At 44.4% G+C, this 72,089-nt stretch overlaps 3 pseudogenes; all 3 read left to right on the top strand.

Moving 5' to 3' along the window:
* Positions 1-17,767: 17,767 nt before the first annotated feature.
* On the top strand, positions 17,768-20,087 carry LOC125507364 (annotated as a pseudogene).
* Positions 20,088-22,128: 2,041 nt separating this feature from the next.
* Positions 22,129-60,252, top strand: LOC125507363 (annotated as a pseudogene).
* Positions 60,253-60,810: 558 nt separating this feature from the next.
* LOC125507362 lies at positions 60,811-65,398 on the top strand (annotated as a pseudogene).
* The last annotated feature ends 6,691 nt before the right edge of the window (positions 65,399-72,089 follow it).

Below are 72,089 nucleotides of genomic sequence, written 5' to 3'. Positions count from 1 at the left end.
AGTTTGGCACATGCAAATTTACTTGAAATGGCAGGTAGATACCGCATACAGGAAGGTATGGTGGACTCACATGGAACAACTTTGGGGTTTATGGAAGTGGATGCACAAGCAGTATTCCCGCTTAGTACAAGTGAAGGCTAGAAAGAGACTGAGAAGCGACCAACCAGAGAGCGACAACAGTCATAAACATGCATTGAGATTAACCGACATTGAGTGCAAGTATGAGTAGGATATAAATCACCATGAACATAAATATCGTAGAGGCTATGTTGATTTTGTTTCAACCACATGTGTGAACATGTGCCAAGTCAAGCCACTCAAATCATTCAAAGGAGGATACCATCCTATCATACTACATCACAACCATTTAAATTTCCATGTTGGCACGCAAGGTAAACCATTATAAACTTCTAGTTAATTAAGCATGGCATGAGTAACTATAATCTCTAATTGTCATTGCAAACATATTTCATTCATAATAGGCTGAATCAGGAATGATGAACTAATCATATTTACAAAAACAAGATAGGTCTAGTTCATACCAGCTTTTCCTCATCTCAATCATTTCATCATATATCATCATTATTGCCTTTTACTTGCACGACCGAACGGTGTGGATAATAATAAGAGTGCACGTGCTTTGGACTAAGCTGGAATCTGCAAACATTTATTCAAAGGAGAAGACAAGGTAATATGGGCTCTTTGTTAGATCAACAATAATGCATATGAGAGCCACTCAACATTTTCATCGTGGTCTTCTCCTCTCGACCCCAAAGAAAAGAAAATAATTTCAAAGAAACACACTGAAATATTTTTGGAGTTTTTGTTTTTCTGAAAAAAGTAAAACAAGAACGAGAAAAACTATTTACACGGGAAAGATCCCAACAAGTAAAAGAAGAACGAGGAATCTTTCTGGGTTTTCTTTTAATTTTACTACTACTAAGCATGCATAGAAAGTAAACTAAATACAACTAATTTTTGGTTTTTAAGGTTTTCAAACACACAAGAAGAAAGCGGGACGACGTTGTAAAACGACGGCCAGTGAATTGTAATACGACTCACTATAGGGCGAATTCGAGCTCGGTACCCGGGGATCCTCTAGAGTCGACCTGCAGGCATGCAAGCTTAGGCTTTTGGCCTAAGTTGGTCTACGCCCATGGATCAAAGTAGCCCTCTCCGATGTTCTGCGGAGGATCCTGGGGGTTCCACTGGTTAGCGAGCTCCTATGGCTCCCACTGATAAATAGACTCCTGGTATGGATCAGGTGATGGCTCGGCTCAGGAGGCGGGGATCGTGTCCCCTCCCAGTATGCATGAATGTCCACGGGCAGAATAAAGTACCTGCCTGAATGAATATCAAACAAAACAGGTGCAGGCAAGGTAATAATATGAAAGGTGACCTCGCTAAATACCATGTTATAAATAAGTCTCTTTTCCTCATCATGGCGAATAAACTTATGTGCTACCATGCTGTCATAATCCAAATGTATAGTGGGTAGCAATTTCTCCTCTTTTTCATGGTGCCTAATGGGTATCTCAAAGTGTTTAGCAAGACGGGAGGCGAAGATACCTCCGAAATTAGGACCCTTAGCACGGTTCATACTCAACCGTCTAGCAACCATAGTGCCCAAACCGTAAGTTCTATCTCTATGTAAAGCGTGGCGCAAAATGGCGAGGTCAGGGGCACTAAGGCCTCTAATCTCTCCATGACCTATTAAACATCTCCCAACAAATAATGAGTAATAGCGTAAAACATGAAAATGAATACTGGCCACTCTCGCCCCCAACACTCCTCTGCCTTCCCCTACTGTAATTTCATGAAAAAGGCCTTCCACATCACTAGGATGTGGTTCCTCAATGCTACCTTCATAAGGTAATTTACAAACCTCACAAAAGTCATAAAGCGTCATTTCTTTGTATTCATCATATAAGTGAAAGTGTATCGTGGGTGGTGATCTCCTAGCATGAAAATGAAAATTTTGCACAAAAGTATTGGTGAGTAGGAGATACTGATTACACCGGTAGAGGAGGAAGTTGGTGATGCCAGCATTCCCAGCCAAATAATAGAAATCATCATAAATCATGGCTGCTTGTAAGAATGCATCACATGGCCATTCACACGGCCAAATTTCCATGGCGCGAGGAAGATTATACTTGGGCTTTTCCTTCTCCTCATTTTCTTTTTTCCTTCGAGCCACAGCTCGAGGAACCTCTCAACAATCTCCTCAACATTTTATTCCTCTAAAAATTTCTGAAATTTTTAGTGACTCAAAATAAAAGTGAACTAAACTCAACAAGATTGATAGCAACTACTCCTACAAGTGCCTAGAAGCTATATCATGCATCAAAACTACTTTGGACCATATAAATTTGGGGATATTTAAATTAGTGCCCCTGGTTCCTTAGTTGTGCTCACTTTTCCCCACGCTCCAAACATTTGCTCACTTTCCCCCTCTTCCTTAGCTGAAACTCTCACAAATGCTCATAGCGGGCGTTTGCCGTCTTGACCGTCCATTGACCGTTAGTTGCTGACGAGTGGGGCCGAGTCTTCGTCTGACTGTTGCTTGCTGACGGGTGGGACCACAAGGAGACACGTATTGGGCAGCTTGTCTGAATCTAAAATAGATCTAGACAGGCCGCACTACACAGCGCCGCCCCGCCCCCTCCGCCGGCGTCTTGCCACATCCATCGCAGTTGTTTCCTCCACCCTATGCCCTCGTCCGTTCGTCGGCGACACCGCGTATCCGCCAGATATAGCCCACCCCCCATCTAGGATTACATAGCGATGTTGAGTGAGGATGCCCGGAATGCAGTCGATCATGGAGAGGATTGGGTCGAATCCGCGGGAGATAATTCATGGATTAAACCTGGGTAAGCATTGTTTCCTCTCAAATTGACGTTCTCCGTCGTATTGTAGGCCGTATTTGACTTCTGTTTGCTTGAATCGTTCGAATTTGTGCTTGATTTTACCCAGCTAACTGAAGCCTTTGTTTCCTTCCCCAACGAAATAGGATTGATCTCGCGCTGGCTTTCCGGCTGGCGATTAGAATGGAAACTAGTGTGCTGCGTGGTACTAAACCGCATTTGATTTCATCATTTTTCTATCCCAAAGTGGTAGAAACCAGTATGTCTTTCAAAGATTTGCGAGCTGAGCTCCGAAACACCTATCCCTGGAGTGATGCCGATGCTGTTGAACTGAATTACTTCAGCAGTGACGAGCAAAGATTTCTCCCACTAACTTGCGACGATCATATGCCGTTGCTTTTTACTGGGATTGCTGGCTGCCGATTCGGTAAACTCCAAATCGATGTGCTTCAGCCACGTGCAGAACGGGCGAAGGGGAAGGGAGTTCAGACATCATCTGTCTGTGCTAATAGCCAGCACCCCGGCACTCCTTGTAGGTCGACACCAAGTAAAGCAAGTGGTTCATGGAGCCACAACATGCCTGCTGCCAATTCTGGTTCCGATTCAGCTGCTGCTTCTCGTGTACCTTCTGCAGTTGGTGTAGAAGAAGATGCAGAACCTGACGAGGCAGTGCCTACAAATGATGATGAAGACGAGATGATGTTTCCTGAACTGGTCGATGTAGCCAGTCAGCAAGCAGTGGATGACGAATATATGGAGGAGCCCATCAGCCAACCTAGGTTTGATGACACTGACGATGAAGAGAAGGTGGAGAACATGGACAGCTTAATCGAGGATGAATACGATGGTGATGACATGCCAACAATTGAGTGGAACGGGGAAAAACCTGAGCTTAGTGTAGGTACCATTTTCCAATCAATGGTGGACTGTCAGAATGCAGTGACAACGTGGTGCATTATATCTGAAAACACCTATAAGATTAAAAGGAGTGAGCCAGCAAGGTTCACAGTTTTTTGTCCATATCCTAGGTGTAGGTGGAAGTTGCATGCATCTCGTATGAGAAAGAGCAAATATATTCAGGTAATCCAAGTTCAGTTAGTAATTTAGTTTCAGATCGTTGAGTAAGGTTTCTTAACTGTTCTTTACCCTTTTATTTTGTTTCAGATAAAGAAAAACCCACACAAGCACACCTGTCCACCTGGAGGGGGAGGGGGGAAGGCCAAAACCAAGCTATGAAAAACTAGGTGGGTGGCAGATGCTATATTGGATTGGCTGAGAGAAGAACCTGGACTTGGTCCAACAACACTCCATGGGAAGCTTTTTGAGAAGTACAAGATAGAAATTCCTTACATGAGAATTTTCAATGCTAGGGAAAAGGCTCTTGACAGAATTAATGGTCAATGGAATGACAATTTTAGCTGCTTTACACTTTCAAAGCTGAAGTGGAGATGGCAAGTCCAGGGAGTGTTGTAGAGATTGACAAGCATACAGTTCCATTCAAAATAAAAGGGAAGTCATTTCAGAAGGAGTGCTTCAGAAGGGCTTTTGTTTGTTTCAAGGCTTGCTGGCAGGGGTTTCTAGATGGTTGCAGGCCCTATTTGGCTGTAGATGCTACACATTTGACTGGAAGATGGAGAGGACAGCTAGTAGCAGCTTCTGCAGTTGATGGACACAACTGGCTATTCCGAGTTGCATTTGGTGTGGTGGAGGCAGAGTCTGAGGAAAGTTGGGTCTGTTTTCTGCAGCAGTTGCGCAACATTATAGGCACACCCCCAGGTTTAGCTATACGCACAGATGCTTGCAAGGGTTTAGAGAGTGCAGTGGAAATTGTATTCCCTGGAGTGGAGCATAGGGAATGTATGCGACACCTAGTGCATAATTTTAAAAAGAAGTTCAAAGGTAAAGTTTATGATGAGAACTTATGGCCAGCATCATACACATGCAGCAAAAGGAAGCATGAACACCATTTGAGAGTGTTGTATGCTCAAAATCCTCTTGTGAAGGAGTACATGGATGCACATCATGGCAAGGTGTGGTCAAGAAGCAAATTCAACGAAATCTGCAAAGTAGATTATGTGACCAGTAACCTTGCAGAATGCTTCAATTCAAAGTTCAAGTCAGTGAAAGGGCTCTTGTTGTGGCAAGCATTTGACAAGATGAGGCAAATGATCATGATAAAGATGGCTCTTCACAAAAGAATTGCAGAAACACAATATCTTGGTCATCAAATGCTCCCATCACTGATTAAGGCATTGCACTTGAAGGCAAGAGGACTGAAGATGAAATGTATTCGATCTGGTACATATGAGGGAGAGGTTACCTATACTGACACTAAAAATAGGGTATGGAGGTATCCTGTGAACCTAAGTACTAGAGAATGTACTTGTAGGCAATGGCAGATCCGTGGGAAGCCATGCATACATGCCCTACATCTGATGACCATTATCGGGGGTGCAGATGGTGAAGTTGATCAATATTGCTCTGAGTATTTCTCTGTTGCCAAATTTATGGCTGCTTATGCTGACAATGTGCCTGCACTATTGGGGAAAGATCAATGGAACATAGTAGATCCAGGGTTCAAACTCCACGCTCCTGTCATTACTAGACCACCAGGAAGACCAAGGAACCAGAGGATTAGAGCAGGTGAGGAGGGTCGTCTACCAAAGAAGCGTGCTTGCAAAAAATGTGGAGTTCTGGGGCATATTGCTAGGCTTTGTACCAATGCAGTGGATGCATCATTTGAAGAGGAGGAAAGATGGACAGCAGCCAATGCCGAGGAGAATGCAGCAGCAATGGAGACTGAAGATGCAGTGGAGAATGCAGCAGCAAATGAAGCAGTGGAGAATGCAGCAGCAAATGAAGCATCTTGGTATGTGTTTGCACCCTTTGTAGAATGCAGCTACCCTTTTGTTTGCATTTGTTCTCTTTTTTGCCTATGGCTTATAATTTTATTTACCAGCTCTAGGGAGAAAAGGCCAAGAGATGAACAAGCAGAAGATTTTGAAACCATGGCCTTTCATGGTTTTGAATCTATAAGAGAGGAAGAGGAGGGCTTAATTTTTCTAATTGTGCCTTTAAAGATTACTGAACCCATAGATGACCGTCAAATGGTCGTCAAGTGCTCGGCGAGTGCAACTACTCCATCAGCACCTCCACGAGGAAAACCCCAAGTAAAGCCCAAGATCAAAAGGAACAAGAGTCTGAAAGAAAAGAGCATCTCAACTAGGGAAACCAGGAGCAAGATGGTGAAGCCAGCTGCAAACACAAGGAGGAAGTCGAAAATTTGAATTAAGTTGTTGGGAAATGTTTGTGTTGTCAATTTGAGGGCGAGTGGATCGCTTAAAACTTGGTAGATTTGTATTAAGATGTTGGCATCTTAAAACTTGGTAGATTTGAGCTACTGTGATAACTTATCAGTTGTAATAATGTTGCTTCTACTTTGGTTTCTTATTTGAGTCAGAATTCAAATTTCCATCAAAATTTGAATTTAAATCAATATTTCAATTTGGGCCAAAATTTGGATTCGAGTTAAAGTTGAAGTTGAACATTGAAGGTTCATTGCTCTGTGCGGTGTATTTGATCGAGCATTTGAAGTCCAATATTCGTAGGTGAACAGTCCAGATGAGAAATGTGCTAGAAACGAGCTCGAAAACTAGGGTAAACAGCCCTATTTGAAATCAAGTTTTTTTGACCTTGCCTAAATGAGGCATATATATTTTTATTAACACTTGTTCCATATATATAGGGTAAAAACGAAGTCTCACTATTTATTGATTAATATTCATATTACTACATTTTTTTTGAAAAAATATGCTTTTAATTCAAAACCGTCAAATAACACATTTTAGATATGAAAATGAAAAAGTAATTTCAGATCCTTCTTACTCACTCCAAAATGAAGCTATGGAGATTTTTCTGATTTTTTTAATTATTTTGATTTTTTTTCAAACCCTAAACCCTCTCTCCCTATTCTACGAACTCTGAAAATGTTCATAGGTGATAGCTCATTTGTGTGAAGACTTTTTTCATGAAAATGACCTACACCAAGTTTATATTTTTTTCTCATAACCTTGTCACATATGATGGCTATGTGCGCAAGAATTACAACATTTTGATTTTTTTTTGAATTTTTTAAAAACATTTGAACTTCATTTCGAGAGATCACTTCAAAAAATGATTTTTCAAAAAAAAAACCGCCCCTATACCGAGTTTATATTTTTTTTATGGTAACTAGGTCTCATAAACGGACGAACTACGTTTGTTTTATATTTTTGCGATTTTTTTAATTTAGTTATGGCCATTTGAAATCTGGTCAAACCCTAATAACCCCGTTGACTCGCTCATAACCCCGCAGAAATGCTCCAAACCCTAGCGTCGAACGTGCGCCGTCGGATCCTACCAAGCGCCAAACACCACCCGTCAGATGTGGGGCAGGCATGCGCGACCCACGTGATGCATCCTGATTGGCTACTGCACTGTCCTTCTTGGGTTTTTTACGATCTGCCCCGCTTTACATATGAAATTGTATTTTTCGCACATGACCACCACATGTCAGTGTTAAGAGTTGGTTCAAAAATTGAAAATGCAAAATACAATGTGGCAAATTGTCAATATAGCTTACCCTTCTCCTCTTCTCCATCTGACAGACAAAGGCATCGAGCAGATCGAGCAATTCCTCTGTTTCTTTCCCCATCTTCTCGTTCTTCTTCCTCTTGAGAAATTCCTCTGTTTCTTCCTCTCGGGCGATATGTCAACCTCCTCGTCAGCCCCCCGTTCCACATGGCCGGTGTATGGTCCAGTGCCGATGACTCGATGCCCTGACTGCCCACGGACTGCGCCACTGAAGCGATTGACTTCGAAGGAGGAGAAGAATGGGAACTTTGGGCGCAAGTTCGTCAAATGCGAGAGCAAGCCGGAGGGGCAGGTTAGATCTAAGTTTTCCTCGCATCCTTTATCTCTAATTTCTCAAAAAATCTGTCAGATTTGGATTTAGGTTACATGATTTTGTTTTCAGATTGTGAAGAAATGCCACCATTTCGAGTGGATGGATGATTACATCCAGAGGCTTCAAGGGTCGAGCTTGCTGGATTCGAGGGGGAATGCAATCCGCGAGTCCAATCTGCCCCATGACAGTGCCGCTCCGGCAGCAGCAGCGCGTCCGGAATACCCGACGGTGGTAGATGTCGAACTGAAGACGGAATTGAAGAAGATGAACAAGAACTTCAAGCAGCTGATTGAGTTGAAGAAGCAATCCAATCTGATAGCTTTAGGAATACTTGCTCTAGGAATTTTTTACTTGATGGCCATCTCTCGTTAGAGATGTTTGTCTACTGTTGTTGCCACTGTTTAGGAATCCAAGTCTATTTATCTCAAATGCAACTCTGTTTAGTGCAACTGTCGATCACTGAATGTATGCAGTTTACTGTTAAGTTTCGACACTTTCAGTTTCGGCAAAAAACAACTACCAGTTCAGTGATAGGATTATTTTGTTAGCTAATAACCTCGAGTATTGGATCATACCATAGCTCGTTAGATGACAGTAAGTATTACTTGAGCAGCACAAGGAATATACATCAAGTTCATCTCTTCTCTCTCGCACTTGCCAAACTTTTGTCCTCGAGTTCGTCAGTTCTGCTAAAAAAAACCTAGTTCGCTGGCCCAAAAAGAAGCTCAGAAACAAGCGATGTTTCTTTTTTTGTTTAGGAAGGATTGCTTTGTTCTTTTTTGTTTCTGATTGATTTTTTCATTAATTTGATTGCCCAATCTCTTCTATCTCATTGAGGATTTTTTTTGGCTTTCCTTTATGGGTCCCTTCATTTTTTAGAATCAAAGTATTTGCAAACCACAGTATTATTATGCCTAGCGAACCAATACTTCATGATTAGAAAAAGAGGTCTAACCCTCTTTTTTATATACTTCAAACATAGTGTAGTTAAAACTACACTTTTGACTAAAGCCAAATATCTCAAAGTATTTGATACTTCAATATTTCTGAAAACCAAAGTATTCTTTGAATACCTAAAAAATATAGAGCTCTCAAACCAAAGCCGTGTACAAATGTACAATATGTTCTTATTTTTAGAAGGCATCTATAAACACATCATTTAGTTTGTTTGGTTAATTTTTCCCACGCCAATTAGCCGTGTCTAAACTTGGGACAAACAAAATACAAACATAACAAAACATTAATATAACACACATAGCTTAACTTAGATAGGGTTGCTAGGGCAACATAAGTTCTTACATAGACACCGATAGATAATAGTTTAACCTTACATAGATATCTCGGGCAACACACACACCAAACTCACACTACATAGTAGATAGATAGGGTAGCTAGGGCAACACCGTCATCTTCGCCGCCGGCTTTAGTACTCCTCCTCCTCAAGGCTGTTGTCGGCGAGGTAGTACGGGAGGCTGTGCATGCGGTTGCGAGCAGGGAAGACGCTCTCGAAGTCGGTGAAGATGTTATAGGTCGTGAATGCGATGAACTCGCACCCACACCAATACACCTTGCCGAGCAGGTAGTAGGCATCAAACCTATTGGTGAAGTGGACGACGAGCCCTACCACTGGAGCGTTGGTGTGGGGACGCTGCTCCACGAGGTTGAACATGGGCGGCGAGCCCGCCGGGAGGTGGTGGAAGCCCGCACGGAGGAACCCACGTGCAAGCTCAGTGCTTCCCCTCCAGCGGGAGAACGCCCACACGCGGAGGGATTCCTCGACGACGACGTTGGCGGGGTATCGCCGTTCCGGCACGGTGGGCGGCGCTTGGAACGTCGGCCCATTGTACTGCATCTTGCTCGCTTCGCTGAGTGGAACGGCTTTGACTTTTGGGGGAAGAAGAGAAGAAGTTGGAGGCGCAGATGGATCTGTAGAAGAAGAGGCAATGGAGGGCAGTTTAAATAGCCGGGGGAGACGAAGTGGGTACACGCGCAAATGGCCGGCGTAGATCGTGACTCAGTGCGTGCGTGAATCGATGCGATCATCAATGTGTGAACGTGAATCGATGCGAGCGTGCTTTGCGTGCTCTGCGTTAGCGGCTGCCTGCCTCCCCTTCTGCGTGCTCTGCGTTGGCGGCTGCCTGCCTCCCATTCACGAGCGTGCGTGCAGCCTGTGGCATGAACCAATGCCTCGACATATGGACGCGACCATGCATGCAGCCTTCCCCTTCTGCCACCGGCACGTATGCCTGCGACACATGAAACGACGCTGCGGAGCGACTGAATCTGCCGGCAACCGTGCGGCACGGATCGATGCGTGCGTGTCGGTGTGCATGCATGCGATTAGGTCTAGGTCACTAGATGCGTGCGTGGCGGTGTTCGCATGCATAGCAGGCTACATCGATGCCAAAGCCGGGCATGCATAGCAGGCTGCATCCATCGATAGCAGGCTTTTTTAATTTATTACCAACAAACTAACGGGACCGTCCTATGAACACAAACACGGCCCAACCAGCGAAGCCACAACCACAGTCAACAGAGTCCAACGTGGCCCCACAAGTCAGTTAACGGCCAAGACGGCAAACGTCTGTTATGAACATTTGTGAGAGTTTCAGCTAAGGGAATGGGGAAAAGTGAGCAAAAGTTTGAAGCGTGGGGAAAACTGAGCACAACTAAGGAATTGGGGGCACAGATGGAATAAGCCCATAAATTTGACATGCAAGCTCAAGAACAGGGTCACCACAACAACAAAAAATTTCAATAAATAAGACACTAGAACAAAAACTAATTGGACCATTGGAGGAGTCACATACCGAAGAACAATCCCCCAAAGAGTTTTGTGAATGGAGCTTTGAGCAAGGAGATCGAAATGGCAGCAAGATGAGAAAGAACACGAATTTGAGCTATGGAGTGATTTTTTCTAGAGCAAGAAGGAGAGGATGGGTGTTGGAATAAGTGGAGGGGGGCCACATGGGACCCACAAGGTCAGGGGGCGTGCCCTCCACCCTTGTGGCCAGCTGGTGAGGCCCCCTGGTGTGTTCTTTGCACCAGAAATTCTACAATATTGCATAAAAATCATACTAAATTTTCAGGGCGTTTGGAGAACTTTTATTTTCGGGACATTTTTTATTGCATGGATAATTCAGAAAACAGACAGAAAATACTACTTTTGCTTTATTTAAACTAAATAACAAAAAGTAAAAGATGGGTACAGAGAGTTGTGCCTTCTAAATTCATCCATCTCATGCTCATCAAAAGGAATCCATTAACAAGGTTGATCAACTCTTATTAATAAACTTCTTCCGAGTGACATGAAACCGGAGAATTTTCAAATAACACTAGGTTACCTCAACGGGGATATGCATTTCCCCAACAAGAAGAATATCATATTTATTTTTGGCAGTAGGAAGAGGGAATTCAAAACCTCCAATAGTAATAGTTGAAAATTTTCCAATAGAATTGACACTATGAACTTGAGGTTGTTTCTTTGGAAAGTGTACCGTATGCTCATTACCATTAACATGAAAAGTGACATTGCCTTTGTTTCAATCAATAACAGCCCTTGTAGTATTCAAAAAGGGTCTTCCAAGGATAATCGACATACTATCGTCCTCGGGAATACCAAGAATAACAAAGTCCGTTAAGATAGTAACGTTTGCAACCACAACAGGCACATCCTCACAAATATCGATGGGTATAGCAGTTGATTTGTGAGCCATTTGCAATGAAATTTCAGTAGGTGTCAACTTATTTAAATCAAGTCTACGATACAAAGAGAAAGGCATAACACTAACACTGGCTCCAAGATCACATAAAGCAGTTTTAACATAGTTTCTTTTAATGGAGCATGGTATAGTTGGTACTCGTGGAACTCCAAGTTTCTTTGGTATTCCACCCTTAAAAGTATAATTAGCAAGCATGGTGGAAATTTCAGCTTTCGGTATCTTTCTTTTATTAGTAACAATATCTTTCATATACTTAGCATAAGGAGGCATTTTAAGCATATTAGTCAAACGCATACGCAAAAATATAGGTCTAATCATTTCAGCAAAGCGCTCAAAATCCTCTTCATCCTTTTTCTTGGATGGCTTAGGAGGAAAGGGGATGGGTTTCTGAACCCATGGTTCTTTTTCTTTACCATGTTTCCTAGCAACAAAGTCTCCCTTATCATAACATTGATTCTTTGATTGTGGGTTATCAAGATCAACAGCAGGTTCAATCTCTACATCATTATAATTACTAGGTTGAGCATCAACATGAACATCATTATTAACATTATCACTAGGTTCATGTTCGTCACCAGATTGTGTCTCAGCATCAGAAATAGAAATATCATTGGAATTCTCAGGTGTGTCTATAGCAGGTTCACTAGCATGCAAAGTCCTATCAGTTTTCTTTTTCTTTTTAATACGAGGACTAGGTGCATCAGTGTTTGTTCTCTGAGAATCCTACTCAACTCTCTTAGGATGGCCCTCAGGATACAAAGGTTCCTGGGTCATTTTACCACCTCTAGTCATAACCCTAACATCATTATCATTATTCTTACTTTTCAGCTCATTAAGCAAATCATCTTGAGCCTTAAGTACTTGTTCTACTTGAGTTGTAACCATGGAAGCATGGTTACTAATAAGCTTAAGATCATTAACAGTTTTGTTCATATAATCACCCAAGTGGTCAAGCATGTAAGCATTACGTTTCAATTGTCTACTAAAATAAGCACTGAAGTTTTCTTGTTTAACAATAAAATTATCAAACTCATCTAAGCATTGTTTAGCAGACTTATTATGAGGAATATCACCTTCATCAAATCTACGGAGAGATTTTACCTCTACTACCTGTGTCGGGTTATGAAGACCATGTATTTCTTCAATAGGTGGTAGATTCTTAATATCTTTAGCTTTAATACCTTTTTCTTTCATAGATTTCTTTGCCTCTTGCATATCTTTAGGACTAAGAAATAGAATACCCCTTTTCTTCGGAGTTGGATTCGGAGTTGGTTCAGGAAGTGTCCAATCGTTCCATTACTCAATATATTATTCAATAGCAATTCAGCTTGCTCAACAGTTCTTTCCCTAAAAACACAACCAGTACAACTATCCAGGTGGTCTCTGGAAGCATCGGTTAGTCCATTATGAAAGATATCACGTATTTCATTTTTCTTGAGAGGATGATCATGCAAAGCATTAAGTAATTGGAGAAGCCTTCCCCAAGCTTGTGGGAGACTCTCTTCTTCAATTTGCACAAAATTAAATATTTCCTTTAAATAAGCTTGTTTCTTATGAGCAGGGAAATATTTTTGAGAGAAGTAATAAATCCTATCCTGGGGACTACACACACAACCAGGAGCAAGAGAATTAAACCATAACTTAGCATCACCCTTTAATGAGAAAGGAAACAACTTGAGAATATAGTAATAGCGGATTTTTTCCTCATGAGCAAATAGGGTGGCTATATCATTCAATTTAGTAAGATGTGCCACACCAGTTTCAGATTCGTAACCATAGAAAGGATCAGATTCAACCAAAGTAATTAACTTAGGATCGACATCGAATTCATAATCCTTATCAGTAACAAAGATAGGTGAGGTAGCAAAAGCGAGATGATATTTCATTATAACATTCAAGGATTTTTCTTTCAGCTTAGCTAACAATTTCTTAAGATCTTCTCTATCATTGCAAGCAAAGAAGTCTCTAGCAGTTTGTTCATCCATAACATAACCCTCAGGAACAACATGCAATTCATATCTAGGGGGAGAATCATAATCTTCAGTTTCAACAATATCATCAGTTTCAGTAATTTCATTCTCTCTAACCCTAGCAAGTTGTTCATCAAGAAATTCACCTAGTGGCATAGTATTATCAAGCAGATAAGTAGTTTCATCATAAGCATCAGTGGCATCATCAATAACATGCGACATCTCAGAATCAATAGCAGGTGTTGGTGTCGCAAGTTTACTCAGAACAGAAGGAGAATCAAGTGTAGAGCTAGATGGCAGTTCCTTACCTCCCCTCGTAGTTGAGGGAAAAATCTTAGTTCTTTGATCTTTCAAGTTCATCATAGTGATCAACAGATATAAATCCCAAGTGACTCAGAGAATAGAGCTATGCTCCCTGGCAACGGCGCCAGAAAAATGTCTTGATAATCCACAAGTATAGGGGATCGCAACAGTTTTCAAGAGTAGACTATTCAACCCAAATTTATTGATTCGACACAAGGGGGGCCAAAGAATATTCTTGAGCATTAGCAGCTGAGTTGTCAATTCAACCACACCTGAAAGACTTAATATCTGCATCAAAGTATTTAGTAGCAAAGTAGTATGAAAGTAACGGTAACAATGGCAAAAGTAACAGTAGTAGTATTGTAGCAATCGTAACAGTGACAACTGAAAAGTAACTTAGCAAAGATCAATATGTGAAAATCTCGTAGGCAATGGATCAATGATGGATAATTCTGTCGGATGGCATTCATCGTGCAACAGTTATAACATAGGGTGACACAAAACTAGCTCCAATTCACCAATATAATGTAGACATGTATTCCAAATATAGTCATACGTGCTTATGAAAAAGAACTTTCATGCCATCTTTTGTCCTACCCACCCGTGGCAGCGGGCCCCTATTGGAAACTAAGGGATATTAAGGCCTCCTTTTACTAGAGTACCGGACCAAAGCATTAGCACTTAGTGAATACATGAACTCCTCAAACTACGGTCATCACCGGGAGTGGTCCCGACTATTGTCACTCCGGGGTTGCCGGATCATAATATGTAGTAGGTGACTATAACTTGCAAGATATGATCAAGAACACAAATATATTCATGAAAACATAATAGGTTCAGATCTAAAATCATGGCACTCGGGCCCTAGTGACAAGCATTAGGCACGGCAAAGTCATAGCAACATCAATCTTAGAACATAGTGGATACTAGGGATCAAACCCTAACAAAACTAACTCAATTACATGGTAAATCTCATCCAACCCATCACGGTCCAGCGAGCCTACGATAAAATTGGTGATGGAGGATGGTTGATGATGACGATGACGACGGATTCCCCTCTCCGGAGCCCCGAACGGACTCCAGATCTGCCCTCCCGAGGAAGAACATGGCTTGGCGGCGGCTTCGTATCGTAAAACGCGATGAATCCTTCTCTCTAATTTTTTTCTCCCCAAAAGTAAATATATGGATTTGGAGTTGAGGTCAGTGGAGGTCCAGGGGGCCCGCAAGGTCGGAGGGCGCGCCCCAGGGGGGTGGGCGCGTCCCCACCCTTGTGGCTATGGTGTGGGCCCCCTGCTGCTGATTCTTTCACCAATATTTTTTTATTAATTCCAAAACTTGGCTCCGTGAAGTTTCAGGTCATTCTGAGGACTTTTTATTCTGCACAAAAATAACACCATGGCAATTCTGTTGAAAACCGCATCAGTCCGGGTTAGTTCTATTCAAATTATGCAAGTTAGAGTCCAAAATAAGGGCAAAAAAGTTTGGAAAAGTAGATACGACGGAGACGTATCAGCCCGCCTAAAGGAGGATCCGACGCCCCCCCCCACGCAACCGCGGTGTCCAAATCGGAGGTCGCGTGAAGGAGGAACCGACACAACATAGTTGGTATGGCCGCATCTACCAGCCGACATCGCCGCCGCGCCATGTCTGGAGTGGCAAGGCCTTGAAGGAGGAGCTGCCGTCGACGATCACAAAGGCATGTGGACACCTCCTCTACCCCCTCGGTGGCCACGATGACTCCTCGTCGCCGCAGAGCATCGTGGCGCCCTAGGAGAGGGCAACTAGGTAGGTGGCGCGCTGCTATGTGTTCGCGAAGTCCGACAAGGTGTCAGCCTGGGTCCACGCGGAACCCAACCTCGCAGAGTTCTGGTCCCACTACCGGTCGTTGACTATTGCGGAGATGACCTTGTGGTGCCTATGCCGCCTCGACAGGGAGCTCACGAAGATCGCACGAGGAATGCTCTCTCAGTGAGACAGCAGTCGGCGGCGATGGCAGGGGCAAGAGCAAGGCTCCCTAGCCAGGGTGGGCATTGACCGCATCGGTCCCCCGCACGACACAGGAGGAAGTGGAACAACTCCTTCGCGAGCGCCAAGCAGCGGCCGGGCATGGCTGTCGCGCTCCCCCGTCTTCCGCCGCTGGAGGGACCACTTCGATAACAATGACAATGATACGTACGGCGATGGAGGTGCCATCGGCCAGCTTGACCGCGCATACGAGGTCACCATCCACTACAAGCTAGTTTATTTTTAGGTTTTATTAGTTGAACATACGAAATATCATCCAGTTTATCTAAAAATATATCAAACTCAAGTCCGATTGAATGAGTTCCGTTGTGTTTGCATGAATTGTGTTCGGATTAGTTCGAATTCCAGATGAAGGTTTGCGGGAAGCGTTGGATGCTGGTTCTTGTATCACTATCTATTGGCACGTCCGGGCGTGTCCGTGGATGATAGTGTGTCCGTTTTAGGGTCCGCGTTGGAGATGCCATAAGGAACTAAAGAAAGTCTGAGATGCTGACTATCTTAAAGGGTCCGCGTTAGCGGCCAGACGAATCCAGCAAGTGTGCTTCTATGGCGGCCTGGCCTGGCTAGGCCATCGGAGAAGATGGCCTCGACGCATGGCATTGGACGACGACGAACTTGATCTTAGGTGTGGACTTGGCGTGCAATGGTGTGGGAAATTTGACTTAGTTTTCGTTAGTGAGTCTTCGTGTTTGGTTTGAGACGTTGTGGCGGCGACACTTTCCCAATTTAGGAATAATATGTCTTCCTCGCCCTATCCCCGTTCGTCGGTGTGCTTATCACCGGCGTTGGTCGTGCGGCCTTGTGTCTCCGACGGGTCTTTCGGGACCCTGCTGATTTATGTTTTCGGTAGATCCCGTTCGACCGACTATCATGGTCATCGGAGTTTTTGTAGGTCCTTATCGGCGTTCTTTTCTCTGAAGGGGTGATTTGCTTTGTAGAACATGGCCAACTGTGTCTCCTGGTTTGCATTGACGACTTTCCGACCGCTACTTTCATAAGCTCCTGGTTTTAAAAAAGTTTGCTCCGCGAAGGCAAAGATGCTCACGACGTGTTGGTGGTGGATGGAGGAGGAAGAAGACTTTGGCATCCCAAGAATTTGAGTGTAATTTTTACTTTCTATATAGGTGTTTTTTGTAAGCTTAATGTGAAGCTTGGCATATGGCCATATGCCTTTTCGGGGAAAAAAATCTCTGCAAAAAAGCGTGCCAAATCTCTTACTTTTTTTGAAAGAAAAAACAAATCAATACAGCGAGGAAATTGTGAAAGAGCATTGTTGAATATTTTCCATTTCGGTGTAGGACGATCTGACTCAGGTGGAAAGAGTAAAATTCACTGATGGTCATCGTACTTGTCTCGCTGATTCATTTTAGTCCCTGTACTTAAGAACTTAGTCAATACGGTCACTATATACTCAACTTGATGATTATACGGTCACCACTAAAACCTACAGCTTCGTATTTTTCACTATGTTGACCGGTCAGCTCCCCACCCCCATGCGGGTCCCAGCTGTCAGTGATTAGAAGAAAATAATAAAGAGAAGGATAAATTCTTGGGCGAGTGAGGATTTGAACAAGAGGCTTGACCGCCAGATTCACTCGCGCTAACCACCTAAGCACAACAGACTTGCTGTTTTCTACTGAGCGAATTTCTTTTGTCCTAATACAAACACACGCACGCAGCGCACTTTCTTTTAGGGGTACGGAGCGCACATTTTGTTTTCTTAAATAAATTGCAATGAACAGTATTAATCAAGAGAGTAATTCGGGAATGTTTAATCTCCCGTGCAACGTTCCAACTTCCACGCCACCTGAGCACAACACGCTTTTGTATTTTCTACTGAGCGCACATTTTTTTTAGGGGTACGCAGCGCACATTTTGTTATCTTAAATAAATAGCAATAAATAGTACTCCCTCCATTCTGAATTACTTGTCGCGGATATGGAGGTATCTAGATGTATTTTAGTTCTAGATTCATCCATTTCTGCGACCAGTAATTTGGAACGGAGGGAGCATTAATCAAGAGAATAATTCGGTTTAACCTCCCGTGCAATGTTCCAACTCCCAAACCAACGGATACCCATCCCACACAATGACACAAGTCCACACTTCCGGGACTAGTACAACATTTTTCTTCTATGGTTCTTTCTTCTCCTTGCAGCAAATCACTTTGCAAATTCTTCGAAGATGGGTTCATACTCTCTGCCCTCATATATTTAGTTTTTTTCCTCATCATCTATCGCTCTTGTATTATTATTATCAAGATGATTATGTTTATAGTATGCTAAATTGCCAACAGATGAGTGAGGCTTTTTGGCACTCAGGCTCCACATTTTAAACGATTCAAAAATAAAAATTTAAGGTAAAAAAGGCTGAAAATAAATACACATATATTTGTAGATGTGGTTAAAATTTCATTATGAAATAGTATATTTTTTATGAGCTGTACAAAAAAAATCATGTACAGTACTTTATAGTGAGCGTACACTAGCGTTTAAAAAAGAACATACCCGTGTGTGTGCCATGCGTTGCGCGCGTGTGTGTGCCAAATCTTGTTGCACGCGTGTGTTCTTTACACTATATAAAATGAGTGAGGCTTTTGTGCAAAAACGAATATAAATGAGTGAGGCTCTTGTTAATGACAGAATTCTTTGCGCGCACAGGTGGTTAGTGCGTGTTATCCCTCACCTGCAAGTCTCCAGTTCGATTACCCACTTCAGCTATATTTTATCCTTCTCTTTCTTTCTTTCTTTCTTCTATTCACTGACAGGTGGGTCCTGCGTGGGGGTGGAGAGCTGACCGGTCAACGTAGAGAAAATACGAAGCTGTACGTTTGGGCGGTGACCGTATAATCATCAAGATGAGTATATAATGACCGTATTGACTAAGTTCTTGAGTACAGGGATCTAAGTGAACCAGCAAGATAAGTACAGTGACCACCAGTGAATTTTACTCAGGTGGAAATGGAAATCAATGTATTCCATGAACGAGAACGCGAAGAGATAGGCCACGGAGCACGGATAGACCAGCTGAAGAGTCAAGTTGCCTTCTCCGTCCAGTGAAAAAATTCTGCGTTCAGTCTTTTCCTGGTTTGACCATCCACCGCCCAAAACCCTAGCCGCCGTCCACTTTCCTAGCCCCACCACCCGCCGCCGCCGCCGCCTCTCCCCACCAGCGACCGGGTCCAACCGACAAGTCGCACACGATGGCGATCTCCTCGCATCTCGGCGGCGACGGCCTCCCTTCCGGATCCGCATCCTCCATCATGCTAAAGATCGTCGGCTACTCGCGCACCAAGGAGGTCCCCAATGGCAAGTGGATCGACTCTTTCTCGTTCCAGGTGGGAGGCCGCACATGGCGTGTTCGTTACTATCCCAACGGTGACGAGTCCGAGTACACCGACAAAGATGGCAAGCTGGTGCCGATGTATACCTTGACTACCGCGATCAAAGACTTTTCCGTGAATAAAACTTGGGGATTCGGGAGGTTTATGAAAAGGGAGGAATTGGAGAAATCAGAGCATCTCCAGTACGATTCATTCACTGTCAAGGTCAATGTCACTATCATGAGTGAGTTCCATGCGCAGGAGACACCATCCATCCTGGTGCCACCGTCAGACTTGCACCGACACTTAGGGCTTCTCCTGTCAAGCAAGGTGGGTGTCGATGTCAAATTCCGAGTCGGCAGGAAGACATTTTCTGCTCACCGGTCGGTGCTCGCGGCACGGTCTCCGGTCTTCAGAGCAGAGCTCTTTGGGCTGATGAAGGAGGGAACCACTACTGGGGCCATACGCATACATGACATTAAGCCAGAAGTGTTCAACGCTCTGCTTACTTTCATGTACACGGATGCACTGCCTGCTATGGATAAACAGGAGGAATCTGCCATGGCTCAGCATTTGCTTGTTGCAGCAGACAAGCATGATTTGGAGAGGCTGAAGCTGATTTGTGAAGAGAAGTTGTGCAATTGTATCAATACGAGCTCCGTGGCGACTATCTTAGCCTTGGCGGAGCAGCACCACTGCCATGAGCTTAAGGCGACATGCTTGGTGTTCCTCAGCTCGCCGAACAATCTGGATGCAGCCATTGAGTCTGAAGGTTTCGAGCTTTTAACCAAGAGATGCCCTGGTGTTATTAAGGATTTCCCCAAGTCCCAGGTTGCTCCTAGTATACTTGGGAAAAGAAAATCTGGAGCATGAACATGAGGTTACAGTCCTGCATATCATCATTTGCAATCATCCGTCCAGAAACTGAATAAAGACCCTGCATGCTATCTAATGCTAGTACAGTAGTACTAGTAGTTTTCTGTGTAGTCCTGTTCTCACAATGATGTGATGTACGTTGGTCCTATTTTGTTTGGTCATTGCATCCTTTATGGAGAATTATTAATGGTTTGACTATCTATGCGGAAAAATAACCATATGTGCTAATTAGTGAACAGTTAGTTCTGAACTTGTAAGCCTTTCAACTAGTTGCCCTTTAAATTTCACCCAGTTCTGTCTGATTGCTCTGTAACAATCGCTGTGAGCGTTGCGCTGGTTCCTGAGTTCATGCATCCCTTGTTCAGTACAGAGCACTGCTTATTTACCAGGTTCAGACATACCATGTCTTGTTGAAATGCTGGGTTGGATCCAGTGAAAAATCATTGGCCTTGTCGGGCTTGCAATTTTTTGCACGGCTACAAATTGTAGTCATGATTTCTGACATAGTAGTGGCTGCTAAGGTAGTGATCTTATGAAGGTTGTGTGGAGTTTGGCCTCAAGTATTTTCATACAAGATTAGGATCCCATTTCCCTATGTTGCAGATTTTCAACCAGAACTTGCGCAGAAATTCATTTTAGATTACCTTGTGATTGTAATGAATACATTCTTAATGGGTAGCCATGCCTAGTATAGAATTTCCACAAGTTTGTCTGATTTGGATGAACGCGTCAGAGCTATTCATGTTAGTTGGCTCATTACATTTAAACATTCTGGTAGAATAGAACTTTATTTCCCTTTGCATGCAGCCGGAGCTATTCTTAGTTCTGGGACTATCTGCCTGTCACTTTACTCATTGATGGAATTTTTGATATGAACATACCTTACACTGTAATGACACGTTTTAAATGGGTGAATGACAACACTTAGCAATGACATGCTTTGTATACTATCGCCCATCATGAACTAGAGGATTGGGTAAGAATAGCGACAGATGGAATGGTGTAGAAGAGATACAAATTTTTATTTTAAAATCTCCATGTGGAAAGGAGGTCGCTGGTATGATTTATTTTTATTTCAGCTACTGCGTGTCCTACTTGTAAGAGTGGGAAAGAGGGTGAGTGAATTCACCACCAACTCAAACCCTTATAAGTAAGAAAGATTTTTTGGTCATATCTCGCTGTAGTGTGTGAACAAAAAGACCTCATATATGGTTGTTGGATGGTTGTTTCTACTCTATGCGCATGATTTTTCCTGTTGCACACAGTGTGGCAAAAGTTGGTTGGTGCTTCTGGATGATCAGTTGCACGAAGACAAAAAAATAGATTCTCCCCCTCCCCACAAAATCCTCTGTTTCTTGTCTACTTCTTTATATCACATGAGAGGAGGTAAAGGGGAAGTGAAAGGGGAAGAATTTTTCTCTCACAAATCATGTGTTTCTTGAAGATGGCAAAGCCATGGTTAAACAACGTCTGGAGGGGAGGTGAAGGGGAAGTATAAGAGGAAGAAATTCAATGAATTCCCACCTTTCCCTCCTGCTGGTGTTTCCTGGTACGCCTTCCTACTCTTCTTCTCTCTTTTTTCTCTTTTGAATGGGCATGAATCTCAGCTCGTTTCAGCAGCCATGGCAGGCCTGGCGATGGGAGTTTCTTTCGTGGGGAAGAAGATGTCATGGGGCAGTTGGGGTGGAGGGAGGGAGGGTCCTGGACCAGCTGTAGGAAGGACGGACTCGGGGGAGGTGCACGTGATCCCCAAGGCCAGCTGCCCGAGCCGGGGGACCGCGTGGTTGGTGGAGGGCGCGTGACTTGTAGCGTGGGTGCCGTGGGATGGGTACTTTCCTTTTCTGGCCGAGGGGGACCAGGTGCTTTCCTATTTTGGCCGGCCGCTCGGGAACGCAAGCAGGACAATGCGTGGTCGCTAGACGCGTCCCAATAAGTAATGTTGGATCTCGATCCTACGATTGGGCCATGGACAGACTAGCCGAAGAGTCCAGCTGCTTTCTCAGTCTAGTCCTTCCCTGGGCTTCACCGACACATCACCCAAAACCCTAGCCGCCGCTGCCCCCTCCCCTCCCCGAGCCACCCAAACCGACCACTAGACACCATGCCGACCTCCTCGCATGTCATCGGCGACGACCTCCCCTCCGGATCCGCATCCTCCATCATATCCGGGGTCGTGAGCAGCTACCACTTGCTGAAGATCGTCGGCTACTCGGGCACCAAGGAGATCCCCAATGACGAGGGGATCGAATCTTGCCCGTTACGGGTGGGAGGCTGCACATGGAATGTACGTTACTATCCCAACGGATTAAGATCTGAGTACAATGATTACATAGGTCTTTGTCTCTTCTTGAATGATACAGTCGCCGGCGTGGCCGAGACTGTCACTACTAGGAAAAGGCCTGTTAGTGGTGCACCTGTTTTGGCAATTAATGGCGCACTACAGGTGCGCCACTATCATCACACCATTAGTAACTAATACTAATGGCTCACCCCCTGGTGCGCCATTAGTATATCAGACAGTAGTGGCGCACCAGGCAATGCGCCATTAGTATGTCCCATGGTGCGCCTTTAGTATGCCTCCCAGGGGGCCTATTTACCTTCTGCTCTGGGTTACTAATGGCGCACTAACAGACAATGCGCCACTAGTATTTTTACAGCAGTGCGCCACTAATGTGCTGTATGGTGCACCACTAGTATGAATATTAGAATTTTTTTCTTTTCTGATATTTGCACATGTTACAAAATATATTACTGCATAGAATATAGAAAGCACCACACAGCAACAATAGATTTATGGAATACAATAGAAGATTAGTCTTCGAATACAATTGATCATATTAGCTAGTCTCCGAATTCAAAATACCGAAAAAAGTTAGAACACTACAAGTCTCGAGACCGCGAGTAGCGAGTTTGTATTCACATTACAAGTCGATATCGATCATCTAAACTACCATCACATAGAAGAGAGCTGCGGCCATCACGATTAGCATCATCGCGATGAAACTGGTCATCATCCGGTTCCTCCTCCGCTCCCTCCTCTCTCCCGCTAGATAGCATGCGTATCTAGCTGATGTCTACTACACAACCTTCTTCTTGTAGACGTTGTTGGGCCTCCAAGTGCAGAGGTTTGTAGGACAGTAGCAAATTTCCCTCAAGTGGATGACCTAAGGTTTATCAATCCGTAGGAGGCGTAGGATGAAGATGGTCTCTCTCAAGCAACCCTGCAACCAAATAACAAAGAGTCTCTTGTGTCCCCAACACACCCAATACAATGGTAAATTGTATAGGTGCACTAGTTCGGCGAAGAGATGGTGATACAAGTGGTATATAGATAGTAGATAAAGGTTTTTGTAATCTGAAAATATAAAAACAGCAAGGTAACTAATGATAAAAGTGAGCTCAAACGGTATTGCAATGCTAGGAAACAAGGCCTAGGGTTCATACTTTCACTAGTGCAAGTCCTCTCAACAATAATAACATAATTGGATCACATAACTATCCCTCAACATGCAACAAAGAGTCACTCCAAAGTCACTAATAGCAGAGAACAAACGAAGATATTATGGTAGGGTACGAAACCACCTCAAAGTAATTCTTTCCAATCAATCTGTTGGGCTATTCCTATAAGTGTCACAAATAGCCCTAGAATTCGTACTAGAATAACAACTTAAGACACAAATCAACCAAAACCCTAATGTCACCTAGATACTCCAATGTCACCTCGAGTATCCGTGGGTATGATTATACGATATGCATCACACAATCTCAGATTCATCTATTCAACCAACACATAGAACCTCAAAGAGTGCCCCAAAGTTTCTACCGGAGAATCACGACGAAAACGTGTGCCAACCCCTATGCATAGGTTCATGGGCGGAACCCGCAAGTTGATCACCAAGACATACATCAAGTGAATCACATGGTATCCCATTGTCACCACAGATACGCACGGCAAGACATACATCAAGTGTTCTCAAATCTTTAAAGACTCAATCTGATAAGATAACTTCAAAGGGGAAACTCAATCCATTACAAGAGAGTAGAGGGGGAAGAAACATCATAGGATCCAAATATAATAGCAATGCTCGTGATACATCAAGATTGTATCACCTCAAGAACACGAGAGAGAGAGAGAGAGATCAAACACATAGCTACTGGTACATACCCTCAGCCCCGAGGGTGGACTACTCCCTCCTCGTCATGGAGAGTACCGGGATGATGAAGATAGCCACCGAAGAAGGATTCCCCCCTCCGGCAGGGTGCCGGAACGGGTCTAGATTGGTTTTTGGTGGCTACGGAGGCTTCTGGAGGTGGAACTCCCAATCCATTGTGCTCCCCGATCGTTTTCAGGGGAGCCACGAGAGGCCCACGAGGGTGGAGGGCGCGCCCAGGGGGGTGGGCACGCCCCCTACCTCGTGGCTTCCTTGAGGCTTTGTTGACATGGACTCCAAGTCTCTCGGGTTGCTTTCCTTCCAAAAATAAGTTCCGTGAAGTTTCAGGTCAATTGGACTTCGTTTGATTTTCCTTTTCTGCGAAACACTGAAACAAGGGAAAAACAGGAACTGGCACTAGGCTCTAGGTTAATAGGTTAGTCCCAAAAATAATATAAAATAGCATATAAATTCATATAAAACATCCAAGGTTGATAATATAATAGCATGGAACAATCAAAAATTATAGATACGTTGGAGACGTATCAACATCCCCAAGCTTAATTCCTGCTCGTCCTCGAGTAGGTAAATGATAAAAAACAGAATTTTTGATGTGGAATGCTACCTAACATATTTATCCATGTAATTCTCTTTATTGTAGCAAGAATATTCAGATCCATAAGATTCAAGACAAAAGTTTAATATTGACATAAAAATAATAATACTTCAAGCATACTAACTAAGCAATCATGTCTTCTCAGAATAACATGGCCAAAGAAAGTTCATCCCTACAAAATCATATAGTTTAGTGATGCTCCATTTTCGTCACACAAGAATGCTCTCATCATGCACAACCCCGATGACAAGCCAAGCAATTGTTTCGTACTTTAGTAATCTCAAACTTTTTTCAACTTTCACGCAATACATGAGCATCAGCCATGGATATAGCATTATGGGTGGAATAGAATATAATGAGGGGGTTATGTGGAGAAGACAAAAAAGGAGAAAGTCTCACATCAACGAGGCTAATCAGTGGGCTATGGAGATGCCCATCGATTGATGTTAATGCAAGGAGTAGGGATTGCCATGCAACGGATGCACTAGAGCTATAAATGTATGAAAGCTCAACAAAAGAAACTAAGTGGGTGTGCATCCAACTTGCTTGCTTACGAAGACCTAGGGCACTTGAGGAGGCCCATTGTTGGAATATACAAGCCAAGTTCTATAATGAAAAATTCCCACTAGTATATGAAAGTGACAACATAAGAGACTCACTATCATGAAGATCATGGTGCTACTTTGAAGCACAAGTGTGGTAAAAGGATAGTAGCATTGCCCCTTTTTATTTTCTTGTTTTATTTGGCCTTCTTTTTCTAGCCTTTCTTTTTTTATTTGGCCTTTCCTTTTTTTATTTGGCCTTTTTTGGGGACAATGCTCTATTAATGTTAATGATGATCATCACACTTCTATTTATTTACAACTCAAAGATTACAACTCGATACTAGAACAAAGTATGACTCTATATGAATGCCTCCGGCAGTGTACCGGGATGTGCAATGAATCAAGAGTGACATGTATGGAAGAATTATGAACGGTGGCTTTGCCACAAATACGATATCAACTACATGATCATGCAAAGCAATATGACAATGATGATGCGTGTCATAATAAACGGAACGGTGGAAAGTTGCATGGCAATATATCTCAGAATGGCTATGGAAATGCCATAATAGGTAGGTATGGTGGCTGTTTTGAGGAAGATATAAGGAGGTTTATGTGTGAAAGAGCATATCATATCATGGGGTTTGGATGCACCGACGAAGTTTGCACCAACTCTCAATGTGAGAAAGGGCAATGCACGGTACCGAAGAGGCTAGCAATGATGGAAGGGTAAGAGTGTGTATAATCCATGGACTCAACATTAGTCATAAATAACTCACATACTTATTGCAAAAATCTACAAGTCATCAAAAACCAAGAATTACGCGCATGCTCCTAGGGGGATAGATTGGTAGTAAAAGACCATTGCTCGTCCCCGACCGCCACTCATAAGGAAGACAATCAAATAACACCACATGTTTCAAATTTGTTACACAACGTTTACCATACGTGCATGCTATGGGACTTGCAAACTTCAACACAAGTATTCCTCAAATTCACAACTACCCAACTAGCACAACTTTGATACCACTATCTCCATATCTCAAAACAATCATCAAGTATCAAACTTCTCTTAGTATTCAATGCACTTATATGAAAGTTTTTATTATACCCCTCTTGGATGCCCATCATATTAGGACTAGTTTCATAACCAAAGCAAATTACCATGCTGTTTAGGAATCTCAAAATAATATAAGTGAAGCATGGGAGATCAATTACTTCTACAAAATAAGACCACCACCGTGCTCTAAAAAGATATAAGTGAAGCACTTAGAGCATCTACAAACTACTCCGAAAGGTATGAGTGAAGATCAATGAGTAGTTGAATAATTATGTAACTATGTGAAGACTCTCTAACATTTAAGAATTTCATATCTTGGTATTTTATTCAAACAGCAAGCAAAACTAAATAAAATAAAATGACGCTCCAAGCAAAACACATATCATGTGGCGAATAAAAATATAGCTCCAAGTAAAGTTATCGATGAACGAAGACGAAAGAGGGGATGACATCCGGGGCATCCCCAAGCTTAGGCTCTTGGTTGTCCTTGAATATTACCTTGAGGTGCCTTGGGCATACCCAATCTCAGGCTCTTGCCACTCCTTATTCCATAGTCCATCGAATCTTCACCCAAAACTTGAAAACTTCACAACACAAAACTTAACAGAAAACTCGTGAGCTCCGTTAGCGAAAGAAAACAAAACACCACTTGAAGGTACTGTAATGAACTAATTCTTTATTTATATTGGTGTTAAACCAACTGTATTCCAACTTATCTATGGTTTATAAACTATTTTACTAGCCATAGATTCATTAAAATAAGCAAACACCACACGAAAAACAGAATCTGTCAAAAACAAAACAGTCTGTAGTAATCTGTAACTAACGCAAACTTCTGGAACCCCAAAAATTCTAAAATAAATTTATGGATGTGAGGAATTTATCTATTAATCGTCTGCAAAAATAATTAACTAAATAGCACTCTCCAATAAAAAATGGCAGTAATTCTCGTGAGCGCTAAAGTTTCTGTTTTTTTACAGCATGATCAACAAGACTTCCCCCAAGTCTTCCCAACGGTTCTACTTGACACAAACACTAATTAAAACATAAAAACTCAATAATAACAGAGTATATATGATTAATTTATTACTAAACAGTTACAAAAAGCAAGGAACAAAAATAAAGTTGGGTTGCCTCCCAACAAGCGCTATCGTTTAACGCCTCTAGTTAGGCATGATGATTTCAATGATGTTCACATAAAAGATAAGAATTGTAACATAAAGAGAGCATCATGAAGAATATGACTAGCAAATTTAAGTCTAACCCACTTCCTATGCATAGGGATTTTGTGAGTAAACAACTTGTGGGAACAAGAATCAACTTGCATAGGAAGGTAAAACAAGCATAACTTCAAAACTTTAAGCACATAGAGAGGAAACTTGATATTATTGCAATTCCTACAAGCATATATTCCCGCCTCATAATAATTTTCAGTAGCATCATGAATGAATTCAACAATATAACTAGCACCTAAAGCATTCTTTTCATGATCTACAAGCATAGAAATTTTACTACTCTCCACATAAGCAAAATTCTTCTCATGAATAGTAGTGGGAGAAAACTCAACAAAGTAACTATCATGTGAGGCATAATCCAATTGAAAAATAAAATCATGATGACAAGTTTCATGGATATCATTATTCTTTATAGCATACAAGTCATCACAATAATCATCATATATAGCAACTTTGTTCTCATAATCAATTGGAACCTCTTCCGAAATAGTGGATTCATCACAAAATAAAGTCATGACCTCTCCAAATCCACTTTCATCAATATAATCGTCATAAATAGGAGGCATGCTTTCATCATAATAAATTTTCTCATCAAAACTTGGGGAACAAAAAATATCATCTTCATCAAACATAGCTTCCCCAAGCTTGTGGCTTTGCATATCATTAGCATCATGGATATTCAAGGAATTCATACTAACAACATTGCAATAATGCTCATCATTCAAATATTTAGTGCCAAATTTTTTAATGCATTCTTCTTCTAAAACTTTGGCACAATTTTCCTTTCCATCATACTCACGAAAGATATTAAAAAGATGAAGCGTATGAGGTAAACTCAATTCCATTTTTTTTGTAATTTTCTTTTATAAACTAAACTAGTGATCAAACAAGAAACTAAAAGACTCGATTGCAAGATCTAAAGATATACCTTAAAGCACTCACCTCCCCGGCAACGGCTCCAGAAAAGAGCTTGATGTCTACTACACAACCTTCTTCTTGTAGACGTTGTTGGGCCTCCAAGTGCAGAGGTTTGTAGGACAGTAGAAAATTGTGGATGACCTAAGGTTTATCAATCCGTAGGAGGCGTAGGATGAAGATGGTCTCTCTCAAGCAACCCTGCAACCAAATAACAAAGAGTCTCTTGTGTCCCCAACCCACCCAATACAATGGTAAATTGTATAGGTGCACTTGTTCGGCGAAGAGATGGTGATACAAGTGGTATATGGATAGTAGATAAATGTTTTTGTAAGCTGAAATATAAAAAGAGCAAGGTAACTAATGATAAAAGTGAGCTCAAACGGTATTGCAATGCTAGGAAACAAGGCCTAGGGTTCATACTTTCACTAGTGCAAGTCCTCTCAACAATAATAACATAATTGGATCACATAACTATCCCTCAACATGCAACAAAGAGTCACTCCAAAGTCACTAATAGCGGAGAACAAACGAAGAGATTATGGTAGGGTACGAAACCACCTCAAAGTTATTATTTCCAATCAATCCGTTGGGCTATTCCTATAAGTGTCACAAACAGCCCTAGAGTTCGTACTAGAATAACACCTTAAGACACAAATCAACCAAAACCCTAATGTCACCTAGATACTCCAATGTCACCTCAAGTATCCGTGGGTATGATTATACGATATGCATCACACAATCTCAGATTCATCTATTCAACCAACACATAGAACCTCAAACAGTGCCCAAAGTTTCTACCGGAGAATCACGACGAAAAGGTGTGCCAACCCCTATGCATAGGTTCATGGGCGGAACCTGCAAGTTGATCACCAAAACATACATCAAGTGAATCACGTGGTATCCCATTGTCACCACAGATACACACGGCAAGACATACATCAAGTGTTCTCAAATCTTTAAAGACTCAATCCGATAAGATAACTTCAAAGGGGAAACTCAATCCATTACAAGAGAGTTGAGGGCGGAAGAAACATCATAGGATCCAAATATAATAGCAAAGCTCGCGATACATCAAGATCGTATCACCTCAAGAACATGAGAGAGAGAGAGAGATCAAACACATAGCTACTGATACATACCCTCAGCCCCGAGGGTGGACTACTCCCTCCTCGTCATGGAGAGCACCGAGATGATGAAGATAGCCACCGGAGAAGGATTCCCCCCTCCGGCAGGGTGCCGGAACGGTTCTAGATTGGTTTTCGATGGCTACGGAGGCTTCTGGCAGCGGAACTCCCGATCTATTGTGCTCCCCGATCATTTTAGGGTATATTGATATATATAGGCGGAAGAGGTACGTCAGGGGAGCCACGAGGGTGGAGGGCGCGCCCAGGGGGTGGGCGCGCCCCCCTACCTCATGGCTTTCTTGAGGCTTCCTTGACATGGACTCCAAGTCTCTCGGGTTGCTTTCCTTCCAAAAATAAGTTCCGTGAAGTTTCAGGTCAATTGGACTCCGTTTGATTTTCCTTTTCTGCGAAACATTGAAACAAGGGAAAAAAACAGGAACTGGCACTAGGCTCTGGAGTAATAGGTTAGTCACAAAAATAATATAAAATAGCATATAAATGCATATAAAACATCCAAGGTTGATAATATAATAGCATGGAACAACCAAAAATTATAGATACGTTGGAGACGTATCACTAGCTTCCGCCTCCGCCCTAGTGGTGTACCCTTTGTAACTGTTACGCTGAAACTGTGAACCTGTCTCCGACACTCCTCCCAGTCGTCGTAGACTCCGGGAACCTTACCCTTGTACATGACATACGACAGAATCTCTATGCACTAGCCAAACAAAACGTTAGTAGCAATTCACAGACAATACATAAGCAATATATAAGTATGCAACAAAAGGATCAGAAGAGAAAAGCAAGACATTAATAGCACGATTCATGGTCCTACTAATAAATAGCATTGATTACATATAAGTTGAGCGACTGTCCAAACCAAAGAGACATACAAGTTCATTAAAGTTTAATTACAACATGAGCTAATCGATATTTCAGAACTACACATAGCATCACTACTTTCGACTCGACTCAGGGACCGAAGCGTGGATGAAGCTGCCGTCTGTCGTGATGGTCATGAAATCGCGGGCGTTGTCATCCTGCATTTGTAGCGTTGTTTCTATCTCACTGTTGGACGGTTGATATCTAAGGTAGAACTGCCCCGAGGTATGAAGGACATCTTGATGGATGATTTCCGCAAACTCCGACTAGATGCGAAAGAATTCTTGTCTGATGTCCGCGTCCTGGATTGCCGACAATCTTGCAGCCCAATCTTTGAGATTATTTGGTAGCAGAAGGTGATTATGGTCCCGTACGATCACCCGCATGTGATGGAGGGCGTAGTAGGCATCCTTCTGACCGCCAGGCGGCTGCTTGACAAAGGGGAACGTCATTTTGTGGGCGAACACGTGCTTGCCGTACCTACAAATTGGCCTGTTGAAGGTGCCTTCAGATCTGGCGTAGCCGGGGAGAACATCATCAAAAACTTTCTTGATATTTGTGTAGTCTTTCTTCGACTGACGGTCCGAGTCGAAATACGTGGCCATGGAATATTTCGGGCTTAAGAGGATGAGTGTGCAATGTGTGTCACTGCACAAAACACGGAATGTTAGAAGAAAAAAAGAACAATCGAAATCTAAGAAATCATATGTTACGGGGCGGTGAGGGGATGACTTACTCGGGAAAGTAAGGCACGAGGAAGTTATCCTTATCTAGGTTTGACAGAATGACGCCTTCGAGGTATGAACTCGCGACTTGCCGGTCCCCAGCGCTGCCCAAGATCTTGGCACACATGTAGAAGGGGTTGACTATCAGGATGTCCAGGGTCTTGTCTCTAATGATCCGCATCTCCATACTCAGCGAAAATAGCCGAACGAAGGTGTAGTGCAGCGGATGAAGGTTAAACATAGCGAAGATGTCATCAAACCGCAGGACGATCATACCCCCGATGGCGCTATCCACAAAGCCCTTGCCCTCTGGCACCTTGGCCATGAAAACCGGGTATGCCACATCATTCTCTCGGAGATGCCGCTTCTCCAAAGAAAGGACACTGTCATGCAGACTCCGCATAGCACCGGTTGCAGCATTGAGCAGATTAGTCGGTAGCATCGGCCTACCCACCACATGCACCCTCCTCGAGATATCCTTAGGTGAAGGTGGCCCGTCCTGAGCACGGATCGTACTCGGTGCTGGCTGGCTCACACCCTTGTTACTCTTTCTTTTCCGTCCCTTCTTCTTCTGCTGTAATGGGATCGAGTTCTGCTCACAGACAGCCTTCTTGAGTGTGTTGGGGCTGATAATATTTTGCACCTCGGCTATCTGAGGCTCGGTGAAGGCGGCATCTGGAGGCGTCTCTTGAGAACTGAACGCCAGACGACGCCTGTTGCAACTGGGTTTCTCCGTGGTACCAGCTAGATCGTCTTTTGCAGGGTTGTGTTCTTGAGAAGGAGGCCCCAAGAATTCGTCACCGTACCCATGTTCGTTGAAGTACTTATCGACGTTGGTAAATGTACCGTCGTCGTCGTCATCCGGATCCTGTGCCATATGCATGTCCGGATCCTGTGCCATATCCATGTCCGGCATGTCCGGTAGCGTTGTGGGGGTCTTGCCATGGCTTGGCGCCGGCACGACTGGCGGTGTTGTCTGTGGGGTGGTGTCCCCCGCCCCAAACGAATCTGGCTCTTCGGCCAAAGCATGGGCCAGCTTATGCAGGCGTTGAGGGTCATCACATCATCTTCATCGGCCCCATGGGGTCGATACGGAGGTAACATGTCGTCGAAGCCCGGCAGCACCCGAACCAATTGAACCCTATAAACGATGGGTGGCATCTGATTACCGTGGAACACGCGGCTGCCCGGTTGAACGATTCTGCCCTTAGGGGTTGTGTAGTCGGGATCGGTGTCTTCCGCGGCGTCCTCATAGCTGTGAGGTTCTTCCTCCATCTCCTGGGACAGCTCCCAGAATGCCTTGCCTGAACCGCCGGCCTCATCCTTGTGGGCCATGTTTCGCTCTAAATAGGAAAAAAAATTGGTCAAAAGTTGGTTATTGTCAAGGAACAAGATCATGGTATCATCATTTAGGGTTTGTCGACACCGAGGCATCCTAAAAGCTAAGCTTTTATCATTTAGGGTTTGTCGACGCCGAGGCACCCTAAAAGCCTAAGCTTTCATCATTTAGGTTTTTATCGACACCGAGGCACCCTAAAAGCCAAGGTTTTATCATTTAAGGTTTGTCGACGCTGAGGCCCATGCATAACACAAGAGGCAGTTGATCCTACTTAATTAAGTACTAAGATATCCCGACCCGCATTCGTCGCAAGTACCCCATATGTCCTATTTTTAGCAAAGTCATGCTAAAATTCACGGAAAATTTTAGCATGACCTTTGCTGAAAATAGGACATATGGAGTACCCGAATTTGCCGGAACGGAAGTTAATCGACATTCCGGCAAACTCAAGGGCCTCTCGCCGTACCTGCAAAATCATCACGACACGATGGTCAGAGACAAAACCCAGCAAACTAGCACCACAATGTGCCTCTACTTTCATATGGAGGTGTTGCAACAACGTATATACTTTATCACATTATAAGTCCTCACACCATCAACTATGACAAAATCTGAGAGTATAAGTCTAGTTACATTCACCCAAGTCCAAACATAAAATTCTGTCCAACATAGTACAACCCACTTTGATAATTTCATAGGATTTAATATACCGAACGAAACCTGACAAGTGATATGTGTTTTAAGTATCTACAGAACAGCCTCTAAAATTTTCATATTGTAACTTTATTTTAATACCACCTCAAAATACTGTACCCAGGAACATATATTTCGGGACAGCAAACTAAACTGATAGCTGCTCTCAAACCATACATCCAAACGACACAAATAAATACTCTAAAGAAACCTTGAAACTTTATCTAAAACTTATGTAAAGGGGCCAACTCAAAATTCTGAGCCTAGCTAACTCATTTTTCAGATATAAGCTTGCTGTCCAGATTTGATAGTGCAGTTTTTCACCGAACCAAGTTCAGTTTACAGCCAGAGTCACCCCAGTTTTTAACCCAATACGAATCACAGATAAATAAATTCTGGAGTTATGCTCACAACAGAAATATATGCGCAGGTGTGCAATGACAAAATTCTGGAGTTATGCTATGCAATCTAGAATGTAGTCTGAGGGGAACTAACTAGCAGCAGCTCATCTAGAACACATGTGAGTACTTCAATGGAAATAGCAACATCAGGAAGAAAAGAAGGAACATTGTCCCACAGTAGCAACAGCAGGTGTTCAATTAATCAAGCAGCAGGAACACACAAGCAAAGCATGGTAAAAAGAAACAAATTGGAAAGAACATAATAAGTATACACCATCAGGTTGGGCGATACGGCTGGGCGCGGCCCAAGCGTAGTGGAGGCGCGGTCGTGGTGCGGTGAGCGCGCCTGGGCGGGGCCAGGGGCCGAGGGGAGCACGGCCACGGGGGGCGACAACCAGGAGCTGGGGCGCGATGGTGCGACAGTCTACGGCGACGAAATCAAAGGGGGGGAGGGGAACCGGTGCAGCTCACCGAGAGGAAGACGATGGCGAGCTCATGCGGGGCCGGGGTTGACGAGGTGACGTGGATCGACGGTGAGGCCGCGGTGGCCGGAGGTTTAAGAAGACCACGATCCGCACGATGCAGAGTCGTCGAGCTCGAACGGGTGGCCGTAGATGACGTAGAAGAACATTGCAGAGCTCCTGGACTCCTTGGTGGGGTGCGGGGATGACGGTGGTCGCGGGGACGATGCGGTGACGGTGACGACCTAGTCGGGTGAAGCAGCACGAGGGGAGGGGAAGTGGGGAGGTGCTAGGGTTTGCACAGGGGTCTGGCTCGGCCTTATCCAACAGGGGAGCCGGAGCGGGTGTGGAGCGGGCGCGGGGGTCGTCAGAGCGGGTGTGGCGAGGAAGGGAAGGGGGATCTGGCGAGGGAGAGGGAAGGGGGATCGGGCAAAGGGGTATCCAACTAGAGGGGGGAATGTTAGTAATGGCACACCATCTAGGGGTGCACCATAAAAACACTGACAGCAATGGCGCACCATCCTCTAGTGCGCCATTAGTAACTTTTTTTCTGATAGCAATGGCGCACCCTCCTTTTGTGCGCCATTAGTAACTTTTTTTCATTATTTTTTGTCGCATCTAATAATTTGTTTTTTATCAAATTTTTTATTTTCATGAGGACTAAAACAGAAGATATCATCAATATCATCAAATTTGTTTTTTTGAAAATATCATCAAATTTGTTTTTTATTTTTAATTGAAAATATCATCAAATTTGTTATTTGAAAATATCATCAAATTTGTTATTTAAAAATATCATCAATATTTTATTTGGATTTTTAGTTGCATTCATTTGTGAATTGGTAAAACATTTATGAATATGAAAAAATATCATCAAATTTGAAGAATATTCATGAATTCAAAAAGTGCCCATGAAATTTAAAAATATTCATGAGTTCAAAAAATATTAACAAATTCAATATTCATGAGGACTAGAACAGAAGAAATATCATTTCAAAATGTCAAAATACAATCGAGAAATGAAGACTACGATTTAAAAACAATCGATCTTAGCTAGCTATCTGTTCACAATCTTCTTGCCCTTCTTTTTCACAAATGGAGTTTTTTTGTTGAACGGACGTCCTTTAGGTAGGGTGGTCCTACTTCTTCTTGTGGTGTATGACACTTCATCGTCGTCGTCATGTTCCATCTTTGGGTCGCCGTATGATAACCCACAAGTATAGGGGATCGCAACAGCTTTCGAGGGTAGAGTATTCAACCCAAATTTATTGATTCGACACAAGGGGAGCCAAAGAATATTCTCAAGTATTAGCAGCTGAGTTGTCAATTCAACCACACCTGGAAACTTAATATCTGCAGCAAAGTATTTACTAGCAAAGTAATATGATAATAGTGGTAACGGTAGTAAAACGTAATAGTAACAAAAGTAATGTTTTTGGTATTTTGTAGTGATTGTAACAGTAGCAGCAGAAAAGTAAATAAGCGCAAACCAGTATATGGAAAACTCGTAGGCACCGGATCAGTGATGGATAATTATGCCGGATGCAGTTCATCATGTAACAGTCATAACATAGGGTGACACAGAACTAGCTCCAATTCATCAATGTAATGTAGGCATGTATCCCGTATATAGTCATACGTGCTTATGGAAAAGAACTTGCATGACATCTTTTGTCCTACCCTCCCGTGGCAGCGGGGTCCTATTGGAAACTAAGGGATATTAAGGCCCCCTTTTAATAGAGAACCGGAACAAAGCATTAGCACATAGTGAATACATGAACTCCTCAAACTATGGTCATCACCGGGAGTGGTCCCGATTATTGTCACTTTGGGGTTAGCGGATCATAACACATAGTAGGTGACTATAGACTTCCAAGATAGGATCAAGAACTCACATATATTCATGAAAACATAATAGGTCCAGATCTGAAATCATGGCACTCGGGCCCTAGTGACAAGCATTAAGCATAGCAAAGTCATAGCAACATCAATCTCAGAACATAATGGATACTAGGGATCAAACCCTAACAAAACTAACTCGATTACATGATAAATCTCATCCAACCCATCACCATCCAGCAAGCCTATGATGGAATTACTCACGCACGGCGGTGAGCATCAAGAAATTGGTGATGGAGGATGGTTGATGATGACGAAGACGATGAATCCCCCTCTCTAGAGCCTCGAACGAACTCCAGATCAGCCCTCCCGAGAGGTTTTAGGGCTTGGCGGCGTCTCCGTATCGTAAAACACGATGATTTCTTCTCTCTGATTTTTTTCTCATCGAAACTCAATATATGGAGGTGGAGTTGGAGTAGGATACGCAACAGGGGGCCCACGAGGTAGGGGGGCGCGCCCTAGGGGGGGCGCCCCCACCCTTGTGAGAAGGGTGTGGACCCCCTGGTCTTCATCTTTGGTGAGGATTTTTTTTTATTTTTTCTAAGATGTTCCGTGGAGTTTCAGGTCATTCTGAGAATATTTGTTTTCTGCACATAAAACAACACCATGGCAATTCTGCTGAAAACAGCGTCAGTCCGGGTTAGTTCCATTCAAATCATACAAGTTAGAGTCCAAAACAAGGGCAAAAGTGTTTGGAAAATTAGATACGACGGAGACGTATCAACTCCCCCAAGCTTAAACCCTTGCTTGTCCTCAAGCAATTCAGTTGACAAACTGAAAGAAAGAAAGAAAAACTTTTACAAACTCTGTTTGCTCTTGTTGTTGTAACTATGTCAAACCAGCATTCAAGTTTTCAGCATAGATCATAGTTAACCACATTTGCAATAATTCTCAGGTCTCATGATTACTCATATCAATAGCATAATCAACTAGAAAGCCATAATAATAAATCTCGGATGACAACACTTTCTCAAGACAATCATAATATGGTATAACAAGATGGTATCTCGCTAGCCCTTTCTGAGACCACAAAACATAAATTCAGAGCACCTTTAAAGATCAAGGACTGACTAGACATTGTAATTCATGGTAAAAGAGATCCAATCATAGTCATACCCAATATAAATTAACAGTGATGAATGCAAATGACGGCTGCGCTCTCCAGCTAGTGCTTTTTAATAAGAGGGTGATGACTCAACATAAAAGTAAATGGATAGGCCCTTCGCAGAGGGAAGAAGGGATTTGTAGAGGTGCCAGAGTTCGGTTTTGAAATAGAGATGAAATGTATTTTGAGCAGTATACTTTCATTGTCAACATAACAACTAAGAGATGGCGATATCTTCCATGCTAAACACATTATAGGCGGTTCCCAAACAGAATGGTAAAGTTTATACTCCCCCTCCACCAACAAGCATCAATCTATGGCTTGCTCGAAACAACGAGTGCCTCCAACATACATCAGGTCCCAGTGGGAGTTTTGTTTGCAATTAATTTTGATTTAGTTTGCATAAAGTATGGGACTGGGCATCCCGGTGACCAGCCATTTTCCCGTGAGTGAGGAGCGGAGTCCACTCCTCTTGAGAATAACCCGCCTAACACGGCAGATAAGGACATCCTTTGTTGATACATGAGCTATTCGAGCATACAAGACAGAATGTTTATTTGAAGGTTTAGAGTTTGGCACATACAAATTTACTTGGAACGACAGGTAGATACCACATATAGGAAGGTATGGTGGACTCATCTGGAATAACTTTGGGGTTTAAGGGATTGGATACACAAGCAGTATTCCCGCTTAGTACAAGTGAAGGCTAGCAAAATACTGGGAAGCGACCAACTAGAGAGCGACAACAGCCATGTACATGCATTAAAATTAATAAACATTGGATGCAAGCATGAGTAGGATATAATCCACCATGAACATAAATATCGTGAAGGCTATGTTAATTTTGTTTCAACTACATGCGTGAACATGTGCCAAGTCAAGTCACTTAAATCATTCAAAAGAGGATACCACCCCATCATACCACATCATAATCATCTCAATAGCATGTTGGCATACAAGGTAAATCATTATAACTCATAGCTAATCAAGCATGGCACAAGCAACTATGATCTCTAATTGTCATTGCAAACATGTTTATTCATAATAAGCTGAATCAAGAACGAGGGACTCATCATATTTACAAAAACAAAAGAGGTCGAGTTCATACCAGCTTTTCTCATCTCAGTCAGTCCATCATATATCATCACAATTGCCTTTCACTTGCACAACCGAACGGTGTGAATAATAATAAGAGTGTACATGCATTGGACTAAGCTGGAATCTGCGAGCATTCAATAAACAGGAAAAGACAAGGCAATATGGGCTCTTGGTTAAATCAAAAATAATGCATATAAGAGCCACTTCAACAATTTAATTATGGTCTTCTCCTACTGACCCCCAAAGAAAAGAAAAGAAATAAAACTATTTACACGGGAAAGCTCCCAACAAACAAAAGAAGAACGAGAAATATTTTTGGGTTTTCTTTTTAATTATTACTACTACAGCAGAAAAATAAACTACTACTAATTTTTTTGGTTTTTCTTAAGGTTTAACAAACACACAAGAAGAAAACAGAAAAAAGAAAATAAACTAGCATGGATATTACAGTGAAAAAGTATGAGCACCGACATCTAGCATTGAGTGTGTGTGAGCATAAATGTAATGTCGGTGAGAAATACGTACTCTCCCAAGCTTAGGCTTTTGGCCTAAGTTGGTCTATGGCCACGGCTGGCCTGGCGGATATCCATAATAATAGTTTTTGGGGTCGTACTGTGATGAGGAAGAATAGTTGGGATCATACTGTGATGAAGAAGAAGACTCTGACTGCCACTGGCTGACAGTCATCTCTGGATCCCAAGAATAAACAGATTGTCGTGGAGGGTCATCTTGTGGTTCCTGTTCTGGCTCCTCGATTGGTGTAGGGTTTCGGTAGGCGTGAATAGCCGTCAACGGAACAAGGTACGTGCCTGCAGTCAAATCAAACAAAGAAGGAGCAGGCAAGGTAATAGTCTCGGGATGATGTTTATTAAAGAACAATTGATATTTAAGCTCCCCTGCCCTATTTTTAACAATAAAATCATGTGCCACCATACTTTTATGATCTAGATAAACACGGGGCAGCACCTTTTCTTGCTTCTCAGCATGCCTAATAGGTATGTTAAAATGTGCGGCTAGGCGTGTGGCATAGATTGCCTCCAAAGATGGGGCCCTTAGTACGGTTCATATTTAACCGTCTAGCAATAATATCGCTCAAACTAAAAGTGTTATCACTGTATAAACCTTGGAGCAGAATAATTAAATCAGGGATACTAAGGTTTCCAGAATTTCTGCGTCCAATTAAACAACGACTAGCAAATAATGCAAAGTAACGCAAAACAGGAAAATGTATGCTAGTGATTCGTGCGTCGGAAACCTTCCTGGTTTCTCCTACAATGATATTATCAATAAACCCAGCCACATCATCATGATGTGGTTCTTCTGTCTTGCCCTCAAAAGGGACTAAACAAATCTGACAGAAATCATAAAGTGACATCTCCTTATGCTCATCATATAAATGAAACTCCACCGTAGGTGGTGAGTTCCTAGAATGAAAATGAAAGTTTTGCACAAAGGTATTTGTGAGTAAGAGATACTGATCGCATTGGTCGTGGACGAAAGCGGTGAGGCCTGCATTGTGAGTCAATTCATGAAAATCTTCATAGATACCGGCTGCTCTCAAGAAATCATCAGAAGGCCATTCACACGCCCGAATCTCCGCGGTGCGCGGCAAATTATACTTAGGCTTCGGTGCCTTTTCCTTCGAGCTTTGGCTCGATGAGCCCCTCAATAATCTCCACATCATTTTCTGGAAAATTCTGAATTTTTAGTAACTTCAAAATAAAAGTGAACCAACTTCAATAAAACTGATAGCAACTACTCCTACAAGTACCTAGAGCCTATATCAAGCATTAGAACTACTTGGAACCATATAAATTTGACATGCAAGCTCAAGAACATGGTCACCTATGCAGCACAAATTTGCAAAGAATAAAGCTCTAGAACAAAAACTAATTGGACCAATGGAGGAGTCACATACCAAGGAACAATCTCCCCAAGCAGTTTTGCGAGAGGTGCTTTGAGCAAGGAGATCGAAAATCGCAGCAAAAGTGGCTGGAACTCGTGCTTGAGTTGGTTTCTCGGGTTTGTGTGAGATAGAAGAAGAAGATGGGTGCTGGGATAAGTGGAGGAGGGCCACCGTGGGCCCATGAGACAGGGGGGCGCGCCCTATAGGGGGGGCGCCCACCACCCTCGTGACCAGGTGGCAGCTCCTCCCGCGGTAATTTTTGCACAGTAAATCCTCAAATATTCCCGAAAAAATCATATTAAATTGGCATGGCATTCTGAGGACTTCTATTTTCAGGATATTTTTATATTGCACGGATAAGCCAGGAAACAGACTGAAAATGCTATTTTTGCTTTATTTAATATAAATAACAAAAAGTAAAAGTGGGTACAGAAGGTTGTGCTTCTAGTTTCATCCATCTCATGCTCATCAAAAAGAATCCACTAACAAGGTTGATCAAGTCTTGTTAACAAACTTATTCCGATAATCATGAAACCGGAGAAATTTCGAATAACACTAAGTTACCTCAACGGGGATATGCACATCCCCAATAATAAGAATATCATATTTCTTCTTGGCAGTAGGGAGAGGAAATTCAAAACCTCCAAATATAATCGATGGAATTTTCCCAATAGAATTGATACTATGAACTTGAGGTTGTTTCCTCGGAAAGTGTACCATATGCTCATTACCATTAACATGAAAAGTGACATTGCCTTTGTTGCAATCAATAACAGCCCCTGCAGTATTAAGAAAAGGTCTTCCAAGAATAATGGACATACTATCATCCTCCGGAATATCAAGTATAACAAAGTCCGTTAAAATAGTAACGTTCGCAACCACAACAGGCACATCCTCACAAATACCGACAGGTATAGCAGTTGATTTATCATCCATTTGCAAAGATATTTCAGTAGGTGTCAGCTTATTCAAGTCAAGTCTACGATATAAAGAGAGAGGCATAACACTAACACCGGCTCCAAGATCACATAAAGCAGTTTTAATATAATTTCTTTTAATGGAGCAAGGTATAGTAGGTACTCCGGGGTCTCCAAGTTTCTTTGGTATTCCACCCTTAAAAGTATAATTAGCAAGCATGGTGGAAATTTCGGCTTCTGGTATCTTTCTTTTATTAGGAATGATATCTAGGAATGATATCCTTCATATATTTAGCATAAGGATTTGTTTTGAGCACATCAGTTAATCTCATACACAAAAAGATAGGCCTAATCATTTCAGCAAAGCGCTCAAAATCCTCATCATCCTTTTTCTTGGATGGTTTCGGAGGAAAAGGCATGGGTTTCTGAACCCAAGGTTCCCTTTCTTTACCATGTTTCCTAGCAACAAAGTCTCTTTTATCATAACGTTGATTCTTTGATTGTGGATTATCAAGATCAACAACAGGTTCAATTTCTACATCATTATCATTACTAGGTTGAGCATGATCATGAACATCATCATTAATATTTTTACTAGGTTCATGTTCATTACCAGATTGTGTTTCAGCATCAGACATAGATATATCATTTGGATTATCAGGTGGTTCAGCAATAGGTTCACTAGAAGTTTGCAAAGTTCTATCATTTTTCTTCTTCTTCTTTTTAGAAGAACTAGGAACATCAATATTATTTCTTTGAGAATCTTGCTCAATTCTCTTAGGGTGGCCTTCAGGATACAAAGGTTCCTGAGTCATTCTACCAGTTCTAGTAGCCACTCTAACAGCATAATCATTTTTCTTACTATTCATTTCATTAAGCACTTCTTTTTGAGCCTTAAGTACTTGTTCTACTTGAGTGCTAACCATAGAAGCATGTTTGCTTACAAGTTTAAGTTCACCTTTAATATCAGCCATATAATCACCCAAGCGTCTAATCATATAAGCATTTTCTTTTAATTGTCTACCAAAATAAGCATTGAAATTTTCTTGTTTGACAATAAAATTATCAAACTCATCAAAGCATTGCCTCGCGGGCTTATAGTGAGGTATATCACCTTCATCAAATCTATAGATAGAATTTACCTTTACTACCTATGTCGGGATATCGGGATCAGGAGGTTCTTCAGTAAATAAATAATTAAGATCATATGTTTCTTCAACAGGCGGTATATTAAGACCATGTATTTCTTCAATACGAGGTAAATTCTTAACGTCTTCAGCTTTAATACCTTTTTCTTTCATAGATTTCTTTGCCTCTTGCATATCTTCGGGACTGAGAAATAGAATACCTCTCTTCTTCGGAGTTGGTTTAGGAATAGGCTCAGTAATTGGAGCAGGAGCTGGCTCAGGAGGTGCCCAATTATTTTCATTTGTCAACATATTATTCAATAGAATTTTAGCTTCATCCGGTGTTCTTTCCCTGAAAAGAGAACCAGCACAACTATGCAGGTAATCTCTGGAAGCATCGATTAGTCCATTATAAAAGATATCAAGTATTTCAGGTTTCTTAAGAGGATGATCAGGCAAAACATTAAGTAACTTGAGAAGCCTCCCCCATGCTTGTGGGAGACTCTCTTCTTTAATTTGCACAAAGTTGTATATTTCCCTCAAGGCAGCTTGTTTCTTATGAGCAGGGAAATATTTAGCAGAGAAGTAATAAATCATATCCTGGGGACTATGCACACAACCAGGTTCAAGAGAATTAAACCATATCTTAGCATCACCCTTTAATGAGAACGGAAATATTTTGAGTATATAGAAGTAACGCGATCTCTCATCATTAGTAAACAGGGCAGCTATATCATTTAACTTAGTAAGATGTGCCACAACAGTTTCAGATTCATAGCCATAAAATGGATCAGATTCAACCAAAGTAATTATATCAGGATCAACAGAGAATTTGTAATCCTTATCAGGAACACATATAGGTGAAGTAGCAAAAGCAGGGTCAGGTCTCATTTTATCTCTAAGTGATTCTTTGTTCCATTTAATTAATAACCTCTTAAGCTCATATCTATCTTTGCAAGAAGAAATAGCGGCAGAAGATTCCATATCAAAAAGATAACCCTCAGGAATAACAAGCATATTTTCATCATCACTATCATCATCGTATTCAGATTCAATAATTTCTTTTTCTCTAGCCCTAGCAATTTGTTCATCAAGAAATTCACTAAGGGGCACAGTAGTATCAGGCATAGAAGCAGTTTCATCATAAGTATCATGCATAGCAGAAGTGGCATCATCAATAACATGCGACATATCAGAACGAATAGCAGAAGCAGATGTAGGTGTCGCAAAGTTACTCATAACAGAAGGTGAATCAAGTGCAGAGCTAGATGGCAGTTCCTTACCTCCCCTCGTAGTTGAGGGATAGATCTTGGTTTTTGGATCTCTCAAGTTCTTCATAGTGTCCAGCAGATATAAATCCCAAGTGACTCAAAGAATAGAGCTATGCTCCCCGGCAACGGCGCCAGAAATTAGTCTTGATAACCCACAAGTATAGGGGATCGCAACAGCTTTCGAGGGTAGAGTATTCAACCCAAATTTATTGATTCGACACAAGGGGAGCCAAAGAATATTCTCAAGTATTAGCAGCTGAGTTGTCAATTCAACCACACCTGAAAACTTAGTATCTGCAGCAAAGTGTTTAGTAGCAAAGTAATATGATAGTGGTGGTAGCGGCATCAAAAGTAAAGACAGCAAAAGTAATGTTTTTGGTATTTTGTAGTGATTGTAAGAGTAGCAGCGGAAAAGTAAATAAGCGTAAAGCAGTATATGGAAAACTCGTAGGCACCGAATCAGTGATGGATAATTATGCCGAATGCGGTTCATCATGTAACAGTCATAACATAGGGTGACACAGAACTAGCTCCAATTCATCAATGTAATGTAGGCATGTATTTCGTATATAGTCATACGTGCTTATGGAAAAAAACTTGCATGACATCTTTTGTCCTACCCTCCCGTGGCAGCGGGGTCCTATTGGAAACTAAGGGATATTAAGGCCCCCTTTTAATAGAGAACTAGAACAAAGCATTAGCACATAGTGAATACATGAACTCCTCAAACTATGGTCATCACCGGGAGTGGTCCCGATTATTGTCACTTCGGGGTTGCCGGATCATAACACATAGTAGGTGACTATAGACTTGCAAGATAGGATCAAGAACTCACATATATTCATGAAAACATAATAGGTTCAGATCTGAAATCATGGCACTCGGGCCCTAGTGACAAGCATTAAGCATAGCAAAGTCATAGCAACATCAATCTCAGAACATAATGGATACTAGGGATCAAACCCTAACAAAACTAACTCGATTACATGATAAATCTCATCCAACCCATCACCGTCCAGCAAGCCTACAATGGAATTACTCACGCACGGCGGTGAGCATCATGAAATTGGTGATGGAGGATGGTTGATGATGACGACGGTGACGAATCCCCCTCTCCGGAGCCCCGAACGGACTCCAGATGAGCCCTCCCGAGAGGTTTTAGGGCTTGGCGGCGGCTTCGTATCGTAAAACGTGATGATTTCTTCTCTCTGATTTTTTTTCTCATCGAAACTCAGTATATGGAGGTGGAGTTGGAGTCGGAGACGCAACAGGGGGCCACGAGGTAGGGGGCGCGCCCTAGGGGGGGGCACCCTCGTGAGAAGGGTGTGGGCCCCCTGGTCTTCATCTTTGGCGAGGATTTTTTATTATTTTTTCTAAGATGTTCCGTGGAGTTTCAGGTCATTCCGAGAATATTTGTTTTCTGCACATAAAACAACACCATGGCAATTCTGCTGAAAACAGCGTCAGTCCGGGTTAGTTCCATTCAAATCATACAAGTTAGACTCCAAAACAAGGGCAAAAGTGCTTGGAAAAGTAGATACGACGGAGACGTATCACCGTACTTGTTGAAGTCTTGCTCATTGGCGACTCCATCCATTCCGATGATCTTCCTTTTGCCTCTCCTCACGACAACACGACTGGGCTTTGACGGGTCGGTAATGTAGAAGCATTGGTCCAGTTGGGAAGCCAGTACCCATGGCTCATTTTTCGCGGTGACGTTTGCGCCCGCGGTCTTGGATTTGGCTTCGGGTATAACCATGGTGGTGAAATACCGGTCTTCTTTTATGACGCTCTTGGCCCATCTGACACGGAGCATCGGGACCTTCTCTCCAGCGTAGCTCAGCTCCCAGATCTCCTCGATCCTTCCGTAGTATCTGTCCTTGTCGTTACCGGTGTAGGATTCCATCGTTACCCCGGAGTTCTGATAACCATCGCTCTTCATGTCCTTGTCCTCGGTGTAGAATGTGTAGTCGTTGATATCGTACGCCTCATAGGTCATCAGGTTGTGCTCGGCGCCCTGTGACAAGGCGAATATGAGTTTTTCTTCCGCGGAAGAATCCTCATGTAAAGGGTACGACAGAAGCTTCTCCTTGAACCAACGCGTGAAACATGAGTTGTGCTCTTTTATTATATCTCCGTCCGTCCTCTGTTGGCCTCGATCATTGTACGTCTTCTCAATAAAGGTTTTGTGCTCTACCACCCAAGGATCGACCACATCTATGTGTTGTAGCGCGGCTAGGTTTGTGAAGGAAATATGCCCTAGAGGCAATAATAAAGTTATTATTTATTTCCTTATATCATGATAAATGTTTATTATTCATGCTAGAATTGTATTAACCAGAAACATAATACATGTGTGAATACATAGACAAACAAAGTGTCACTAGTAAGCCTCTACTTGACTAGCTCGTTGATCGAAGATGGTTATGTTTCCAAACCATAGGCATGAGTTGTCATTTGATTAACGGGATCACATCATTAGGAGAATGATGTGATTGACTTGACCCATTCCGTTAGCTTAGCACTTGATCGTTTAGTTTATTGCTATTGCTTTCTTCATAACTTATACATGTTCCTATGACTATGAGATTATGCAACTCCCGTTTACCGGAGGAACACTTTGTGTGCTACCAAACGTCACAACGTAACTGGGTGATTATAAAGGTGCTCTACAGGTGTCTCCAAAGGTACTTGTTGGGTTGGCGTATTTCGAGATTAGGATTTGTCACTCCGATTGTCGGAGAGGTATCTTTGGGCCCTCTCGGTAATGCACATCACTTAAAGCCTTGCAAGCATTGCAACTAATGAGTTAGTTGCGAATGATGTATTACGGAACGAGTAAAGAGACTTGCCGGTAACGAGATTGAACTAGGTATGAAGATACCAACGATCGAATCTCGGGCAAGTAACATACCGATGACAAAGGGAACAACGTATGTTGTTATGCGGTCTGGCCGATAAAGATCTTCATAGAATATGTGGGAGCCAATATGAGCATCCAGGTTCCGCTATTGGTTATTGACCAGAGACATGTCTCGGTCATGTCTACATAGTTCTCGAACCCGTAGGGTCCGCACGCTTAACGTTTCGATGCCGGTTATATTATGAGTTTTGATGTACCGAAGGATGTTCGGAGTCCCGGATGTGATCACAGACATGACGAGGAGTCTCGAAATGGTCGAGACATGAGGATTGATATATTGGACGACTATATTCGGACACCGGAATGGTTCCGGGGGTTATCGGATATATACCGGAGTACCGGGGGGTTACCGGAACCCCCCGGGGGTTATTGGGCCTCATGGGCCCATAGTAGTGGAAGAGGATAGGCAGCAGGAGGTGGCGCGCAGCCCCCCTTGCCCCAATCCGAATTGGGAAAGGGAAGGGGGCGCGGCCCCCCTTCTCCTTCCTTCTCTCCACCTCCTCCTTGCCCCTTCTCCTAGTTGGAATAGGAAAGGGGGGCAAAACCTACTTGGAGTAGGATTGCCCCCCCCTTGGGCGCGCCTCCTCCTCTTGGCTGGCCCCCCTCCTCCTCCACTCCTTTATATACGTGGCCAGGGGGCACCCCATAGACACAACAATTGATCTCTTGATCTCTTAGCCGTGTGCGGTGCCCCCTTCCACCATAATCCACCTCGATCATATCGTAGTGGTGCTTAGGCGAAGCCCTGCGACGGTAGAACATCATCATCGTCACCACGCCGTCGTGCTGATGGAACTCTCCCGTGAAGCTCTACTGGATTGGAGTTCGCAGGACGTCATCGAGCTGAACGTGTGCTAAACTCGGAGGTGCCGTGCGTTCGGTACTTGGATCAGTCAGACCGTGAAGACGTACGACTACATCAACCGCGTTGTGATAACGCTTCCGCCTTCAGTCTACGAGCATACGTAGACAACACTCTCCCCTCTCGTTGCTATGCATCACCATGATCTTGCATGTGTGTAGGAAAATTTTGAAATTACTACGTTCCCGAACAATTTGCTCTTTCAAAGTCAGCGAGTCGACCCTCGAAGTCGACATGCATTTTGCGGCGACCCTCGCGGTGACCCCATCCAGCGAGCCTGCCGAGGTGCCTGTTGACGGGCAAACCAACGGGGTTCTCGATGCCTAGATAATTCGTGCAGTAGGAGATGCACTCTTCGGCCAGAAAGCCCCTGTCTATGCTTCCCTCTGGACGTGACATGTTGCGAGCATATCCTTTGATGACACCAATTCATCCTTTCGAACGGCATCATGCTGTGCAATAACGTCGGCCCGAGTTGGATGATATCCTCCATGATATGGACCAGCAGATGCACCATAACATTGAAGAATGCGGGCGGGAAGTACATCTCAAGCTCGCATAGTATCACCACGATCTCTTCATGTAGCCTTCTGAGTTGCCTCATGCCAACCGACTTCTGAGAGATGACGTCGAAAAAGTTGCATAGGCCAAATAGCATTTCACGGACGTGCGTGTCCATGATCCCATGGATTGCAACTGGAAGTATCTGCGTCATCAGCACGTGACAGTCGTGAGACTTCATCCCGCTGAACTTCTGCTTCGCTGAGTCTAGGTATCTTCCCCGCGTAACCGTAAGGAAGTTTTACTCCTATGAGGCAGGTGAAAAACTGCTCGATCTCCTCCTGACTTAGAGTGAAGCACGTGGGAGGGTAGTCATTTTCGGTCTTCTTGGCCTTTTTGCCTTTGCGACGACTTTCCGTGTCCTGCTTCGCCTCATCATCATCATCATCATCATCATTAGCGTGAAGCTCCTCCCTGATGCCCATTGATTTCAAGTCTGCCCTTGCTTTCAGCCTATCTTTGGTCCTCTCTGGTATGTTGAGCAGGGTACCAAGCAGACTCTCGCACACGTTCTTCGTGATATGCATGGCATCAAGGCTACGAGGCACACGGTGGATCTTCCAGTACGGCAAGTCCTAGAAAACAGACATCGTTTTCCATACCTTCAGCAGCGGCTCTGGCGCCTTTCGCTTCTTTCTCGGCTCTGGCGCCTTTTGCTTCTTTCCCGGTAGTGAGCAATCTTTCCAATTTTTCAACAGCTCGTCTATTTCCTCGCCGCTCCTCGTACACGGGCATCTTCGGGATTCGGTTTCACCATCGAACAGATCCTTGCGTTTTCTCCATGGGTCATCGTCATGAAGCCACCTTCGATGTCCCATGAACACGGTTTTCGAAGACCCGGGATCTCTATCTAGCTGGCGATACGTTGTGTCATCCATGCACCTGACGCATCCAGAAAATCCATGGACCACCTGCCCCGCGAGATATTCATAACCGAGATAGTCGTGCACCATCGTGAGCAGTGCGGCTCCCATAGGGAAATATTCTTTCTCTGCGACGTCCCATGTATTGGCTGGCGTTTTCCACAGCGTGTCTAGCTCCTCTTTCAGCAGCCCCAGATACAGATTGATGTCGTTCCCTGGTTGTTTCGGCCCTTCAATTAGCATAATCATGTGAATGTACTTCCTCTTCATGCACAACTAGGGGGAAGGTTGTACATCCACTGTAAAACCCCGGTTGTAGCCTGCCATATTTGTATTCCAACTCTTGCCATTTCCGGCACTAAGTTATGATATTTCCTCGTTGTCGGGTTTTTGTCTTCGTGTTGCTTTTGTCTTTGTCATGCATCTCATATCATGTCATCATGTGCATCGCATTTGCATACGTGTTCGTCTCTTGCATCCGAGCATTTTCCCCGTTGTCCGTTTTGCATTCCGGCGCTCCTATGTCCTCCGGTGTCCCTTTCTACCTCTTTTCGTGTGCGGGTGTTAAACGTTTTCGGATTGGACCGAGACTTTCCAAGCGGCCTTGGTTTACTACCAGTAGATCGCCTGTCAAGTTTCGTGCCATTTGGACTTCGTTTGATACTCCAACGGTTAACCGAGGGACCGAAAAGGCCTCGTGTGTGTTGCAGCCCAACACCTCTCCAAAGTGGCCCAAAACCCACCTAAACCCCTTCCATCATCTAGGCCGTTCGATCACGATCGCGTGGCCGTGAACCGTGCTCAATTTGGAGCCTCCTAGCTCCTCCTACCTATAAAAAGGTCCCTCTCCCCCCCCCCCGAAATTCCGGATCCCATCCACCCCTAAACCCTAGCCACGCTCCTCATCCGCGCGCCGGACGTTTCGCCGCCGCCGCCCGCAGCCACTGAGGGGCTGCCATGTGGCCCGCCGGACGCCTCCCGCGCCACGGCCCGCCCGGGCCCGAGGAGGGCCCTCCCACGCCGCCGATCCGGGCCGCGCCCCACCGTGCCTGCCCCGCCGCCCGGTTCTCGCACCGCCACCAAGTCAACGCCGCCCGCCTCCCATCGGCGAGCTCTCCTCTCGCCGCCGACCCGCCAATCTGCCCGCGCCGGCGAGCTCTCCTCCCGCCGGCGACCCGCGCGTCCACCGCCGCCGTTCGAACGCCGCGCCCGCGCCCGTCTCCCTCCTGCCGGCCGCCGCAGCTACCTCGCCGAAGAGGGCCGGCGCCGTCCTCTTTTACTGTTCCGGTGAGCCTCTTCATCCGTGCCGATCCGGATCTGGATCTGAAAACCTAACGGTTGACCTAATTTGCCCCATTTCAGTAATTATTTGCATACTTCATCATGCCATAACTCTGCATCCGTGGCTCCGTTTTGGGCGTGTAGCATATCAAATTGTTCGTCTCGACGAGTACTTCATTTCATCTCATTGCATCATGTTCATTTGAGCTCATCTTGTTGCCCTAAATGTTGTTGCAAGAGTGCTAGTTTATATTAGTTTTAGAGTCTTATCAGTGATTGGACTTTTGTCATTTTTGCCATGATTGATGCGTGCCTCCTATGAACTTGAGCCCTACATGAGTTTTGAAGTATGCCATGCCATCTTTACAGGGGTGTATGCCATGTATTTTTGGGATCTCTGTGTTGACTAGCACAAGCATGCAAAGTAGCCCTCGTAATGTTGCTGATTTCAGGGACTTGGAAATATTCCAAGTCATTGTCCTGATAATATTTTTATGCCATGTATTCTTGTTGCTACAGAGTGATCCATGCCTCTTTTGAGCATGATCAGTAAGGATGTTTTGTAGATATTGTGGTGCTCTATCCATCCATGTCTTTGTTGCAATTATGGAGCACCCTAGCTTGAGTTAATCGAGCTCTACTTTTGCTATAAAATGTTCTTAGTAGAATGTTTACGTGTTAAGCATTATTGCCGAGGTTGTTGTTGTTATTGCCATGTTTAGCTTCTATGCCATGTCTACTTGCTGGGTGTATGCTTAGTTTATCATGCAATGCCTTGTGATGAGTCCATCGAGCTCGTAAACATGCCTACTTAATATCTGTTTTGCCATGTTCCAGTTTTCTACTAAGTCTGAATCTGTTAACGATAATTGCTATGTTCACATGGATGCCATTGTATTTTCTGGTCCCTTTTGGCTTACATCAGTAAGGGACTTTTGTTGTATGCTTTGAGTAGCTTCATGCCATGTCTTGCTTTGCCATGATATGTTCCTGTAGCATGTTGCTGTCTTTCTCTAAACATTGCTTCCTGATGTTAAATTCCTGACTTGATGTTATTTTCACTAAGTCTGTAATCTGATATCTTTTGCACTTTTGCCATGCTTGTTTGGACATGCTATTGAGTGAATTAGCCGTAGCTCAGTGTTCATCTTTTGTCAAGCATCTTGAGTGGATCACTACCATGTATTTTGTTGCTATGTTAGAGTGCAGTAGCTTGTTGTTCTTGATGCATTTAGATGTCCTCGTGCTGTTAATCGCAGATCGGTGCCATATTTGTTTTGCTTGCCATTTGCAAACCGTGCATCCGATTCCGGTGATCTTTATATCGATTTCGACCGAAATCAACTCATCTTTCCAGTGGCACTCTTGGTCCAGGTTTAATCTTTCCTTTCTGAAACATGCATATGCATCGCATATCACATCTCGCGTATCATGCCATGTTTTGCATCATGTTGCTTGTGCATTGCACGTGGTTGATTGTGTCTCCCTTTGCTTGTGTTCTTGCTTTGGGTAGAGCCAGGAGACTAGTACGTGATCGAGGAACCCGTTGAGTACGCTTACGAGGATCAAGCTAACGTCAACTCGAAGAACTTTGCAGGCAAGATGACCATACCCTCGAAATCACTTCTATCTTTGCTTGCTAGATGCTCACTCTTTTGCTATGCCTATGCTACGATACCTACCACTTGCTTATCATGCCTCCCATATTGCCATGTCAAACCTCTAACCCACCTTGTCCTAGCAAACCGTTGTTTGGCTATGTTACCGCTTTGCTCAGCCCCTCTTATAGCGTTGCTAGTTGCAGGTGAAGATTGGAGTTTGTTCCTTGTTGGAACATGTTTATTGTTGGGATATCATTATTATATCTTGTCTATTTTAATGCATCTATACACTTGGTAAAGGGTGGAAGGCTCGGCCTTATGCCTGGTGTTTTGTTCCACTCTTGCCGTCCTAGTTTCCGTCATACCGGTGTTATGTTCCTTGATTTTGCGTTCCTTACACGGTTGGGTTATAATGGGAACCCCTTGACAGTTCGCCTTGAATAAAACTCTTCCAGCAATGCCCAACATTGGCTTTACCATTTGCCACCTAGCCTCTTTTTCCCTTGGGTTTCCGGAGCCCGAGGGTCATCTTTATTTAAACCCCCTGGGCCAGTGCTCCTCTGAGTGTTGGTCCAAACTAGAGCCCCTTGCAGCGCCACCTCGGGGAAACTCAAGGGCTGGTTTTAGTTGTACGGATTGCTTATCCGGTGTGCCCTGAGAACGAGATATGTGCAGCTCCTATCGGGATTTGTCGGCACATTCGGGTGGCTTTTCTGGATTTGTTTTACCATTGTCGAGATGTCTTGTAACCGGGATTCCGAGTCTAATCGGATTGTCTTGGGAGCAGGAATATCCTTCGTTGACCGTGAGAGCTTGTGATGGGCTAAGTTGGGACACCCCTGCAGGGATTTAAACTTTCGAAAGCCGTGCCCGCGGTTATGGGCAGATGGGAATTTGTTAATGTCCGGTTGTAGATAACCTGAAACTTAACTTAATTAAAATGAATCAACAGAGTCTGTGGCCGTGATGGTCTCTTTTCAGCGGAGTCCGGGAAGAGAACACGGTCTCGTGTTATGCTTGGACGTAGGTTGATCTAGGATCACTTCTTGATCATAATTTATCGACCGTGCCTTTGCCTTCTCTTCTCGCTCTCTTTTGCGTATGTTAGCCACAATATATGCTAGTGCTTGTTGCAGCTCCACCTCATACCTTTTACCCTACCTATAAGCTTAAATAGTCTTGATAGCGAGGGTGTGAGATTGCTGAGTCCCCGTGACTCACAGATTACTTAAAACCAGATGCAGGGACCGATGATACCGCTCCAGGTGATTCGACTAAGCTCAAGTGGGAGTTCGATGAGGACTCAGGAAGATACTACGTTTTCCTTTCCAGACGATCAGTAGTGGTGCCCAGTTGGGGCGATCGGGGACTTTGTTGCATTTGGGGTTGTTCTTCATTTTGGTTCCGTAGTCAGACCTTGATTGTATCCGGATGAATGAAATGATATTTATGCTATTGTGTGACGTGGCGAGTGTAAGCCAACTATGTACCTCTATTCCTTATTCATTACATGGGTTGTGTGAAGATTACCCCACTTGAGACATTTCTTACAATGCGGTTATGCCTCTAAGTCGTGCTTCGACACGTGGGAGATATAGCCACATTGTGGGCGTTACATCCACACAAACACAGGCCAGGTGCTATGTGTGCTTCTATGGCTGCCAAACGGATTGACTCCATCGGTGCTCGCGCCCAGCACGATGTTCCTTGGATCGTCTCCAAATTCTGGGTGTTCGAAGTTCAACGCTTGCCACTAGCTCGTATCCTTAGGGTGACTCAGCATCTTGTCTTTTTATTTATCTCCGGATCATTTCCATCATCTTCTCGCTTCTTCTCCTCCCTATCCGCGTGCCAACGCAGGAGCTTTGCTAGCTTAGGGTCCGCGAAATACCGCTGCAGACGAGGAGTGATTGGAAAGTAGCACACCACTTTTCGAGGAGCTTTCTTCCTCTTCTTGTATCGAGTGACGCCGCACACCGGACATATGGTAGACTCCGCGTGCTCGTCTCGATAAATGATGCAATTGTTCATGCACACATGGTATTTCACGTGCGGTAAATCCAGAGGACACACGATTTTCTTTGCCTCCTCGAAACTGGTTGGGCACTTGTTCCCCTGGGGAAGACGTTCGTGCTAGAATGACATGTTCTCGACGAAGCATGCGTCGGTCATTTTGTGTTTTACCTTCATCTCCAGAGCCATGAGCGTTAGTTTCAGGCGATTATCCTCAGGCCTGCATCCTTCATAAAATGGAGTAACCGCGTCTATCTCTAGTTGATCCAGCTTGGCTTTATCTCGTCTGCTCCGGCATCTTCATCTTCATGATCATGCCCTTCGTCTTGATCTTCCTCATCATCATGTCCGGCATCACCGTCGTGATCATGTCCTGGAGATTCTTCGTCTTCTTGCCCGCCCTCGCCGCGGTGGTTGTCTTGCTGCCCTTCCAAATTTCTTGCACGGCCCCCATGGACGACTTCATAGTCACCTTGCCACCGATAGCCATCCATGAAACCACGCAAGAGCAGGTGGTCCCGCACCTGCCCGGAATCCGGGTCCGCAATAAGGCTCTTCAGCTTGCATCTTCGACACGGACATCTTATCTCCGTCTCGTTCTTTTGAAGCATCTCGGCCTTCGCGGAGCTCAAAAACCTATTCACGATGCCTTCGGTCATCGTGCGGACCATGGTCGCCTGCGGGGTAGAGCAAAACGATATTTTAGAACCAAGAAAAAAATTGGCATGACTTTGCCTAAAAATAGGACCAAAAAGAATGCATAGTGCCAAATTTTCGCCGAAACGGAAATGAATCAACATTCCGGCAAAATATTGGCAACTATCACATTTCAAATACCGGTACCTGCAAACACAAACATATATGCAACACCACAAACATACGTAGATCTAGCTAGGTCATAAAAAGTGCATGTGCACGTTGTTGGAGGGAGAAAAAAGTAGATCTACAACATAAAGAAAGCTTTCCCCTTACTTACGTATCAAAAAAAGGTAATTTAACCACTTAATTTGGGTGAATCGATGGTGCAAATGAGGTGAGGAGGAGGAGGCAGCCCAGATAAGCTTGGAGGGGGGGGAGGAGGAGAGAATGAAGTGGGGAAAGTGAGTGTGTAGGTGGCTGTCCAAAATATCTAGCTGGTCTCAGGTTACTAATGGCGCACCACCTAAAAATGCGCCATTAGTAACCCTGGTTACTAATGGCGCACCTGCCAGGGGTGCTCCATTACTAGTTTTGCAAAAAAAAATAATTCTCAGTAGTGGGGCACCGTGGGTGTGGTGCGCCATTACTAGTTTGAGCTAGTAATGACACACTTCGCCCAGGTGCGCCATTACTACTTTTGAAAAAAAAAGTAAAAAAAAATTGTCAGTAGTGGCGCACCGAGCGTGTGGTGCGCCATTACTAGTTAAAACTAGTAGTGGCGCACTGTGCCCTGGTGCGCCATTAATAGTTTTGGAAAAATAAAAAAAATTGCTAGTAATGGCGCACCGTGTGTCTGGTGCGCCATTAGTAATGAGGACACTAATGGCGCACCTGTATCTGATGCGCCACTGCTATATAGCAGTGGCGCACCACATGCATGGTGCGCCATTAATGTCCATATCAGCTATAGCCCTTTTCCTAGTAGTGTGTGAAGGCAAAATTCATGTTCAGCTTACTTGACCAACATGGGAAGCCGGTGCCATCATATACCGGTACTTCCGACACCAGGGAATTTTCTGTGCATAAAGGTCATGGGTTTGGCGGATTTATGAAAAGGGTTCAATTGGAGGAATCCGAGCATCTCAAGGACGATTCATTCATGGTCAAGGTCGATGTCACTATCATGAGCAAGTTCCATATGCAGGAGACGCCATCTATCCTGGTGCCACCTTTTGATTTGCACCGGCACTTAGGGGTTCTTCTGTCAAGCAAGGCAGGCGTCGATGTCAAATTCCAAGTCGGCGGGAGACATTCTCGGCACACCGATTGGTGCTTGCGGCACGGTCTCCTGTCTTTAGAGCAGAGTTCTTTGGCCAGATGAGGGAGGGAACCACCACTGAGGCCATACGCATAGATGACATGGAGGCACCAGTGTTCAATGCTCTGCTTACTTTCATGTACACGAATGCATTGCCGGATATGAAGCAAGAAGAAGAATATGCCATGGCTCAGCATCTGCTTGTTGCGGCAAACAAGTACAACCTGGAGAGGCTGAAGCTTATTTGTGAAGATAAGATGTGCAATCGTATCGATACGAGCTCCGTGGCGACTATCTTGGCATTGGCCGAGCAGTGACAGTGCCATGAGCTTAAGGCGGCATGCTTGGTGTTCCTCAGTTCCCGAAAAATCTAGGTGCGGCCATGGAGTCTGAAGGTTTTGAGTTCTTAACCAATGGCTGTCCTTGTGTTATTAAGGATCTCCTCAAGTCCTAGGTTGCTGCTAGTATACTTGGGAAAAGAAAATCTAGGGCATGAACAAGAGGTTACAGTCCTGCATATCGTCATTTGCAACCATCCGTCCAGAAACTGACTACAGACCCTGCAGGCTATCTTATACTAGCATTAGTGCTTTTGATGTGTAGTCTTGATCTCACAAGGATGTGATGTATGGTGGTTCGACAAGCTATGTGCGAAGCAAAACTATATGTGCTAATTAGTGAACATTTAGTTTAGAACTTGTAAGCCTTTCAATTATTTGCCCTGTACAATGTGCCACAATCGCCGTGAGCATTGCGCTGCTTCCTGAGTTCATGCACCCCTTGTTCAGTGTAGGGCACTTCTTATTTAGCAGGTTCAGATAGACCATGACTTGTTGAAATGCTGGGTTGGGATCCAGCGAAAAAGCAATGGCCTTGTCAGGTTTTCAATTGTTTTTATGGCTGCAGTTTGTACTTTGTAATGATGATTTTGGACATGGTAGTGGCTGCTAAGGTAGTGATCTGAGGAATGTTTTGAAGTTTGGTCTCGAGTATTATTATACAAGCTTATGATGTCATTTTGTTGTTGTTGCAGAATTGTAACCAGAAGCTGTTTTGTTCTGTCTTATACATCTGAAGTTGTTGTTTTCGGATTAAAGATCACATAGTTGCAAATTTCATTAAATTGATAATTAAGTGTACATCCAAAAGTAAAAAGGGTTCAGCTGTTTACTTGCCAAGATGTCAGTACTTGTGGAGAAGTTCATTTTCGATAACCTTGCGATTGTAATAAACACATCGCTTGGTAGTTTGAATATTCACTGGCTCATTACATGCTCAACTTTCTGGTAGAATAGAACTTAATTTCCCTTTGCTTCCTGCAGCTGGATCATTTCTTAGTTCTCGGACTGTCTGTATGTTGTCACTTTACTTATTGGTTGCTGGAATCTTTGGTATGAACATACCTTATGGATTATGTTGTAATGACGACCATGGACACGTCTTTAAATGGGTGAATGACAACACTTGACAGTAACACGCTTTGTATAATAATCGCATATTATAAACTATTGTACTGTAGCAGTTTGTGTTCCTCATGTAGCATGTGGTTCTTGTACCAGTGCTATCTGTGCCATCATGTTCATCTCTTCTCTAGTTGAATTCTCTGCTTACTTTCAGAGTTGGAGGGGAAACATTTTCGGCTCACCGGTTGGTGCTCGCGACGCGGTCTCCGGTCTTCAGAGCAGAATTCTCTGGACCGATGAAGGAGGGAACCACCACTGAGGCCATACGCATAGATGACATGGAGGCACAAGTGTTTAATGCTCTGCTTACTTTCATGTACACTGATATATTGCCAGAAATGAAGCAACGAGAAGAATCTGCCATGGCTCAACATTTGCTTGTTGCAGCAGACAGGTATGATTTGGAGAGGCTGAAGCTGATTTGTGCAGATAAATTGTGCAAGCATATCGATGCAAGCTCCGTGGCGACCATCTTGGCATTGGCGGAGCAGCACCACTGCCATGAGCTTAAGGCAGCATGCTTGGTGTTCCTTGTTAGAGTTGTGTCGAATATTGTGTACAAGGTAGGTTACAGTTGGACTAGGAGTTGTATTGTGTTTACATAGGATGTGGAGTTGTGTCCTAATAGGACACTTGTGTCCTAGACCTCTCATATATAGCGGGGGTAGACACACGATGTAACCTATGCCAACATAATAGCACCGGAACGCAGGGGAAGCCGGCGGCATGTGCCGGTGTCCAGGGCGACCGGGTGCGGTATTGTAGCAGTGTCATGGGGAGGAGCCCATAGTTAGGCCCCGGGGATGTAGCCATATCGGTGAACCTCGTTAACAAATCTCGGTGTCGTGCTCGTGTGATTGCTTAGTCCTTGGATGGTCGACAGTATGCCTTAGATTTATTCTAACAAGTGGTATCAGAGCTAGATTGTTCGGAGGTGGATTGTTGATTTAGAGGAAGGTCGCCGTTGAGTTCGTCGTGAAGACGACGTGTGAAAGAATCAGTCTTCATGGCCGAAGCTACCGCTCAGACGAGGATAAGTTTTTTTCGTGCAAGTCATCTTGTACCACGATCGAGTTATCTGTGGGATCTCGGCGAATCGGAAGCATCGCGGTGGAAGAATCTTGATCGGCAGGTGCAGCGCATGCGAGGAGAGCAGGCGCACACAGTGCGGGCTGGCCCATGCGGGGCTGGCTGGTGCACACGGCCCAGACACGGAGAAGCTAGCTGTGCGTTAGGCACGCTGTGCGGAAGGGCTGTAGTGCAGATCCGATCGAATCAAAACGGATTTGTTTTGGACAAAAAGTGGACCGAGTCCTCACGTGATATGAAGAGATGTAGCAAATCAAATCGGCAAGAGGAATATCCATTGATATGCATCCATCGGGAGAGGCATTGACAAGGCAATTGCTAGTATTGGAGTTGTGCCTGGAGTGGTTACACGTGAAGGCCAAGTTTAGTTGGATTTCGCTAGTAGTACACGGAGGTTCTATTTGTGCACTTAGGGATCACGGGAAGACTGCTCGGTTATTTTTTCGCAGGGTCAGCCATACAAAGAACCATGGCGCCATCGGGTACCAGGTTTGAGGTGGAGAAGTTCGACGGAACTGAAAACCTTGGGTTATGGCAGACAAGGGTGAAAATTTGTTGGCACAACAGGGATGCTTGAAGGCGTTGCGGGATGTCAAGCCAGACAGACGATGAGGACTATGAGGAGTTGCAGAAGGTTGTAGTCGGGCAAGTTCGGCTCGGTCGGACTGGACAGTCTGACAGATGGACTTGGATGTCGGTTGGTACAGAAGACAGTGGTGGAATCGGCGACGACGACATAGGGGTGTGATGCTGATGGTGACCGACTTCTGGGTGTGGAAACACGTGGTGCACATGCCCGAGGCTTGTGTGGCTTCGACTAGACTATGGCGCATGATTGATTCAAGGTGGTGTATACACGGAGCTTGAAGTCGATGAGGCGTAGGGGTGGACTGATCATTTACCATGGAGTCATGTTGAAGGTGGAGCTGGATTGAGGGGCTACGGCATAAGAGCTCAGAGAGTCGAAGCCTATTCAGCGGTGAAAGCGAGGGACACGTAGTTCGGACTGGAGCCCAGTGGTCTGATGGAAGCGTGAAACTCGTCATCGGTCGGTGATGATCGGTGGTACTCTACAGTGGGGGTTGAGTGGTGTGGTTTCGCGACCCTTGAGACTCAACCGGGACAGCGGAGGCTCGACGCGGTAATAGCGGCGAGGCGTGCGGTATGCACAGACATGGAGATGGGCCAGGGCTTTGGTGGTCATACATGTGGTGAGACAACTGCGAATTTGACTCGGGATGACTACAAGCAACGGTGAAATTCCTTCAAGTTTCAGATAGACGGTCAAGAAAGGAGCGGTGATGTTGAGTTCAGGTAACTCTTATGTGTGACACCCAATATGTGAGTTGTTCACTTTCACGCAGGTCAGTGATCAGTGTGTGATGACGTTGGACTGATACTCTGGAAGTTGGGAGCACCTAGAGTAACAAGGAACTTAATTTTGCTCGAGCGTTGACTGTGGTCAAGAAAAGAAGGGACTACAAGTTGCAGGTGGGGTCACATGGAGTCTTTGGAGTAGCAGCGGTACTCATGGGATAAGCTCAAGTCCAATGTACATGGAAGTTTGACGCATTGACGAATTCAAGATGGTGGAGAATATTCGCCAAGGTGGAGTTTGTTAGAGTTATGTCGAATATCGTGTACAAGGTAGGTTACAGTTGGACTAGGAGTTGTATTGTGTTTACATAGGATGTGGAGTTGTGTCCTAATAGGACACTTGTATCCTAGGCCTCTCATATATAGCGGGGGTAGACACACGATGTAACTTATGCCAACATAATAGCACCGGAACGCAGGGGAAGCCGGCGGCATGTGCCGGTGCCCAGGGCGACCGGGTGCGGTATTGTAGCGGTGTCATGGGGAGGAGCGTCCATAGTCAGGCCCCGAGGATGTAGCCATATCGGTGAACCTCGTTAACAAATCTCGGTGTCGTGCTCGTGTGATTGCTTGGTCCTCGGATGATCGACGGTATGCCTCAGATTTATTCTAACATTCTTCCGCTCACCGACGAATCTGGATGCAGTCATGAAGTCTGAAGGTTTTGAGTTTTTAACCAAGAACTGCCCCGGTGTTATGAAGGATATCCTTGTGTCCCAGGTTGTTCCTAGTTTACTTGGGAAAAGAAAATCAAAGGCATGAACATGAGGTTTCAATCACGATGCCATTTCCAATCATCAGTCCAGAAAGTAACTACAGACTCTGCAAGTCTGCATGCTATCCAGTATTAGTAGTTTTACGTGTAGTCTTGTTCTCACAAGGATGCGGTGTACGTTAGTCCTTTTTTGTTTGTTCGTCATATCCTTTGTGGAGAGCTACTAATGGTTTGACAAGCTATGTACAAAGCAAGAACCATGTGTGCTAATTTGTGATCAGTCAGTTCAGAACTTGTAAGCCTTTCAACTAGTTGCCCTTTACATTTTGCCCAGTGTCTTTCTGAGTGCTCTGTAACAATTGATGTGAGCATTGCACTGCATCCTGTGAGCATTGCACTGCATCCTCTGTTCATTTCTGTCCCGCTTCCTATCCAAAGCTAAAAAAGTTAGTTCTAGAAATGTGCCACACCAATTTTTTTTTTAGAATCACACAAACTAATCAATCAGTCCGGTTACAATCTTTCCACAATATATCACTCAGCTCATCTGGCACGCCAGCCAACTTGAAGAGATCGCCGAACCTAGATGCAAAAGCTGCCAGACTATGGGCAAGTTTATTCTTCTCTCTCTGAACCCACTCAATCAGGTGAGATCGAAACTTGCACAGCTCTGTCTTGATGTCAGCTACAATCGGAAATAGGTGCGACTGATTTGCTGCGCCTGGGCTGATCGCCTTCACCAGGGTCATGCAATCGATTTCTACATGTATTGGTCCGTTATAGTATCTTGCCAGAGTCTGCAGCCCGCTCAGCAGCGCAAGGCCCTCTGCTTCTTCCACTGTCGTACATTTGCCCAGTTTGCATCCCATCGAGAAGACCGTGGCTCCTTGCTCGTTTCTAGCAACTACACCGCACGCACTCACACCCGATGCAGGGTCAACAGAAACGTCAGTATTTAATTTGATCATGCCCTCGCCTGGAGGGCGCCATTGCTTCCCTACAGGCTTGAGAGGATCTGGGCAGTGATGTTCAAACAGATTCATGCAGAACATGCCCCTTTCGGCCTCTGATTTCTCCTGAACTGACCCGACTTCTTCTTCATACTTAAGCAGGAAAGCCACTGATCTCGAAATCGTCTCCTTTCCATCACTATGGATTATATTATCCCTGAGAAACCATGCTTGCCATAGCATGATTAGGATTTTGTTCCGGGTGTCAGGATCGCATGTATTCAGGAGGTTTTGGAGCCAATCCTCTCCTGTGTATCAGAACACATTTTCTTTCGGGAGCCTCCAATGATTTCTCATTGCTTGCCTTAGAGCTCTGCTTTTTGTGCACGATACCACAGCATGATACTCATCTTCCTCCGCATTGCCGCATATATCACAGGTGTTGTTTGTGACAATCGTTCGTCTGCACTTGTTTGACTTGGTAGCTAGGGTGTTTGTGGCCACCCTCCATCCGAATAATTTGATTTTTCCAGGGATTTTTGCTTTCCAGATAAGGTCCCAACTGCTTCGGTCATCCACACTTGCCGTGGAGCTGGAAGTCTGAGGGCCTCTTCCTTTTATCGCCATCGCAAGCTTGTAGGCACTCTTGACAGAGAAATTGCCAGAGTTCTCATAGTGCCAAGCCACACAATCCTCAGTCTCCCCTTTCGGTATTCTTATCTTAACAATTTCAGACGCGTCGAAGGGATTGAATAACTGATTGATAAGTCCATGGTTCCAGTCTTTTGAGACCGGGTCAATAAGCTGATTTACCCATCTCAGTCTTGATCTACAGATGAAGTTGGCAACTTTTAATCCCTCTCTCCTTGGGATCCACTGGTCCCTTGGATTTGAATTTTCTTTCCATTACTCACTCTCCAAATTATTCCTTTCTTTAGGAGCTCCAAGCCGAACTCAATTCCTCTCCATGCCTGTGAGTCATCATCGGAGGCAAAAACCGTGCCACACCAATTTGTACTAGCTGTGTACTAGTTGGCTGTTTTTGCGGGACTTTGAGGGACGCCATCCCGCACCCCTATCTGAAAGTAAGCAGACCGTAAAAAATTCGAGCAGCGGCTGCCACATGCAACCATAGATCATTAGTAGCCATTTCTTAGGAATGATCGTATCCCAAACCATTGTTGCCGGCTCCAAAATGATGCCCCTGAAAGTAAGCAGACCGTAAGAAAAATCGAGCAACGGCCGTAGATCATCAGTAGCCTTGGTAGGGGTCTGCATGTTATCAAGCAATCGCCGTAAGCCATCCATCTCATTAATGGCAGTGCGTGAGAGGTTTGGATGCAACTTTAAATCCCAGTAGCCCTGAAATTGTGATGATACTGAGCAGCACTTATCCCCTGCAAAAGTGAGAAGAGAAGAGTTGGCAATAATTCAGCAAAGGACCACTTATCGAACCTGAAGGAGGTTAGTTCCCCATTACCAATTTGACACTAGGTACGATGGTGGGAGGTGTGTGGCGTGTGATTTTTATCTAATGTATTTTTTAAATGTCGTGATATACGGTGGGACGATTTTTTCCCTAATGAAGGTGTAATTAAGGTGTTCTGAGATGATATGTGATATATGTTGTGACGATTTGTTTTCTTAAGACGATTTGTTTCCTGATGAAGGTGTAATTAATGTGCAATGATTTTAATTAAGGTGTGTGGAGATGATTAAATTAATTAGTAAATATGTTAATTTGATGTGATACAACATTAAGACAATCTGGTCAATTCATGAGTGGTCGATATATGGCTGAGATGTTTCTGTGTCAACTCGCTTGGTTCAATAATCGTGTTGATTTTGAACTAAAATGATGACAAAAATTATGAAACGAAGAAAACTTCTGATCTATTCATCTTCAATCATGACAGTACAACGAACACCTGAAATAATAAAAAATACATCCAGATTCGTAGACCACCTAGCGACGACTACAAGTACTGAAGCAAGCCGAAGGCGCGCCGCCGTTATCGCCCCTCCCTTGCCGGAGTCGGGCAAAACTTATTTTAGTAGATAGTCGGGAAGTCGTCGTGCTAAGGCCCCATAGGACCAACACACCAGAACAGTAACCGCCGCTGATGAAGTGTAGCATAGATCGGAAGAATCCAATCTGAAAACAGACAAATGTAGACGAAGGACAACCAAATCTGACCAGATCCATCAAAGATAGATCCGCCGGAGACAAACCTACACACGCCCACCGACGATGCTAGACGCACCACCGGAATGGGAGCTAGACGGGGAGGACCTTGTTCCATCTTCAGGAGTTGCCACCGTCTCGCCTTCCTAAGCAGGACACGAACCCTAACAAAACTCAAAACACCATCTAAAAATGGTGCCCTCCCGTCCGCAAGGGCTGAGATCCACCACGTCCCCATGGCCCTAAGGCCATAGGAGACGAAGCAGACCGACGGCAACGCCGGCGGGAGGCAGAGAAACTCTAGTCTTTCTTGGAGAGGAGGACGGGAGGAGGAAGTAAATCATGTACTAGTTAATTGCGCGTACGTTACAACGAAAGCATGCATATTTTAAAGGTTCAACAACAATGGTGTTTGATATAAATCTTACACCCATCACATTCTAGATTTGGTAAGATTTGATTTGAGTATATGTAAAGAAAGGCAAGAAAAGTTTTGATAAGATTTATTAATATGATTTGGGTATAAATAGGATAAGACAATATCTTGTTTATTTATTTAAGATTTTTAAATATTTAGTTTGATTTGATTAAATAGGACGGGAAGATCGGGTACAACGACCAACTCGGCCACGGTTAGAGCTGAAGAGTCCAGTTGCTTTCTCCGCCGTGGCTTCACCGATCCACCGCTCAAAACCCTCGCCGCCGTCCCCTCCCCTACACCCCCGCCATCGCCACCGCCGCCGCTCCCCTCCAGCAACCGGCCAAGCCGCACACCATGCAAACTATCTCGCAGGTCGCCAACGACGGCCTCCCCTCCGGATCAGCTTCCTCCATCGTCGCCGGCGCCGTGTGCGGGCTATCACTTGCTCAAGATCGTCGGCTACTCGCGCACCAAGGAGGTTCCCAACGGCAAGTGGATCGACTCTTGCCCGTTCCGGGTGGGCAGCCGCACATGGCGTGTTCGTTACTATCCCAACGGGGCCGACTCCAAGAACACCGATTTCATAGGCATCTATCTCTTCTTCGATAATACCCTCGGCGAGGTTGAGGCCGTGAAGCCACAAGCCATGTTCAGCTTACTCGACCAACATGGGAAGCCTGTGCCGCCCTATACCAAAAATACCGAGATCAGAGACTTTTCCTTTGGTGATAAAACGTGGGGTTACGATAAGTACATCAAAAGGGAGGAATTGGAGAAATCGGAGCATCTCAAGGACGATTCCTTCACCATCAAGGTCGATGTCACTATCATGAGCGAGTTCCACACGCAGGAGACACCATCCATCCTGGTGCCACCATCTGACTTGCACCGGCACTTAGGGGTTCTCCTGTTGAGCAAGGTTGGCGTCGATGTCGAATTCCGAGTTGCCGGGGAGACATTCTCCGCTCACCGGTCGGTGCTCGCGGCGCGGCCTCCGGTCTTCAGAGCAGAATTCTTTGGCCCGATGAAGGAGGGAACCACCAGTGAGGCCATACGCATAGACGACATGGAGGCACAATTGTTTAATGCTCTGCTTACTTTCATGTACACGGATGCGTTGCCGGATATGAACCAACAAGAAGAATCTGCCATGGCTCAACATTTGCTTGTTGCAGCAGATAGGTTTGATTTGGAGCGGCTGAAGCTGATATGTTCAGATAAGTTGTGCAAGCATATCGATATGAGCTCCGTGGCGACTATCTTGGCATTGGCGGCAGTGGCGGAGCTACCCAAAAAAGGTTGGGCGGGCTGCATAGTGCAAGCAATGCTAACAAATTGCAAATCAATGCATTATTGTGTGATAAATTTCATGTGAAACTTGTTTTTTCTCCATCTCAGGGCGGGCCATGGCCCTTTGAGCCTTGCAATAGCTCCGCCGGTGATTGGCGGAGCAGCACCACTGCCAGGAGCTTAAGGCAGCATGTTTGGTGTTCCTTAGCTCACCGACGAATCTGGACGCAGCCATGGAGTCTGAAGGCTTCGAGCTTTTAACCAAGAGCTGCCCCGGTGTTATGAAGGATCTCCTCGTGTCCCAGGTTGTTCCTAGTTTACTTGGGAAAAGAAAATCAAAGGCATGAACATGAGGTTGATGCCATTTGCAATCATCAGTCCAGAAAGTAACTACAGACTCTGCAAATCTGCATGCTATCCAGTATTAGAGGTTTATGTGTAGTCTTGTTCTCACAAGGATGCGATGTACGTTCGTCCTTTTTTGTTTGCTCGTCATATCCTTTGTAAAGAACTATTAATGGTTTGACAAGCTATGTACAAAGCAAGAACCATGTGTGCTAATTAGTGATCAGTCAGTTCAGACCTTGTAAGCCTTTCAACTAGTTGCCCTTTACATTTTGCCCAGTGTCTTCCTGAGTGCTCTGTAACAATCGATGCGGGCATTGCACTGCTTCCTCTGTTCATGCAGCCCTGTTCTGTACAGGGCACTGTTTATTTGGCAGGTTCTGATAGATCATTACATGTTGAAATGCTAGGTTGGGTTTCAATGAAAAAACATTGGCCTTGGCGGGTTTAACAAAAAAAATTATGGGTGCAGTTTGCGGTGATGACTCCTGACACAGTAGTGGTTGCTAAGGTAGTGATCTTATGAAGGTTGTGGAGTTTGGCCTCAGGTATTTTCGTACAACGTTATGATCTCATTTTTTCTTTGTTGCAGATTTGCAACGAGCAGCTGTCTTTTGTGAAATAGTAGCCCCCAATACAACAATAGTTTTATCTTATATCTCAAGCCATTCCTTCTTGAATTAAGGATCAAATAGCTCCCAGTTTCAGTCAATTTATAAATAACAGAAGTTCTAAAAGTAGAAAAGTTTAACTATTTTCATGCCAAATGTCGGTACCTGCGCAGAAGTTCATTTTAGATAACATTTTGATTGTAATAAACACATGCTTAATGGGCACTCCATGTCGAGTAAAGATTTCCACAACTTGTCTGCTTTAGATGAGCGCGTAATATTAGTTCATAGTTACCAGTGGTCACTTCACATTGTCGTTTAAATATGATTGGTTCCAAACTTAATTTCCTTTGCCTCCTGCTGCTAGAGCTATTCTTAGTTATGGGACTCGGACTGCGTGCTTGTCACTTTACTCATTGGGTCGCTGGAGTCTTTGGTATGAACATACCTTACACTTGGAACGACAACCATGAATACGTCTTTAAATGGGCAAGTTACAGCACTTTACATAACATGCCTTATATAGTGATTGGTAATTTTGAATTATCGTGATTGGTGGAAGGGCAAATTCTGCAGTTAAGGTGAAGAAACAGAGGAATGTCACCTTTTTAACCTCCCTCCTTTGAAGCCTGATAAGTCCCCTCCTCTTTTTCTTCCCTTTTCTTTGCCTTGAACCGGGGTTGACATCTGCTCAATTTTCAATTTGATATAGGACCGACGTTGGGGATGGACCCCCTGCCTTCTTTTTCGTGGAGAAGAAGATGGTGGGAGTGGGGCCCTTGAGGGGAAGAGGTGGGGGAGGGGGGGGGGGCACATGATCTTGCGGGAGAGGGACAAAGGAGAGGGGTGTGTGAAGAGACTTTTATGAGATCTCACATTTAGTCGAGATCATGAGATCAACCCTAAAAAATGATGTCAATAAAAAACCTAAAAATCATATTTAGATATTCCCAAAAAAACTAAAATTATTTGACAACATTCATGTGGATTATCTCTACAACTCCAAAAAAAATCAGCTCAAAACTTGATGTAAATTTAGAGATTCAAAAAAGACTATTTTGAATATGAATTGTGACAACTTTTGGTGAATAGTATTTCGACACTATTCACATCGGATTTTATCTTTTTTGTTTCTATTAATATATAAGTTGAATTAGGAGCTGAATTTTTTTTTGACGTTGTACATCAGATATTGTCCAGGTGGTACCCCAGAAGGACACCTTTCGGTATTTGGGGTCAATGCTGCCGGAGGATGGGGGTATTGATGAAGATGTGAACCATCGAATCAAAGCCGGATGGATAAAGTGACCCCAAGCTTCTGGCATTCTCTATGACAAGAGAGTGCCACAAAAGCTAAAAGGCAAGTTCTACAGGACGGCGGTCCGACCCGCAATGTTGTATGTGGCTGAATGTTGGCCGACTAAAAAGCAATATGTTCAACAGTTAGGTGTGGCGGAGATGCGTATGTTGAGATGGATGTGTGGCCACACGAGGAAGGATCGAGTCCGGAATGATGATATACGAGATAGAGTTGGGGTAGCACTAATTGAAGAGAAGTTTGTCCAACATCGTCTGAGATGGTTTGGGCATATTCAGCGCAGGTCTCCAGAAGCTTCAGTGCATAGCGAACGGTTAAAGCGTGCGGAGAATGTCAAGAGAGGGCGGGATAGACCGAATTTGACATGGGAGGAGTCCGTTAAGAGAGACCTGAAGGATTGGAGTATCATCAAAGAGCTAGCTATGGATAGGGATGCGTGGAAGCTTGCTATCCATGTGCCAGAACCATGAGTTGGTTGCGAGATCTTATGAGTTTCACCTCTAGCCTACCCTAACTTGTTTGGGACTAAAAGCTTGTACATCAGACATTGGTGTGTGTCTACAAATAACTTGAGAATGTTTGAACATGTATTAAAAAAACGATCTCATAGATCTCACCTAATGTGAGATCTCACGCTTCGTACTTGCGTTTTCATCTGTTGGTTAGCTCTGTTGAGGCGCAATTTCTAGTTATCTATAGTCATGGCACAACGCTCCGTAGAAAGAATGAAATCTTTTACCATTGCATGCGTTGGAGAGGAAAATTCGACGAATGAGATTCCTATCCATTCTCTAGTTGAAGTTCGTCCGATGGGGAGGAGCTGGGCGCGCGAGCCAGGTGATGCTTGGTCGGGCGGGTTTTCTAATATGGATAAGAGGAGACATGGACTCAACGAATCGAGTGGATCAGTCGGGAACAGTAGCGAGCCAAGGGCCACCGCGTAGTTAGGGAAACAATCTTGGGAAGCTCGCGACCTCCCCTCCCCCCCTCCCCAAATTTTTTTGACAAGAAAGTTGATTAAGTAGAGTGAAGAGAAACATAAGCCATAATAAAAAAAAATAAAAGAAATTCCAATGTGTAGATGACATTGAGGCAGAGGTGTTCAAGGCTCTGCTTATTTTCATGTACACGGATGCACTTCCGGATATGGATCAGCGAGAGGAATCTGCCATGGTGCAGCATTTGCTTGTTGCAGCAGACAGGTATGATTTGGAGAGGTTGAAGCTGATTTGTGAAGACAAGTTGTGCAATCGTATCGATACGAACCCCATGGCGATTATCTTGGCATTGGCGGAGCAGCGCCACTGCCATGAGCTCAAGGCAGCATGCTTGGTGTTCCTCAGCTTGACGACGAATCTGGAAGCGGCCATGGAGTCTGAAGGTTTCGAGTATTTAACCAAAAGCTGCCCAGGGGCGGAGCCAGCTATATGGCGAGGTTTGGCAGGTGCCATACCTAAAATTTGGCAAAAATACTACGTATATATACTATACTTGTCTGAAGATTTGAGCTGAGTTCAGTTTCGTTAGTTGGGAGGAGGAGAACACTCTCAGAGGCGCGTCGAATTGCCCATGGCCCAATTATCCTCCCAGCAGCCCACCTAGCTGCATGTTAGCCCAGCTCCAGTCCTTTTCCAAAAAAAAAGCCCAGCTCCAGCCTCTAGTAGTCCAGTTACGCTACAAATCGAGCCCTGATGGAAATCACGCAGAGACACAACCGCAATTACGGAATCTAGCTCTCGGTTACGGGGATTCCGGCGGCGACCATGCTCGGCGAACGCGGCGGCGGCGGGTGGCACTGCAGGGATCACGCAGAGACACAACCACAATTACGGAATCTAGCTCTCGGTTACGGGGATTCCGGCGGCGACCATGCTCGGCGAACGCGGCGGCGGCGGGTGGCACTGCAGGGAATTAGGTGGCGAGTGACACAGCCGCGGCGCAGACCCAAAAGCGACGAGCTTAATGCCTCTATGTGCCAACAACGGCGAGGCCGGAGCAATGACGTCAGGTCAGGATCCTGGCCGTATTGGTTCTAAAATTTCGTACTTCTTGTGTCCATTTTTTCAGTCCATACACTAGTAAACATCAATTCTTTTTTATAAATTTGATTAGTTGTTTTTTTAGGGGAATTCGATTAGTTGTTCTGTGATCTATCATCAGTGAATTTGTTTTTCTGATCTATGAAGTAAGTTGTGTTAAAAAAAGGAATCTACTATGTACTTCCTCCGTCCCATAATGTAAGACGTTTTTTCACACTGGGACGGAGGGAGTAGTAATTAGAGAGACTAATAAGCAATTTTAGAAAAAAAATGGAAGAAAGCTTCAAAGAGCACTAATTCAACACCGACAAACGTTTATGTTTTGCAGTGAACGATTTGTGAACCTTTATGTTTTCGATTTTCATTCTAGACTTTGAATACCCATTAAATGTGGCACTCCGCACAGCTACTCTCCAAACTCGCGAGCCTGCATAGCTTCGTGTGATTCTTTCCTGGTTCCGACTTGCCGTCCCTAGCCGGCTAAGTGCCAGAAGATCAAGTAAGGCATCGATCAGAGAGCAACCGTGTGAGGTTGGAAGTGCCGGGCCGGGCATGGCAGTGGCCGCGGGCGGGCGAGGCAGAGCACGAGCGGCACATAGTTATATTGTACATTGGTCTTTACCTCGTGAAATCCGCCACACCAATAAATTATTCCTGCCTTCGCCACTGAGAGCTGCCCCGGTGTTATAAAGGATTTCCTCATTTCCCATGTTGTTCCTAGTTTACTTGGGAAGAGAAAATCAAAGGCATCAACATGAGGTTTCAATCATGATGTCATTTGCAATCATCCGTCCAGAAAGTTACTAAAGACCCCTACATGCTATCTAATACTGGCATTGGTAGTTTTATATGTAGTCTTGTTCTCACAAGGATGTGATGTACGTTGGTCCTTTTTTGTTTGGTCGACATATCTTTCATGGAGTATTATTAAAGGTTTCAGTTTGACAAGCTATGTGCAAAGCAAGACCCTACAACTGAACACTCACTTCAGTACGTTTTTTTAGAACATAGACGTCAGAGACGTCCGGCTTTAAATTAATAAAGCCCTCAACATAGGCAGTGTGCACAAAAGGAACAAACCAAATAAACGAACGAAACCGAAGCTAGTCAACCATGTTCTAAGGCATGCCAAAATGGCGAAGACGACGAAATAGAGAGCATTACATGGCATAGCCAGCCAGACTAACGAGCACGCAGGCTCAAGGGTAACCAAGACCAAAAGAGCTGCTCATCCCTATGAAGCAGCAAACGGAGGTGACGTGGCTCGGGACGCCGAGTACACAGAGCGGAGACGTGCGATAGCTTGTCGATGGAGATCAGAGTCATGTTGTCTTCCCAGCGGTGCCCACTGCTGCAAGAATAAGATACATTTGAAAATAACATCAGCGGGGTGAGAGGGAAACACTTCCTCAATAGTAAACTTGTTACGAATATGCCATAAGGCCCACAGCATGGCCGAGGCACACGTCCACATTATCCGGCGTAAAGAGCCCGGGATCGAAGATAGGTATGACACAAGCTCAGAGCGTGAGCGTGGATCCCAATCCACCCCAGCGGCCTCACGGACCGCGCTCCAAGCAAAGCGCGCCAAAGGACACCGGAAGAACACGTGGTCCGCATCTTCCGCGTTATCACACAAAGCGCAAGGGCCGGAAACAGGGCCATTGTGCTTAGCAATATTGATAGAGGTAGGAAGGCGATCTTGGCATAATTGCCATAGAAAGACCTTAATCTTTAGCGGGATTCGCGCCTTCCAAAGCCCCGTGGCTGCCATAGGGGCATGGCCGCGACACAACTCTCTATACAGGGACTTGATAGTGAACCTGCCAGAGCCCGAAAGTCTCCAAGAGACCTCGTCTGCGGAGTCCGACAAACGCACATTCGCTATCAGAGCCCGCAGGCGATCCCACTCTGGCAGCTCTGGCCCCAAAAGTTCCCTTCTGAAGTAGATGGGAGGCGGAGAGGTACTAAGAGCCGAAGCGACCAGTTGGTTGGGCTCAACCGCGATGGAATAGAGAAGGGTGAACTCAGACCAAAGAGGCTGCTGGCCGATCCAAACGTCGTGCCAAAACCATATGGAGCGGCCGTTATTAACCGTGAACCTCGCGCCCCTGGCGAAGTATGGTTTGAGGGATTGGATGGAGGTCCAGAAGGGGGACCCATGAGGTGTTGCCTCAAAGAAATTCCCATGCGGGAAGTACTTGGCACGAAGGAGGTCAATCCAAAGGCCGGTCCCTCCCTGGGACAGCTTCCAGATCCACTTGCACATAAGTGCAATGTTCATCAGCTTAGAGTTGATGATCCCGAGCCCCCCTGGGCTTTAGGTCTACATACGGCTTGCCACTTAACCATGTGGTACTTCCGTTTTGGACCCGCTCCTTCCCAAAAGAAACGTGCCCGCGGTGTGTCCATTTTCGTGTGGACCCCATCAGCCAACAAGAACATACCCATGGCAAACATGGGTAGGGACGAGAGGCTGGAGTTAGTAAGGATTAGTCTTGCCTCTGAAGACATAAATCGACCTCTCCACGGACACACCCGGTCCGCCACCTTAGTGTTGAGAGGTTCCCAATCGGCAATCGAGCATTTCTTCTCTGCGATCGGGAGGCCGAGGTAGGTAAACGGAAACTTTCCAAGTTTGCAATTGAGCAAGTTGGCAACCCGCTCACTTTCGGACGCGTCCATCCCTATGGACACCACTTCACATTTGTGGAAGTTAATTTTT

The sequence above is a fragment of the Triticum urartu genome, chromosome 5 (genome assembly GCF_003073215.2).
Source record: "Triticum urartu cultivar G1812 chromosome 5, Tu2.1, whole genome shotgun sequence".
NCBI classification, from domain to species: domain Eukaryota; kingdom Viridiplantae; phylum Streptophyta; class Magnoliopsida; order Poales; family Poaceae; genus Triticum; species Triticum urartu.
The sequence above is the reverse complement of the archived record's forward strand: the minus strand, read 5'-3'. Positions and strand labels throughout refer to the sequence as shown.